At 39.9% G+C, this 72,089-nt stretch overlaps 2 protein-coding genes across 6 annotated transcripts; one reads left to right on the forward strand and one right to left on the reverse strand.

Moving 5' to 3' along the window:
• Positions 1–18,615: 18,615 nt before the first annotated feature.
• LOC114311330 (subtilisin-like protease SBT2.5) lies at positions 18,616–35,983 on the reverse strand. 5 transcript variants are annotated; one of them, XM_082920655.1, is made up of 12 exons: positions 35,839–35,983; positions 35,485–35,554; positions 35,066–35,290; positions 33,168–33,312; positions 32,642–33,036; positions 32,293–32,388; positions 32,133–32,205; positions 26,944–27,229; positions 21,816–22,075; positions 20,965–21,232; positions 20,257–20,538; positions 18,616–19,404 (listed from the first exon to the last, which is right to left on the reverse strand). In XM_082920655.1, the coding sequence occupies exons 3-12, from the start codon at positions 35,239–35,241 to the stop codon at positions 18,998–19,000; spliced, it is 2,388 nt and encodes a 795-aa protein (XP_082776781.1). In that variant the 5' UTR covers positions 35,242–35,290; positions 35,485–35,554; positions 35,839–35,983; the 3' UTR covers positions 18,616–18,997. The 5 variants fall into 5 exon arrangements, with proteins under 5 accessions (XP_082776781.1, XP_082776778.1, XP_082776782.1 ...); XM_082920652.1 differs by having other exon boundaries at positions 21,816–22,141; XM_082920656.1 differs by having other exon boundaries at positions 35,066–35,266; positions 35,839–35,980.
• Positions 35,984–60,134: 24,151 nt separating this feature from the next.
• On the forward strand, positions 60,135–60,530 carry LOC145821818 (uncharacterized). The gene has a single exon (XM_082918387.1). The coding sequence runs from the start codon at positions 60,135–60,137 to the stop codon at positions 60,528–60,530; it is 396 nt and encodes a 131-aa protein (XP_082774513.1).
• Positions 60,531–72,089: the final 11,559 nt, after the last annotated feature.

Genomic DNA, 72,089 nt, shown 5'->3' on the forward strand with positions numbered 1-72,089 from the left:
TAAATTAAACAGTTAACAATTTATAATGACCTCTAACAAAGTATCAATTCCAAGTAATTTATTTAACTCATGTTAGTTAACTTAAATAAACCAATTTCAATGCTTCCAATAGGGCTTCAGTTACATTTTATTTAATCAACTCATGCGGTTAACTTAAATAAACAACGATAGCAACACTACTAATAGGAGTGTAAAAACAGCACGCAGCTCGTGAGTTGTTGGAAACCTACCCGTGGCCTAGGGTGGGCCCAGCCCGTTTGGGCCCGAGTCCAGCCCGAGACCTTGGGCCTAGGCCTGGGCCATCAGTTTGAAGTCTGGTTCGACCCATTGACCTGCTTAAGGCACACTCAAGGCCCGTCCCGCCCGAGACCCTGTGTCTTTTTTAGTAAAAAATAATAAAATTTTGGTTGAAAAAATAAAAAAAATTGTCCAGGACCACACAAGCCCGGCCCACCCAAGGCCCGAATAACCCTTGGGCTTGAGCCTAATTTTCTAACTCGTGAGTTGGCCCGACCAGGCCCGAATTTTGACGGGAGCCCACGAGGCCCGACATAGGGCCGGGCCAAATTTACACCCCTAACTACCAACATACATATCATTTCATATAATTAACTTATGCTGGTTAAATTAAATAAATAATCAAGATAACAAACTATCAATCAAAAAAAACAAAAAAGCATATACATCTTCTTATTTAGTTGACTCATACTAATTAACTTAAATAGATCAACAATTTCAGTGACTGCCAATCGGGCCTTTTCAACTCATAGAGTGGCTTTTCAAAGGCTGATCATCCTTTTTAATTGCAAGTTCCCTAATTGGATCTGGTATAAGTTCAGTGAATAAGTATTTGAAAAGTAAAAGCCTAATATGAGAAATTAAACAACATTATTATCATTGAATTTAGGGGTATTTTTTTTAGGGTCCCTGGTATTAAGATTTTATAGCATAAAGAACATCTAATATTTTCATAATATTTAAGGTCACTCAAATTGATCCAGAGAATTTTTATCGAGAGAATTTCTCTGGACTTTCCAGAGAAATTCTGAACTAGAGAAATTCTTTCCAACCCAAAGGTAAACTTACTATTTGATCCTCAAGACCAAAAAATAAAAATTAAAGTCCAAAAAAAAAAAATTCCCTATACATATGTACAAGCAAGGGGTGAGCAAACCACTATCTTATCAAACTATCTCATATTATAATATTAAAAGACATAGGGGTGCAATGATACTTTTACATACACATAAAATCATATCATGGCAAAAAAATATGATTTTATTACTGAATCCATTAAGCCCAAATTGTTTAATTAACCACAACTCATTAAGTTAAATAAATGACAATGCTCTAAACGTCAACAAGATATCCTTTTTCAACCTATTTAAATAGAAAAATGCTATAGGTCTCAAATTTTCTACCAAATGTCTCACATGGGTGTGTGGCCCCATACGCATCTAAGACATTTGATCATTCATTTGGTAGAAAATTTTGTATTCCTAGCATTACCCATTTACTTAACCCATCCCAGTTTAAATTAAACAGTTAACAATTTATGATGACCTCTAACAAAGTATCAATTTCAAGTAATTTATTTAACTCATGTTAGTTAACTTAAATAAACCAATTTCAATGCTTCCAATAGGGCTTCAATTAAATTAAATAAACCACGATAGCAACAGTACTAATAGGAGTGTAAAAACAGCACGCAGCTCGTGAGTTGTTGGAAACCTGCCCGTGGCCCAGGGTGGGCCCAGCCCATTTGGGCCCGAGTCCAGCCCGAGACCTTGGGCCTAGGCCTGGGCCATCAGTTTGAAGTCTGGTTCGACCCATCGGCCCGCTTAAGGCACACTCAAGGCCCGTCCCGCCCGAGACCCTGTGTCTTTTTTAATAAAAAATAATAAAATTTTGGTTGAAAAAATTAAAAAAAAAATTGTCCAGGACCACACAAGCCCGGCCCACCCAAGGCTCGAATAACCCTTGGGTTTGAGCCTAATTTTCTAACCCGTGAGTCAGCCCGACCAGGCCCGAATTTTTACGGGAGCCCACGAGGCCCGACATAGGGTCGGGCCAAATTTACACCCCTAACTACCAACATACATATCATTTCATATAATTAACTTATGCTGGTTAAATTAAATAAATAATCAAGATAACAAACTATCAATCAAAAAAAACAAAAAAACATATACATCTTCTTATTTAGTTGACTCATACTAATTAACTTAAATAGATCAATAATTTCAGTGACTGCCAATCGGGCCTTTTCAACTCATAGAGTGGCTTTTCAAAGGCTGATCATCCTTTTTAATTGCAAGTTCCCTAATTGGATCTGGTATAAGTTCAGTGAATAAGTATTTGAAAAGTAAAAGCCTAATATGAGAAATTAAACAACATTATTATCATTGAATTTATGGGGTTTTTTTTTAGGGTCCCTGGTATTAAGATTTTATAGCATAAAGAACATCTAATATTTTCATAATATTTAAGGTCACTCAAATCGATCCAGAGAATTTTTATCCAGTTCCAGAGAAATTCTGAACTAGAGAAATTCTTTCCAACCCAAAGAAATTCTCTGTTTCTCTCTAGAGAAATTTTGATTTTGTTGAAAAAATCACTAATGCAGAGAAAATCCAAAGTCAGAACCATAAATGCAATAAGAACAACCAATCAAACCCAGAGAAATTCTCTGTTTCTTTCTAGAGAAATTTCGATTTTGTTGAAAAAATTGCTAATGCAGAGAAAATCCAATACCAGAGAAATTTGAACAACCAGAGACCTACCAGAGAAATTCTATGTTTCTCTCTAGAGAAATTTTGATTTTGTTGAAAAAATCGCTAATGCAAAGAAAATCCAACGTCAAAACCATAAATACAATAAGAACAATCAATTTGAAGTTAAAAAGTACAAAATAAACCCAGAGAAATTCTCTATTTCTCTCTAGAGAAATTTCGATTTTATTGAAAAAGTGCTAATGCAGAGAAAATCCAATACCATAAAAATTTGAACAACTAGAGAAATTTAAACAAAACAAAGACCTTCACATAAGTCTTCTCCTAGTTCTATCCCTAGTTAAAAACCAAAGTCCACAAATAGGGTCTACTCGCTCACTCTCTTTTGATGAATTGCAATAGAATCACAACATAACAAATATGCTCCAACAAACACACTCAATTAAGCATTCTCATCAATTCTCTACCAAAAAAAAAAAATCCACAATTTGAGTGAAAAAAAACTAACCTTACCACTGACAACATCATCAACGAACTTGTACACAGCTTCAAGCGTGTTCTCAATCTGCAACCTCAGGATCGACTTCGGAGCAAGCTTAGGGTTTCGAAGCCAATAATGCCCAACCATTCGCCCCTCATCAGGATTCGCAATCGATCCCTTTTCAAGATCTTCCATGGCTTTGAATGTAACAACCCTCATTTTGACTTAGTCATACTTGCATACATTTATGGATGATCTTGTTTTAATATGTGCATTTGCAAATCTTGTCTTGTTTTTACTTGAATGATTGCTTGCACGCTTTGTTCTTGTCTGGTGTGTTGCCAAGGTCATCTTAAGCCTAGACACCTTCGAAAGCTTTGTCACTTCGAACTATCTTGGAACCCCATTGGTTGACATCCATCTTCACCCTGGCATATTTGCCGAGATGTCACCATCTGGGCCGAGGTGCGCATCGCCTAGGCCGAGACGTGCATCATCTAGGCCGAGTTTTGTAGGCGTTCTAGATCCTTGATCCTTGCATGAGTGATTTTGCTCCTGGAATGGTATGACCTAGACCGAGGTGTGGCACATCTAGGCCAAGGTGTGGCACAGTTTAGTCAAGTGTTGTCCTTTCAAGCCGATGTCCTTGCCCCTTGTTGCCGGAGTCTTGTTGTTAGCCGATGTCGTTACTTGCCGGTGTGTTCTTGCCGCCTAGCTTGTTGAGTACACTTTGTCTTGGTCTTGTCTTGGTCTTGTCTTGTCAAGTCAGTCACCTTTTTGAGTTAAGCAAATCAGCCGATGCCACGTGTCCCGACATAGGGATTAAGTCAGTGATTGTCATGAGAAACATATCATTTGTACCAAGTCTTGCCTTTTAGAGAGAGAAACTTAAGGAAGAAGAATGAGAAGTTTAAGCTAGAGGGAGTGAACTTCCAAGCTTGATCGTTGGAGCTTGAACCGTTAGATTCGAGTTTTGAGGTTAGAATCGTAACCTATTCTTGTTGTTCTTATTGATTATCTAGCTGCATTGCACGATCAAACCTGTTCTGCATGCCATTCATCGATTTAAAGTTGGTTTTAGAAAGAGAAAGTAGTTTTCATGTGTTTTTGAAGAAAAGCCTCGTTTGATCCGAAAGTTTGCATTAAAGCTCATGTTTTTGTGTTTGTTTTGATAAGATCCTTGAGTGTGGGTACCCAGGTCCATGTTTTTGATTTCATAGCATGAAGTCTCAGCTGTTGTAATAGCAAGTTTTGATCCTTGCATTCATCATCCTCATGTTCATGTTCTTCAAGTTCTTTATGCTCATGTTCTTCATGTTTATCAAGAGGGAAACCTAGATTTTTCCCGACTTCGCTTTTGAATGTGGCCATCGAGACTACACCTCGGCAAGGAGTGTGGGACCTCGGCCTAGACCTGGTAGTTGCCCAGCGTGTTTTTCCAAAGATAAGAAACTGTGTTTCAATTTGATTGACTTGGTTTTAAAGAATGCCGAGGTCATTTGCATGTAAGCAAGACTTGTTTTGAGTAGTGCATTCAATAGGCTTTGCCATGTGTTGCAGGACTTGGACTTGCCTTGACCCCGACGTTTGAAGAACTAGGTGAGTGGTATTTTTAATAAAGCTATGTTATACGTTTTGATAAAGGCTTTGCTTTGCTTTGTTTTGAAAGTGTTTATTAAGCATGAATAATTGTCCCTGTTTTGTATATCAAGTACGATCTTGTCTTAATGACCTTCTCGGAAAGTCTGTTGTGCTGGAGGACTCTAAACTTTCGTAGCACATCTTGTTTTGAAAGTCCCTTGCGCTGGAGGACTCTAAACTTTCGCAGCACATCTTATTTTGAAAGTCCCTTGTGCTGGAGGACTCTAAACTTTCACAGCACCCTTGATTTGTACTCTAGTGTTAAAGGGCTATGGGCCTTTGTAACATAGGTCCCTCGTGCTAGAGGACTCTAAACTTTCGTAGCACATCTTGCCTTGAAAGTCCCTTGTGCTAGAGGACTCTAAACTTTTGTAGCACCCTTGTTCGAGATACCCCTCTTGCTTCGTCTTGTTTTGCCACGGACGGTTTACCGTGTGGATACGTTTGCCGGGATGTTATTATTTGTAATATGTGATGCTAGTATGTGTCCCTTGAAGCTTTGAAGATCTGTTAGTTGGTCGAGGTCCATTCCTTGTTATATATATAAAGTTTTGACTTGTATTGTTTTGAGAGGACTCCGGCTGTTATTCATGCAAATCCTTTATTATTTATACCATTCACTGAGTATCCAAGCTCACCCTCTCTATATATATGTAGGTGATGAGCAAGAAGGCGGTGACGCCTAGATGTGATTCTGGAGCTTATTTTGGATTTTGATTATGTCGGCTTAACCTGTAATTACGTCGGCAGTCTTGAAAATTATGCTTCTCGATGAGCAAGAAGGCGGTGACGCCTAGATGTGATTCTGGAGCTTATTTTGGATTTTGATTATGTCGGCTTAACCTGTAATTACGTCGGCAGTCTTGAAAATTATGCTTCTCGATTTGTCGTACTTGTATGTTGCATACGTCGGCTTGAGAAGCCTTTTGATCAAGATGTGTGCTTTGTATACATGTTATGTCGGCAGTGAGGATGTCGGCAATCTTGAAGATTTTGCTTCTAGCTGTATTTCATGTATTTTGTTCATGTCGGCTTGTGAAGCCCTTTTGTTAATATGTAAGATGTAATTTGTACTTTGCTTCGGTTGTCATTGAGTTGTAACCCATCTGCAGATGATTGCTATTTCATTTAACTTATGCACAACTCTTATGGACTAATCTGATTGTATGTATCGCTTCCGTACTTATGAGCCCCCTATATTTATACTCTGTTGTGTGTGAATTTTGAAAGTTGGCCTTCAGTAATCTCAGATTACTGGCCATCACGGCACCAAACTACTAGAGGCGGTTTGGGGTCGTGACATTAAAAGCCGCCTGAAACTTGGGCTCCATCTTCTCCACGAACTTGTCCGTGAATCCAATTCGACTCACATCCAAATATAGCCCCAAATCCTTGTGCTAATAGAGCCAGTCAACGTATCTTCGCCACAACTCTCTCAGATTTTTCAACAACCCTTTCTTCTTCTCCTTCGACAAGCCATCGTTGGCCCTCAACAAGCTCGCTGGGATGTCTCGAGCTATGGACTGAGGAGAGAGAGTTGAAGCCCGATCGAAGAGCTTCGATCGATTGGGGAAAGCAATCGAGTCTCTTGAAGGTGAAGAAGAAGGGGAATGTGATTTCAACTCTGAATTTGGATTTGGATTCGGATTTGGGTTTGGATTCCGATTCCGATTCCGATTCATTTTCAGAAGAGAGATTTGGGGAGGTTTGGATTTAGAGAGAGAGAGAGAGAGAGAGAGAGAGAGAGAGAGACAAAATAGGAAAGACAAAGAGAGAAATGAGATTTGGTTTGAAAGAGTCAAATTTCTCTGTAATATATAGGTGTAGGGTTGAAGGACCTTAGATATTATAAAATAATATTATAGATCTCTCCCATTACTAAAAAATGGGAGAGGAACCTTAGACTAATTTTCCCTTGAACTTATGCTCTCAATTTTTATTTTTATTTTTATCTTTTATTAGTAATAGTAATAAGGGGCACTTTTTCATAAATCCCCTTTTCACCTATATATATTTCATTTAGTCCATATTATTTTCTTGTGCTCTAATAAGTCCTATGGGTGATATAGTTATAAAAATACCATTAATAATATTCACATTTACAGTATAAATGTTTCGTGATGTGAATGTTCACACCATCAATGTGAATGTTAACATAGCAATGTGAATATTCACATTATAAAATATGAATATTCACATCGCCAAATTACTAACCGTTAAAAAAATATTTGTAAGGTTAGAAATGTCCATAAAATACCTTAAATATGATAATTAGGATTTGATAGATCAAATGTCCAAATAATAAAACTTATTAAAATATAATTTTATGGACTAATTACGATACAAACACTGGAAAAAAAGTTTCTAATAAATTTTCCTAGTAATAATCTTACACACTGTTTAATACTTATTTAAGATTTGAACATTTTACATAATATGATTAATTATATATATATAAACGAAACAGTTTTACTCATATTATTTCATTTATATTTTATGTGATTATTTGATTCTTTATCCATAGACTTTTTAAATATTTTTTACTCCTATTTTTAATTGAGACAAAACACTCAATTTAATTTAGTTTCATTTAATTTATTCATGACTCCCATTATTATATCTACAATCTACAACATAGCAAAAGCAAATATCATAGCAGGACTTTTATGTTCACAAGACTACTAAAAAAAATTTTGAAAATTAAAATAAATAAATAAAAAATAAAAACCTCTAGTTTAGTAAATACAGCTTTTGAACAACTTCTCTTTAATTTTGATTTATTTCTTCCATTGTTTTACTTAGATATTTTCTTTCATTGTTTTCATTTTGATGATACGAGTATTTGCAAAATAAAGGCCACATTATATTGAATTTATTCTCTCAACTTTATTTTTTATTTATAATAATAATAATAATAATAATAATAATAATGTTGCTCATTGTTCAAAAATTATTCGAGTTTTAGAATATGAATTAATTGATATTGTCTTTGTCATATTTTACAAAAAAACTAAACCAACCACATAAAACAATCAAGGTCATATATCTATATAATAAACTATGACGGATTTTTAATGGGATTTTTATTGATAAGTCCAATTTAAAAATGTTTTAACCCAAGAAGTCCATGAAGGAATTTTTTAACCCATTTAGTCCCATGTATGTATAGTTTTATTCCATAAAGTCCATTTTCTTGATTTACACTATTTTCTTGGACACTTATGCCCTTATATTTAATTTTGATACCCTTATAAATATTTTTTCAACGATTAGCAATTTAATGATGTGAACATTCATATTTTAAAATTCACATTTGTAGGAATGTAAATTGACCCGTGGGTGGCCCAAAAACCGCCCGCGAGCCAGGGCGGGCCCGACCCGTTGACAATGTGAATATTCACATTGACATGTTAAAATTCACATTAATAAGAGTGTAAAATTGGCCCCCGTCCCGTGGCGGCGAGAAACCCGCCCGCGGCCCATGGGCGGCCCGGGGCGAGTCCGGTCCGGCCCGTTGACAATGTGAATATTCACATTGACATGTTAACATTCACATTGATAAGAGTATAGAATTGGGCCGCGGTCCATGGGCGGCCAAAAGCCCGCCCGCAGCCCGGGGCGGGCTCGGCCCGGCCCGTTGACAATGTGAATATTCACATTGACATGTTAACATTCACATTGATAGGAGTGTAAAATTAGCCCGCGCCTCGTAGCTTCCCGAAACCCGCCCACGGCCCGTGGGCGGGCCCGGCCCGACTTGTTGACAATGTGAATGTTCACATTGACATGTTAACATTCACATTGATAAGAGTATAAAACTAGACAGCAGCCTAGGGCGGGTCCGACTCGGCCCGGCTCGGCCCGTTAACAATGTGAATATTTACATTGACATGCTAACATTCACATTAATAGGAGTGTAAAATTGGCCCCCGTCCCGTGGTAGCCCGAAACTTGCCCGCGGCCCATGGGCGGCCCGGGGCGGGGCTGGTCCGGCCCGTTGACAATGTGAATATTCACATTGACATGTTAACATTCACATTGATAAGAGTATAAAATTGGCCCGCGGCCCATGGACGTCCAAAAGCCCACCCGCTGCCCGGGGTGGGCCCGAGCCGGCCCGTTGACAATGTGAATATTCACATTACATGTTAACATTCACATTGATAAGAGTGTAAAATTGTCCCGCAGCCCGTGGGCGGCCCGAAGCCCGACCGCAGCCCGAGGCGGGCTTGGCCCGACCCGTGACAATGTGAATATTCACATTGACATGATAACATGCACATTGATAGGAGTATAAAATTAGCCCGCGCCCCGTGGCTGCTCGAAACCCTTCCACGGCCCGTAGGCGGCCCGGCCTGTTGACAATGTGAATATTCACATTGACATGTTAACATTCACATTAACAAGAGTGTACAATTGGCCCGTGACCCGTGGGCAGCCCGAAGCCTTACCTCGGGCCAGGGCGGGCCCGGCCCGTTGGCAATATGAATATTCACATTGACATGTTAACATTCACATTGATAAGAGTGTACAATTGGTCCGCAACCCGTGGGCGGCCCGAAGCCCGATCGTAGCCCGAGGCAGGCTTGGCCCGACCCGTGACAATGTGAATATTTACATTGACATGTTAACATTAACATTGATAGGAGTGTAAAACTTGTCCGCTGCCCGAAGCTCGCCCGCGGCCCGGGGTAGGCCCGGACCCAAACCCAGGCCACCCCGGGCTGCCCACGGGCTTTGGGTCGCCCATGGGACGCGAGTCAATTTTACACTCTTATCAATGTGAATATTAACATGTCAATGTGAATATTCACATTGTCAATAGGCCTGGCCGGGCCTGCCTCGGGCCGCCCACGGGCCGTGGGCGTGTTTCGGGCAGCCACAGGGCACGGGCTAATGTTACACTCTTATCAATGTGAATGTTAACATGTTAATGTGAATATTCACATTGTCAACGGGCCGGGCTTCGGGCTGCCCACGGATCACGGGCTAATTTTACACTCTTATCAATGTTAATGTTAATATGTCAATGTGAATATTCACATTGTCAACGAGCCTGGCCGGGCCCGCCCTGGGCAGCGGGCGGGCTTCGGGCCGCCCACGGGCCATGGGTCAATTTTACACTCCTATCAATGCGAATGTTAATATGTCAATGTGAATATTCACATTGTCAACGGGCCGGACCGGGCTCGCCCCGGGCCTCTCATGGGACGCGAGTCAATTTTACACTCTTATCAATGTGAATGTTAATATGTCAACGTGAATATTCACATTGTCAACAGGCCGAGTCGGGCCCGCCCCGGGCCGCCCACGGGCCGTGGGCTAGTTTCGGGCAGCCATGGGGCGCGGGCTAATTTTATACTCTTATCAATGTGAATGTTAACATGTCAATGTGAATATTTGCATTATCAACGGGTCGGGCCGGGCCCGCCTAGGGCAGCCCACGAGCCGCAGGCGGGTTTCCGGCCGGCCACAGGCCGCGGGCTAATTTTACACTCCTATCAATGTGAATGTTAACATGTCAATGTGAATATTCACATTGTCAACGGGCCGAGCCGGGCCCGCTTCGACCCGGGCCCGGGCTGCGGGCTGCCCATGGGTCATGGGCCAATTTTACACTCTTGTCAATATTAATGTTAATGTTAATGTTAATATGTCAATGTGAATATTCATATTGTGAACGGACCGGCCCGGGCCCGCCCCGGGCGACGGGCTGGTTTCGGGCCGCAGGCCAATTTTACACTCCTATCAATGTGAATGTTAACTTGTCAATGTGAATATTCATATTATCAACGAGCCGGGTCGGGCCTATTTTTTTGGCTTGTGGGCCGGCCCGGCCCGACTCGAATTTTTCCGGGCACCCATGAGGATTGACATGAGCCGGGCCCCTACACATTGACAATATAAACATTTATATTGACGGTGTGAACATTCACATTAAGGATATTTTGGTAATTATGTCACCCATAGGACTTATTGAAACATAGAAAATAATGTGAACTAAATGGAACATAAGTAGATGAAAAGGGTATTTTGGTCTTCTTATCTCAAATTGGACCTAATGGAATAGTCAAAAAGAATATGGGTTGGATGGAATAAAGCTTTTAGAAAATGGATTTATAAAAAAAGCTCCCATTTTTAATCTTCAACATATTTTTGTCCTATTAGGACATTTGGATGACTCAGATCTGTTCAAATTATAAAATAATGACTGAGATATATTTTTCAAAAATTGTCCTATATGTGCATTTTTTACTTTCCCGCTTCTCTCTCTTATATTTTCATTTTCTCACACATCCTTCCATGATCCCACCTTTCTCTCTCTTTTTTCTTTTATTTTTTCCCATTTTTATTTTTCTCCCTATTTTTTTTCTCCTTTTTGTTAACTTATTTTTATTTATATTATATGGAAAAGTCTGCGATCCCAAAATTAGGAGTCAGATTTTACTGTGTATAGTAGTGATTAAATTAATGAATTTTATAGTCCACAAATTAAATGAATTTGAACAATTAATTATTATTTTCAGTTATATTAAATACCTGATAGACTTCATAAATTTAGACCTCATATGAATCTTCAACATCTATATAATAAAGCAGGACAGTTTTTGAATTTTCAACATATTTTTGTCTTACTAGGACATTTGGATGGCTCAGATCTATTCAAATTATAAAACAATAGCTGAGATATATTTTTCAAAAATTGTCTTATATGTGCATTTTCTACTTTCCCTCTTCTCTCTCTTACTTTTTTCTTTTATCACCCATCCTTCCATGATCCCACCTTTCTCCTCTCTTTTTTTTTTTTTCTCCCGTTTTTTTTTTTCTCTCTATTTGTTTTTTTTTTTTTTCTCCTTTTCGTTTAATATATTTTACACATATTTCCATACAAGGTATGTATGCCCATAATACACTAGGACATTACGGGCATACATACAATTTTCATATAATTATATAAACAAAACCAATATTGTATGTATGCCCGTGGAAGCTGTATGTATGCCAGGCACATCTATCTATCTAGCTATATATTATATAAGTAAACGCGAGTTTTCTTGATGAGTTTTGTGAGAACTCCAAAATTTTAAAATAAATTTGTAATTTTATCAAATTAAAAAATAAATCTAAAAAGTGTTGGAACGACAATTATATTCCAATCCTAATATTTTTTATACCGTGTATTCTAATCCTAATATTCTTTATATATTATAAGAATATAGTGTGAAATATAAGAGGTCTCCAACTTTTAATATTAAAAAAAATTAAAAAATCAAATATACAAACAAATAAAATTAACAAATTTGATCTCTATCGCTTCAGTTAAAATCTTTCTTTTGCCTTTCAATATCTAATTTTAAATTTTAAAAATATTTAAAAATATCTCCCACTATCATAATTTAAATCAATAAAATTCACATGTCTATTAAGTCTCTAATTTAGACATGGATCTCAAAAAGATATGACAATATCTAAATTTAAATTGTGATTTACAAATATAACTATCTATTTTTTTATGTAAATCTATAACTCCTAAACTTCATGGGCAGTGGTGGAGGAGCTAGCGGCTTGAGCTGAGTAAGGCTTAAATTGTTGGAGATAACATCCTATCACTCCATAAATTTATTTATTTATTTATTCATTTCCTCTACGGTTCTCTTTCTCTACTGTTGATTTTGGCTTCGATTTTAGTGAAGTTTATGTATTTGTTTACAGATTTACATGGTGGAGAAGAATTAATAGTGATAATGATTACCGTCGAAGTATCTATGGCCGTTCTGTGCCAAAGATTTTGATCAGATTTTATTTTTTTCGATGAAAACTACAAATTTGAAACAAAAGAATGGGGCACCAAATTTTTTTTTTTTTTAGGGAAAATTAGTCTAGGGTCCCTCTGCCACTTTTCGTAATGGAAGAGATTCACAAAATTATTTTTTGATGTCTAAGGTCCCTAAACATATATCAGAGAAAATTGACTCTTTGTCTCTCATCCTCTACTGCAGAGCAGCGCTTCCTCTCTCTCTCTCTCTCTCTGAAACCCTAGAACCTCGGCTTCCCACTTCTCTCTCTCTCTAGAATACATACACAAATATATATATATATATATAGCTTTAATGGCGGTGGAGCTGGATTGAAAGCATGGAACATCTGATCTCTTCAAAGAGGCCGGTCTCGGGCTCCTTTGACGCTTCGATAACGTTGAGTGTCTCTATGATCTCTCTCCCGAAGATTTGTGCGCGAAGATCTCGCAGTTCGATGCGTTGATTGTGAGGAGTGGGACGAAAGTGACGAGGCAGCTTTTTGAGACTGCGAATGGCCGATTGAAGGTGGTGGGAAGGGCTGGTGTCGGGATCGACGATGTCGATCTCCAAGCTGCTACTGAGCTTTGTCCGAGAAAGAAGGTGAGAGATGCGCGACCTGGAGTGAATTAATCCAACCTGCTGTTGTTCTTGGTTTGATTACAAACTCTGGAAGTAGAAGAGTTTATTTTGGTGTTTGATCTTGTGCGAACTAGCCTTCCGCACAATCTAAAGTTGAGTTTTAGAGTTACGAACTCTTCCAGATTGTTCATGAAAACTTGATGTTCTCTCCAGGTTGTCATGAAGGTTTAAATTGTGAAGAATTTGCAAATCTGAAATTGAGTCTTGTGTTCATTTCTAGAAGTCGAGTACTTCTTCGATTCCTCTTTCTGTTGTTTTGACTTTGGTGCGATTTAACCCCATCAATTCTGATTCTTGTTCAATCGGCTCCTCTGATTCATATTTGACTGCCTCCAGTTCTATGGATCTTCATTTGATTGACTCCAGTTCTACAGATCTGGAATCAAAGAGCTAACCTGAAGTGGAGTTGAAGAGATCCGAACTTCAATCTGAAATGCCACAAGAGATAGCTTCTGAATACATCAGGAAATCTGAAGATTGTGAAGACAACATATATTCGTTCTTTGTAGATGATCCAAATGTGGATTCCAGAATTTTCTCTAGGTTAAAGATAATTTCTCTGGAAATGTTTCTTTAGGAATTTCATTGATTTTGAGAGAATTTCTCTGGCTTAAAGTGATCTAGAGAAATTCTTCATTCATTTTCTCTGAAAAAAATTTCTATCCAAAGAAATTCTGGACCAGAGAAATTTAAATTTTCTTTGGGTTGAACCTAGAGAAATTCATAGCATTAAGGTTAAAGAAAATCTATCACAAACTCATAGAAGAACTATTAAACATGGGAATTGTTTATATATATTATGTATATTTTCATAGATTTCACACTCATATATACCTGTACCCATGTGTGCATATTTAATTTTATTCTTTTAATGGTTGTGCTTCTTAGTCTGCAAATCCCACTGATGTTATTGCTTCTTTTTTTTTTTTTTTGGTAATCAGCTCGATGTTGTATATATATATGTAATGTAATAGGCTTCATTGCATTTTTCCCCCTCTGTATTTATCTTCTTGATGTATACAAAGTTGCCCATGATGTTAAGCAGAGAAATTTGCCTCCATCTCTAGCATCCCAATCACAGAAATTGGAATTTCTCTGGATTTGAGAGGAAGAATTTCTCTGGTTTGGGTTGGAGAGGGAGAATTTGTCTGGGCTAAGTAAATTTCTCTGGACCAATTTTCTCTGGATCAACTTGAGGGACCTTAGACATTATGAAAATATTAGATGTCCTTTATGCTATAAAATCTTAATATGAGGGACCTTAAAAAAAATCATTTTTTTTAATTGTCTTTCTATTTTATAGAAAATGTGAATTTATTGGGAATTCAAGATTTTTACTAAAACATTAGATTTTTGTATAACTATATAAATTTGAAACTTTTAAATATCGTTATGTTTTTATTTTTATCTTCTTTCTATCTTATTATACCATTACTGTTATTTGTTAGTTTGTTAATTGTAATTCAATCATTGGAAAATTTTATTTGTGAGCACTAAAAATTTCATGTAAATATTGATGAAGAGAGTATATTGAACCATAAGCTTCTATTGATAGACATTTAAGAATTCGCATGGATACAACTTTGCTGGTTTGTGTAGTATTCATAATCCCCTTCCAAAGGTTGTCAAAAAATAAATAAATAAAAAAAAATCCACTTCCACATTCTACTCTCCTATCAACTTGATTTTTTATAAGTATATTGTACTCGATATTTCCTAAAATTTGAACAATTCAAATTAGCAAAATAGGACCCGAAATGAGTCCCATGGACCGCATAACAATCACCGCTGTGCTTCACGCACAACAATGACACTGGATCCCACGTTCATTATCTCACAAGGTTGTCAATTTTAATTTTTTTTTTTTTTTTTTTTTGTAAGTTTATCTGAGAAAATTTTCACTTTGATTTTTCTTTTTTAAAACTTATTTGATAGCATTTCCTTCTTATAACGTCCTATCTCTTCCTATTTGTTCGGCTTCATTTGAGGAATCTTCTTCCGTAATTCTACCATCTCCAACTTCATTTTTTCTATATTTTTATTTTTTTTTATTTATCATCCACAACTTACTCATTATTTGTGAGGAGTTTTCTTAAGTGTGCAAGTGCACACCATGTGCCACTTACACAAAAAGTGTAAGTGTAAGGTATAAGTATAAGTATAAGGTGTAAGTGTAAGGTGTAAGGTGTAAGTGGGTTGCATATGGTGTGCAACCTCAAAAAAGGTATAAGTGTAAGGTTTAATTTTTTACAAAAGGTGTAAGTGTAAGGTGTAAGTGTAAGGTATAAGGTGTAAGGTGTAAGTGTAAGGTGTAAGTGTAAGGTATAAGGTGTAAGGTGTAAGTTGCACACCATAACCAAACCCTGTTTGTGATTCATGTTACTACAGAATTTGAAAACCCCACTATGTATGAGCAAATGAAGGAGATTCCAAAGTAATCACAAACACGCGAGAAATTATTTATGTATTTGTGATTTGTTTTAGCTAAAACTTTAATAAATTTTTTAGCTTTTTCTTAATTTTTTATTACTACTAGCAGTTGACCTATGAAATGCACATATTATTTTTTTTTAATTTAATATTTGATGGTAAAACGTGTGTTATAAAAGAATAATTTTAATTTTAATTTAAAATTAAAATTAAAGTTACGGTATGATTTTAATTATTTATTTTGATAATATTGGCACTATCATTTTATAAAATTGTTAGTTGAATACTTCTATATATATATATATATATATATATATATTAATTTTAGTTAAATTATTTGTGTATTTTGATAATTTTAGTTCTATCGTATTATAAAAGTATAATTATCATATAATAATTTTGTACAATATATATTAAATTATAAAATGGTAAGATAAATACTCATTTTAATATTAAAAATAATAGTTAAATTAGAAGAAGAATTAGTAATATAAAATTAAAAGTAATTCTAACTTATTTAATTTTCTTTTATATTCATTTGAAAAATAAAAATATGTAAAAATAGAAATTTATTAAAATTTAGTAAAAAAAATTAAATATGAATATGTTGTAGTTAGATTATCATATAATGATTTTATATGATATATATATATATATATATTAAATTATAATATTCTAAAATAAGCATTCTTAATTAAATTAAAATAACAACTATATAAAAAAATTCAATGACAACTAATAAAGAAAGAATCACATAATAAAAACCTAAACCAAAAATAATAATAATAATAATAATAATAATAATAACATCCAAACCGTAGATACATCTCATTATGTGAAATAATTAATCATCTGTAATATGATATCAAAACATAAAAGAATTTAATGTTTAACAATTGAAAAGGTAACCCAAGGAGTAAATCCAAATTTTAGAGATTACTCGAGATTATTATTGTTATGCAGGTTTTTCCTCCTGTGAGTTATGATTATATAAAATAATGTAGAAAAAAAAGTATAATTTCATATATGAAATCAATATAAAATTTAAACGACAAATTCATAATATAGAACTGATATTGAGTATAGAATAATGTATGGAAAGAAAGAAAACAAAATAATGCAATTTAAATTTATCACACGACCATGTTAACCACCACCTTTACATCAACTTCATCAAGACACATCAACTCTGTCAAGATACACCAATTTGAAACTACAATGGCTAGATAAAATTAAATCAATGAGCTTTAATTTAGACCACCAAGCTCCAATTTCTTGACTTCAAGTCTGAACCTTCTGCTCCAACTTTTCTCTATAATAAACTGTGAGCCAAAACGTGAAGCTATTTTGCCATCTGTAATCTACATACAGAAGATTTTGCGACTTTGTATTTGATGGACAATGCCCACTTGTGAGATTGGTAATTTTAGCAGTTAAAGCGTACAAGCGAAAAAAAATAAAAATAATAAAATAATGTAAGAAAGAAAATATAATTTTATATATACAATGAATATAAAATTTAAACGATAAATTTATAATATAAAATTGGTATTTGATTTAGAATAATGCATGAAAAAAAAAAAAGGTAATTTAGCATTAAAAAAATCCTAATACCCTTGAAAGAATTAAGAAGAAAAATGTGAAACGAAAAATTAGTATTGGATTTATGGATTATTTCAATTTATCAGAAAAAATATATGAGAAAAAATATTTGTCAAATAGAATCCATATAAAATAAGTAAAGTTAATATAATTTAAAGGGTAAACTACCAATAGGTCCTAATAGTTGGACTTAATTCACATCAAGTCCTATTGAAAATAAGTCTTGGTAAAATTGTCGGTAAAAATAATTTTTTTGTGACAATTTTTTATGTATGTCGCTAAAAATTAACAATTAGTGACTTTTTTATCATGATTTTATAAATTGTCGCTAAAACTTATAATTAATGACATTTTTTTATGACAATTTTCTCATAGAACCTATTAGACAATAAGTCAAGTTATTAGAACCTACACGTAAGTACTCCTAATTTAAATTAGGTTTGAATTTATATAAAACGCTATATATAATTTAAAAAATACATATTGACGTGACTCTCTTAGAAAAAAATAAACCCTTACAATGTGCCACCTAAATATGAAAAAAATATTACTTTTAATAATATATTGAATGCATACGTTATACGTTGATTATGCACATGTTTTAACGTATTTACGTGATTGTTGATGATGTTAATTCCAAATAGAGGTTTAAGTCCGTATCGATAAAAAAAAATGATAATTTTTGTGAATTGAATAAAATTTTGAGACTTCAATCGAAGAACTCTGCTGAAAAGGAAAAGCTCATCCAGATCAAGGATTGTTCCAGTTATCAGAAACTTAAGGAAGGATAGTGAGACAACCAAGGTTGAAGACACAATAAAAAGAAGTTAAACTATTTATTTATGAATAATTCTATAAATACTAACACTATTATGAAAAGTACAAGAGGTTAAATATAATTGGATGCCAAAAAAAAATAATAATACTTAGGCCTCGTTTGGGAATCCTTCTTTTTAGCCAAAAAGTCACAAAGTTACTAAATTAGCCAAAAAGCCAACAACCCATACCAAAAAGTCAAATATTCTCTTTTCTCTCTACTTTTTGCACATCTTTTCGTAAAAAGCTAAAAAGTTATCCCAAACATACTAGTTTTTTTTAGCTCATATTTTAGCCAAATAGTCAAAAAATTACTAAATTAACATGTTCCCAAACGAGGCCTTAATCACCCAATAATGCTTGGACACATGTACTTTTACTAATAATTGTAACATTGCTCTTTGTTCATTAATTTCCTTTTTTTATAATTATATATTTAGATTTACAAATAAAATTTTATTAATGAGAAATAAAATAATAAAAAATGAGTGTCATAATTATTATTTTTTATGAATAATTTACTACTTTAATGGTCACACACGCTAGTAAGGAGAGTCAAGAATACAATAGTAACGTTACATAAAATCCCCCACCTAAGTTTATTCTCACCCAACATCTAATACCCTATAACCAAAGGCTCTTTATGGCTCTTTATGCCTAAGTGAAGAGGGAATACAAAGGCATTCCACCATATTACAGAACATCTTACTAATTCACCTCTACCTATATCCTAAGTCACCTTTATATATACTAGACCAATATTAGACCATTACATCTAGACATATTATGTTTCTTATTCCCACGTATTACAAAGAATATCACAAATCGTAAGACTCTATCAAGAGAACAAACAGAAGTTACCGGTTGTAACCCATAGCCACTACAGGGATTCTCACTTTGTGCCCTCTGCTTCCTTTCATAAAAACCTCTCCAAAACTGTAGGTTCCTGTTATTGATCGGACTGTGAGAGTCACAGTGAATTTCCTCGTGTCACCAGATCTCAGAGTCATTGCTGGAGGGTTGGTTTCAATGGCAACTGCCGGTGCCATTCTTGCTGTGATGACATAGGTTTCTTCCTCAGCAACATTTGTTACTGTGCGTGTTACAGTTTCAGTCCCCACAAGATGGGAAATTGTGATTGAGGGGGTATTCAGGTTAGATGGGTGGCCCAGAGTGTAGTTGCAAGGTGAATTTGTGTAATTTTTTATCTCATGGGCATCAATTCCAGGTACAGTGCACAAGAACCCCAGATAATCCTCATAACCTACAAAACAGATTAACAAGAAAGGGAAACTTAATTGATTTGAAATTACCCTCTCATGATCGTTCCCGATATAGCTGTAGAATCATCCAAATCCAATGCACCAGTATACTAAACATTCTCAAATTTTCAGAAAAACAAGATACCAATACCCAGTTTGAATGTCAAAAAGTTCATTTTTCCTACATATTTTCCTAGTACTCTCGCTTGTGACATCAGATTCTCGTTATGTTATTTTCTTAAAAAAAGTTATATAGCAATTCCTAAGGCTATATTTCTAGTGTCCCATACTTCTTTTGTCCATCAGGTCTCTATATCCTGTGCTCCATTTCCATCTCCAAATCAATAATTTAAATTAAAAAAGAGAGAAATAAAGGGGCAAATTCCAGCAACCTGCCATGAGATTTCTGACAAATCAAGGGTGACAATGATATGTAACATTGGCAGGCCAAGCCACCGATACTTCAACAAATCTCAAAATTGGCTTTTTATAATAATTAACCCTACCCAAAGTGAACATCAATAAATAAAAAATAGAAAAGCAGTAATCGAATGACCAAGTGTTGTCAAATGCACTAGTTCAAACTCAACTTAGTAAAAATTTAAAGGGGAAATGTCAAATCAGTTGTAAACTTCATAAATATTAATAATTAAAAACATAAACTTTTTCATGTAGCTGTAATTATTTTTTGAAAGGTAGGCTGAATTGTAATTTCCCCAAATTTAAATTCTCTTCAAATTCCCAAGTCCATTCAATCCATACGTAAAGCTTACTGGACCATTTTTCATATCATCAAAGATGGCCTAAACCAAGACACACACACATAGAGAGAGAGAGAGAGAGAGAGAGAGAACCTGCATCAAATATGAGTCCAGGATTTAGTGCAGCTCTGGGATTGACATGGCCACTCCCATAATCAAAAGGTGTTGCTGTGACCAGTGTCATAGTTTCAGACCTGGAATACTGTTGAGCTTGAATGGGTCTCTCTGCTCTGTCCAGTATTGTTGTTGTCGTCATCAATGCTGATTTGATGGCAGCAGGACTCCAATGAGGATGCTTCTGCTTTAGAAGAGCAGCTATTCCTGCTATATGAGGTGCAGCCATGCTAGTTCCAGATACCATCGCAAATCCTTCTCCTGCTTCATGCAAAAAACAATGAAGGAAAAAAAAAAATCTTAAAATTGCTTACTAAGTTACTATACACCTGCTCCCATTAACAGAAGTACAATAAGTCTTTTCATTTTTATTTTATTTTTTTATGTTGGGGTAAGTAATAAATCTTTAAATTTGATACTCCTACCAACTTAAAGGAAAGCATACAACTTCAACCAAAATAAATCAATATATTTGTTTCCCTCCAAAGTGGTTTAAATTAAACTAAGAGTTCAGTACCTTAATTATATATTGACATTTTTATTCAAGGGACAAAATAATACAGCTTAATTCCACTTCTAGATTCAAAAAAAAAAAAAATTAAAAAATTCCAGTGCAGAATTTTAATCTTCATTGGAACATCTAAAGAATAAAGCAGGAGAGCTTGAAGGGAGCTGTTAATTCTTTACCAATGTAATTAGGCTCGTCTGTTCCATTTGGAGACCAGGCAGCCCAAATTAGAGAACCAGGAGCTAGAATATCTGGTTTGAGGATATCCGCATCCTGAAAACTGTAATCTTTTATGTTGGGCCCTCGGGAAGAGAACAATGCTACTTGTGGTGCTGATTTGTGGAATATGGGCATCAGCCCATTTCCAATGCTTCCTGTTGCTTTGAAGCTTTTTACACGTCCAGTCCAATCCCTTGATGTGGAGATGTTGTAGTAATCAATAAGCTCCTAAAATTATGGAATCCCAAGCAGCAAATCCCAAAGGAATAACCATGAGTATGAGCTATAGGCAAATGGAAAATAAATGAATGAAAGAAATGAATGAATGAAAGAACTCCAGAAACCAAACAATTTCTTGCATGTACCAAATTCAATCACCAACCTAAACTAATTATACGTGGTGATTATGATGGACATTCAAGCTAACATGCAGATCAGACACAGCAAAATTGAGTTTTGGGGACAAGGAGGCAGGATACTTTAAAAAGCACTTCTCTTGTTTCTTTTAAGTGTCCTGTTTAATCCAATCCACTTTTAATACATACAAGAGCTACACAGGAATTAATTCCATATAATCACAACAGGAATAATGTTTTTTTATGGCACACACAAGAGAAATCAATTTTCAGATCACCAAAAAATTGTGCCACAACACAAATTGTTGCTTAATAGCAACAGTATTGGCCAATGGAATCCAATTTCAGGAAGAAAAAAAAAATTATGAAAAATAAAATTAACCACAAGTTGAGAACTGTGCCTCACCCTCAACTTCCAGAAATCATATACTGAAGGGGAAAGTCATAATATTTACCATTGATTTGCTAACATCTGTGATCAGAATCCCAGGAATTCCAACCGGAACAGGATCAAATTTTGTTCCTGGAGAAATGTTTTCTACAGCAAGAACAAAGCCAATTGCACCGAGGCTCTTGGCTGTTTCTGTGACCTTTTTGATTGATGAAGTACCAACAACAAAATTAAAGGAATAGCCACAAAGAAGAATGTTTCCTTCCACCAAATTTTTGTTTAAAACTTCTGGCCTCTGGCAGTCTGCAGGGCTGTACTTCATAACTGAAGAATCCAGCAAAACATCATTAGCTGCAACCATAGTGAATGTTTGATTTGCATGCGTAGCAGCTGCATTAAGCCATGAGACATGCTTCAGCTTCAATAAGGCTGAGTGAAATGACAGAAACTAAAAGATAATTGCATTAAATAATCAGGCAGATACTAAAGAACTAAGTGCTCAATCATGTAAAACAGTAAACTCAAATTGAACAAATATCTAATAGTACCATAATTCCATAACTGCTGCGGCAAGTGATAATATTTTTGCTCACACTCCAGTTAAACTAATAGACATACAAGTCACAGACAAATAAAATATAGAACAGTATTTTCATGTAATGAAAAAAATGCTCCCCTGCAATTCACACATTACATCAATTTTTCATAACAAAATGACCCCATAAAACATAAAGTGTATGTAGTAAACCTGGAACATTCATGCCAAATTCAATATCTCACCCTCAGACAAACATATCCCAAATTAATTCAAATTAGTAGAACTTAACAGGCTAAATCATGAGAATATATTTACAAGCATGATAGTTCCTTAATCAGATGTTCAAAATTAAATCTTAGAAGCCTAGAAAATTTTATCACAACACTATATCCGTCAATGACATACATAATCACCATAATTACTTGAAATTCATTTGGTTCACAATCTTTTGCTTTGGGCTTCTTAAACATCTTATAGCACCTTTAAATTCCTCATCTTGCAAGGCCAATTTTCTCAAAGTACATCAAATTATGAGAAATCACTATAAAAAAAATAGTCATGTAGAACCAGAGCGAGACAGAAGAGAGGAAGAACACAAGGGCCATAGGTGCTAATCACAAGGGTGTGGGATGTGTCCAATACTTTCCATTGGTCACTTCTCATATATTTGTATTTAACACTATCTTATATGTATCATTTGTTGTGTAATTCACTTTTTTGACGTTGTAGATGGAGGGTGGAAGCCCACCTAACTCTCAAAGTTTGGAAAATCAAATTCATGAATATCTCTAAATTTAAAAAATCATATTCTTGGTAGAGCGAATTAGAATTTCACACCAACCTTTCGAATGTGATGTAAATTTTTATTTAATTGGAGTCTTATTTTATGTTGCTAAGCACACAATTTTTCACTTTGTGCAGTATGCCAAAGGTTAGGTGTGTACCCAATTTTTCCCAAACATACATTAATGTGTACTAATTGGGCGTTGTTTTTTTTTATTTTATTTTATGTTGCTAAAAGTTGGTTAAGGCTGGTTTAATCTATATTAGGAAAATTTATCATATAGGTCCACCTCATATCTTACATAGTATGACCTTGCAATTCTATTGGTTACATACCCACTATTTCCTATTTTTTCTCCTATGTATTACATAAAGCAACCAATAGAATTGGAAGGGCACACAACCTAGTTAGAATTCCTGGAAGACAGGATAATTCCTCATAGATTAGGTCTTTTCATAGTCCAAGTTAACAGGTAATTTCAAGTTTGTTGGACATGAACAGTTGGGGAGCTTCTAAATACATACATAAAGTTCTCTCCATGCCCACCACAAATTAAATCCTTTATTATAATTTTACATTTAAGCACAATTACCATTAAGGACAAAAACACCCGCCACCACCTCCCCCCGTCCCCCTCAATTGTGACAGCCACTTCCTTCCCCTTCCTAGCCCCAAACACCAACCACCCCTCCCTGCAAAACCCACCAACATGCCCTCGTCTAGTCACCCCTCAAACCTAGCCCCTATCCTCCCTCCCCAATCCTATAACCACCACCTCCTCACTCCTTGACAATGTCGCTCTCCCTATCCTCTATCATGACCTCCTTTAACACCCTAGTAACTTCTCCAATGTCACCCTAGCCATTGCTGACTTCTTTAACTTCAAAACCCTAAACCAGTCATAGGGAAAGAAAGGAAAGGGAAGGGAAGGGCAGGGAAAGGAGGAGTTGCAATGGTGGGAGGGAGGGGAGACGGGGTAGCGGAGGGAGAGGGGAGGAAAGAGGAGGGGCTGGGGGATAATAAGGTGGAGAGAAAAAGGGTTGTGGGGTGGCAGGGAAATGAGAGAAGGGTGGCTGTATGGGGATGGGGATAGGAGTGGAGGGGTTGGGGGTGGTGGGGAGGGAAGGGAAGGGAAGGTAAGGGAAGGGGTGGGTGAAGGAATAAGGGAAGAAGTGGTGGGTGGTTGGGCGTATGCAGAGATGGTGTGGTTGAAGAAGAGGGAATTTTGAGATTTAAAGGGGTGTGGAGAGACAAATGAAATTTTGAAGTTTTTTTTATAGGTAAAGAGGTGGGTGCTGAGAGAGATTTTATAGGTGTATTTAGAAGCTTTTGGATAGTCATATAGGTCCATGTGTCTTCCTATGGGTCAAGTTACGTTAGTTGCTCATTGTATGTTCTCTTCGTAAGGTCTAGAGTGATTGTAGTTCTTAGTTTCCTAATCTTTAGAATTAAGAAAACCCTAGTACTTATAAATATCTATATTCACTTAAGAGTTGATATTGTGTTTGTGATAATTTATTCAATCTACAACCTAGCAAAAGTATTGTTCTAGGGTTTATGATCACAAGCCTAGAAATTTCCCTCTTTCAGCCCTAAAACACCACCCAAGTAGGCCCAAGTCAACCCAACTACTTCCCCTACCTCTTGGCCGTCAATTAAACACCTTAAACCTAAAATTAATGGCTGCTAAGAATATTCAGCAACCTATTCTTTTATAAATTTAGCAAAATTAACCCCTTAACAATCCCCAAGACCGTTGGTCATATTTGTTTGGCAGAATAGGATTAGAGGGGAAAACGAATCCCTAGACTATTAGTCCTAAGCTCTGTGTTGTTGGACAGTTAATGAAATGAGAATAAATAAATAAAAAACTAAAAAACCCATAACAATGACGATATTATCAACTCAATTTTAGCACCCAGAACTCACAACTTAGAAGCGTTCCGACCCCTAAACCCATCATCACATCAATTGCAGGTAGCATTATTCTAAGTTTTCTAAAGTCATTCTAAATCATTCTTGCTCACATTAGGAGTCAAACATGGCACCAGATTGTATCAAGTTTATCAAACATCAGCAACTACTTCATTCACACACATTTTAGCTCCAAATTATACATAATGACATTTCAATTTTTAAAAAATTAATTAAACAAGTATGTCACGATGCTATAAACTTAAACCTCAACAATTTGTCTGCATTTGCACTCTTATTCCTCTTGTGACGTAGGCCAGAAACCCTCAAGCATAAAACTTCCAAAGCTGAGCAGGAGCAATTATTGCACACCCTTGAGGGTGTTTGCCACGTGGTATCTTTCTTCATTGTGATTATTTAAGATAGTGGGATTCATCATATTTATATTACTTTAAGAGACAACATGGGAGCATAATTTTTTTTGATTGGTGGAAGGTACCACCTGCCATTGCCATGGTACCCTATCTGCACCTAATAATTTTTCCTAAAAAATTGTTCGCCACATTATTCAAACTTCAATAACCAAAAAAAACACATCAGTATTAAGAAGGAAAACTTGAAAGGGCTGGTAGAGGAGGGTCCCAACCGCCAAAACCCAAAATTTAAAAAAAATAAATAAAGAAGGAAAGCGGCCATAATATTAAGGGTGGTTGTCTGCTTATATAATAGGAAACTGTAAAGTTTAGTTATAAAGAAAATGAAGAAATACAAGAGTGTAAAACGGGGGACAAAAAGTCCACCAAGAAAGAAGAAACAATATAAATAAAACCAGAATTACGAATCATACATAGCTCTAATAAAAATAAAAATAAAAAGGATTCTTTAGAGGGAGAAGTCATTGAAACCCAGAAAGAAGGCATACAACAAATTTTGTCAAATCAACTTTCTAATTCTACAACCTTGTCCTTAAAACCTTTTGCAATTCTCTCCAATCAATCAAAAGCATATGAACACAAGTAGATGGTACCACCCAATCCACCTCTAAGGCTGTACCAACTGAAACATGTACTGTAAGGCCATAGCCATGCGGCAATGCGTAAACAAATTGTCAATCCTTTCCTTATCTGTCCTACACATAACACACCACCATGCATGTAAATAAAAATTACAACTCATCTTCCAAATCATGTCATTGGAATTAAGCTTCTTATGAGCCATGGACCAAGCAAATATTGTACTTTAAGAGGCACACTTGCATTCCAAATCATCTTATGAGGATCAAAGACGAGTACATTTGGGCTATAATAATCTTATCAAAAAAAGAAAAGACTTTGCAAGAGAATGATCCTCAAGAATGGATAGTCCACAATCTTTTATCAATCGCTCCATTTCTCTAAGAAAAACAATCAAGGATAGATAACAAAGAAGCCTTCATTAAGGTTTATGAAGAAATAAAAAAAATTTAAGAATTGGGCCAAATGAGAAGAAGCCAAGGTTGAACATTTTTCCAGAAGAAAAAAACTATAAAGGTACACAAACCACGTCAAATGCGACATTAGCATCATATTTCATAGGTTTAGGTCGCAAAACTTACTAAGCGTTCAAACTTTCAAAAGGAAGTAATCATTTACTTTCCATCAACAATTAATAGGAGAGAACAACAGATTGAAAGATGAAAGTATCATGAATTCATGATAATAGTGTTGCTTTGTAGAGTAAGAACTTACTATGAATGTATGTAAAACAAACGAATTTTTCTTTTTATAAGTATAAATTATAATATATCTATTTGTGAATATATTTCCAAGATGATCATATAAAAATATGGTTTTCCAAATCAAACTTCAGTTTGGGATATCAGATAATAATGTGATTGTGTTCTGAGCGTCATGTAATGTTTCTTCCCATACACTACCAAGTTACAACTAAGAGATAAACAACTTGCATAAAACTTACGTGACAACATAATTCCTGGCAAAATTTTCCCATTTCCCAGGGTCAGATGGTTTTTGTATCTGCGGTCGTCAATTGCAGCAGCAACAGATGTTATCCATGGACTGTATGACACCACGGTTTTGGGAAAAGGACCTCCATTTCCAGCAGCCTGTGCAACAAACACTCCAGCCTTCACAGCTGAAAGAAGTGCAGCATCAAAAGGATTTAAAAATGTGGTCTTTGTAGTTGCAGGAGGACTGTTTGGTCCCAGCGAGAGATTGAGAATGTCCACACCATCATAAACAGCCTGTCAAGAGTTCTCTTCAATTAACATAATTTAAAATTTGAAAAAAAAAAATGCAATAAGATATCACTACGAGAATTTCAAATAGAAAGAAAAACAATCTGAAGTAGTCATGTGTAGCAAATGTAGCCTCCAACAAGCACTCAAGCCGAGAGTTCTTTTGGCAACATGACTAGAAGTCAAGGTTGTAACATATTGTGTACACAAAAAGGAGCTGTTCCTTTTTTCTTTTTTGATAAGTAAATTGTTTTAAAAAATACATAAGAAGGGGATGTCCCCCATGTACAAAAGGTTAAACCATGATAACCTATATTGAAATTAAAAAAACGCCTATAACTCAAACAAGGCAAAGAGAATCCACAAAATTCAAAAGATGATCTAGGTTAAGAATTGAGATCTGACTATATATATATATATATATAAAGTTTTAGAAAGAAAGAAAAAAAAAAGAAAAAAAAAATTCTTCTTCTATGTTAAATGTTTATTCTCATCAAATTCATCAACCTTAGTATGCTATTTTGGTGAAAAAAAAAACAAATACAGAAAAAGGCATCCCCAACATGTCCCTAGTGTGTCTTCAATGTGTCCCACGACACATGTCGGACACTAGTACACGACCTCCGAAGAGGTGTTCGTGCTTCATAGATTGCCATTGTGTCCTTAAACAACTTTATAAATTTTGTCCCTAACACCCAAACAAAAACCCACCTCCCCTCCACAACCCCGCACCCCCCCCCCCCCCCCCCAACACACACACAAAATCTCTGTGGAAAACCCAATCCACCCCCAAATAAGGCCAAAACAAAATCCCACAACTCCCTTGACACACTACATTGAATAAGCAAGGGCAAAATTGACTCTATCCTACTTACACATGCACAACCAATTTACATGGATCTGAATCATGATCAAATTGTTAATTGTCACATGGACTGCATTGCAGACAAAAAAATGCCACTTTGAAAAAGCGCCTCAATAGACCAAATGTCTTTCCAAGGAAATCCAATCCTCCTATTTCCTAACAAAGTAGTACTACCTATGTTGCACGGACACGGACACGGACACAGGACACGACACGGACACGGACACGACACGAACACGCGAAAACGCAATTTTTCAAAAAATAGGGGACACGACACGCTGGGGACACGTTTAATATATATAATTTTATTTATTTTTATATGTCTAAAATATAAATAAAATCATTAATTCTTATACAATCAAAATAATAATAAAATTAATAAATATATTTTTTAAAAAAATTAATAAAAAATGAGTTTTTTTAAATAAAAATAATTTATTTTATGAATTTCAAGTTTAACATAAAAATAAGGATAAAGAAAAAAGAAAAAAAAAAGAAAGAGGGGAAGAGAGAAATGTTAAATCAAGAAAAAGGGAAGAAAAAAAATATAAAAGAGAAAAGATAGAGGAAAGAGAAAGTGAAGTCAAAAAGGCAGAGGGAGAGTCAGAAAAGGAAGAGACGAAAGGGAGGAGGAGAGGAAGAAAATGAAGAGGAGAAGAAGAACAGAGATGATGGAGACAGAGAAGACGAAGAGAAGAAGGAGAAGAAGAAGAATACCTCAGTTAGGGCTTCTTCGATCCACCTCACGAGTTAGCTTCTCCTCTCCTTAGCTTCTAAACAGGTTAGCTTCTCCTCTCCCTCGATCTCTTTCTCTCTTTCTCTGTCTTCTCTCCTCCCTCGATCTCTCTCTCTCTTTCTCTGTCTCCCTCGATCTCTCTTTCTTTCTGTCTCCCTCGATCCCTTTGTCTCTTTCTCTGTCGATCAAGGAAAACAGTTAGGACTCCTTCAAACCACCTCACGAGTGTCCGAAAAGTGTCCCGCCGTGTCCATGGCGTGTCCGACTGGAAGATTTCAAAAAAACAAAAAGGAGACACATTAGAGAGAGTGTCGGACACGTGTCTACCGCGTGTCCAACGCATGTCCGTGTCCGACACGTGTTCGACACTCGTACGCAGAGCCTGGGAACGTGTCGGTGCTTCATAGAGTACTACAATGGGAGTGTTTGGGAAGCCAAAAATTGCCCCTTTTTTTTTTTTTTGAAGGCTAAAATCCACAAAAAGACAAAATAGACTAAATTAGCCAATAAGACAAAATGTCACATCAAATCCACAATCATTTCACTTTTACTCTCACAAACATCACATCCAACTACAAAAAAATCTAACCCTCTTCCCAAACACAAATATTTTAGCCTACTAAAATAGCCAAAAACTAAAAAAACCTACTAGCCAACTTCCCAAACGAGGCCAAAGTAAATTCATCTCTAACCTTCCTCTCTTATCTACCACACCCCCACACCCATACAGCGGGCTGAGAAGGTTAGATAACTGCTCAATAACCAAATCCTGGACATTATTCATCACACTGATGTCCCAGAAAATCTCAATACCTGTGTCTCTATATAATGAGCCACTGCCACTGAAGTTGCTTTATTACTCTCAAGAAGAAATATAGAAAGGAAATCTTTCTCCAAGGTCTCAAACACTAGGTCAGCTATCCTTCTAAAAATTTACTCTATCTGTTTCCCATCCTAAAACTGACAAATCTCGAGAAGTCATCCCAAACCTGATGAATACCCTTCCAAAGTCCTACCCCATGAGACATTGTCACTTCCTGTAAGTTCCAATCTCCCCCAGTAACTCCCTTATTTAGCCATGACCACATTTATCCAAGTCCAATACTTATCCTTTTTCAAATGAAAATATCCACAAGCATTTACCCAAGAGTGTTCTATTAAAAATAGCCACCCAAACCTATTCTCCAAACTGGAGCACAAACAATCTCCCAACCAACCCAGTGATATTTAAACTCCAAACTCCCCAACATAACCCGAAACAAATCCCAAAACAATTTCTCCTTGGCCAACCTCTATGCCACCTGACAAAGTCCAAAGTACACATTGAATATAACACAATGAAAGAACAAAAGCCGAATGAAGAAAAAGATAAGAATCCAAAAAAAGAAAAAGATAAGAATCCAAAAAAAGATAAAAGATAAGTAAAAGGGCATCCTAATATTTTCAAATTTGATTAAATAACAAAAGATTTTCACCAGAGCACCAAAACTAGGAATTAAACAAGCATCCTATAAACATGGGCGGAGCCACAACATAACTAGTGGTGTTAATTGACACCACTCAATTTTGAAATTTTTTAGTAACTGTAAAATTTTATCCAAAATGTTTAGCGTTTTACAAATTAACCCAGTGGAATTAAGATTAAAAATTATTTTTTGGGGTTTTACAAAATTGAACCCAGCAAAATGAGAGGGATAAAAAAAAAGAACAAGAGAGAGATAGAGAGAGAGAGAGAGATGTTATTCTTACTCCACCTCATTATAAATACAATCCAAAACTTTGTCATTAGTGTCCAAAATTGCACATGACACATTTGTTAATGCACATTAGAATACAATTTTTGGGGTACATTTATAAAGAAGTAGAATGGGAATAAGAACTACAATTGTCATTATTAATTGCAATTAATTCTCCCATTCACAATAACTACAACTAGTCAAATGACCCGGTTGAATTAAATTTCTAGCTACACCACTGCCTATTATTGCAACTTCTAATATGACTAAAGTTGTGGAGATGACTTTGGTTCCAACTCAAAAGCAGTAGTAGACAAAGGTTCGCATCACCAACCCTCAAAAAGGTAAGGGAGGACCACGACAACCCAATCGACCTGAATGCGATAGAAAATAAAACTTCTTGAGCCAGTATTATTATGCCAAAAAACAAAACTAATTCAATGGAGGAAAAACGAAAAAGAGATGGACAAAGTTAATTCTTGATAGGATTTGAAAATTTCAGAAATATACAAATTAGTTATCAAATTTAAGGTGTTTAGGGCCTTGGCCTTTCTTTATTTGATTTCTATGAAGCACCAATACTTCAAAACAAATGTGCAGTCACACATTGGGATGCACATACGGGACACGCCACATTGTGTGTCCCTTTACTTAATTAATTTGCTTTCAGGGGACATGCTAAGGACACATCAACTAGTTTTTTTCCTCTCTTCTTTAAAACTTTTGTTAGATGTTGAATGTTTATTAATTGTTGCTTAGATTTAAAAAATTAAAACATCATCCGTAAATAAGACAAATGATAAGGGTTAACTTAAGAGTGGGGCATTTTTATATTGAATTAGTGTTAGTTTTTGTTAATATTTATTGTTTGTGGATGTTAAATTCCCCCCTTTGTTTTTTAATTCACGGAGGTCCCATATTTGTGTCTGCATATGTGTCTGTGCTTCTTAATTTGATCTTCTACATATGCCCTCCAAAAAAAAAAAATACAAAATAAACAAGAGAGAGAGAGAGAGAGAGAGAGAGAGAGAGAGAGAGAGGCCATAAGTCAAAAACTATGAAAGTGAACAAGGGCAGGCACATTTGGTATCATTTTTTTTTTTTTTTTTTTTTGTTCACACAAAATAAACAAAGAAAAAAATGGAAACTGACAATGAAAACTCATTGGGAAAATTGTTTCAAAATTTATTTTGGGCAAAGATTTGTAAAACACTAGTTTTAAGGAGTAAATTTTTTTCTGAATATTTTAAAACTATTTTCGCACAAATGAAAAAGTTATGAAAATGATGAGTGTTTCCAGATTTGTCATAGTTTTCATATCTGAAAACACAAGAAACAAAAATTGAACTTGAAAATAAAGAAGTTCGGAAACAATACCAAACAGAGCCACCCATTAAAGTTAATAGATCCAATTTTCTGAGTGTTGGTTGCAATATAATTTTTTGAAGCAATAAACTAACATTTATAGACTATACAGCAAAGAAACACCCCATTTAATTTCAGAGGACAACAGAAACAAAATTAGTATTAGCATCTCCTATTTCTTAACTCAGTATCCACATATCCGTTTACCTGCTCAATAGCAGCAACCACATCAGCAACATACCCTCCAAAAAGCCTGTATAGTGCCTTGTACACAGCAATTCTGAACACATGAACAAAAGGATTTGCTATTCAAACTAGCATTGGGGAAAAGGGTAACGAAAAGTTAGTATCAGATCTTTATCCTCACCTGGCACGGGGAGCCATTCCACTCGCTTTCCCAAATTCATATCCATGCACTCTAACAGGAATCCCGTTATTACCAGCAGCAATAGCTGCTGTATGACTGTTAAGCAATGTTATCAAAGAAAAAATGGATCAGAATACAGTAAAACAAAGAGAACGATAGTTGAAAAGAAAACTTAACTACCAGTTGCGTAAAATGCAGCACCAAAAATTATGATAGTTTGCTTCGTGTCAAGTAGTACAATAGTAAATAAAGCCATCCGTCAACCAAAAGGACTCATAATAAAAAGAAGACAAAATTGGCAGCACCGCATTCCCACTAGACAATATTTTAGAATTTTAAGGGTTCTAACCTTCCATGTCCATCTCCATCCAGGGGAGAAGCAAAATCAATTGCAGGATTAAAAATTCCAGCTGCAATTGCAGCTTCAGCAAAATGTTGGGCTCCAATAATCTTCCCGTTACAGAAGTTCCTTTTGGTATCAGGATCAACTTCACATTTTCCTCTGTATTTTGGAACAGGCCCATATGGTTCAGTATTGTAGGTTGCAAAGCTTGGATGGAGAGGATAAATCCCTGAGTCCACAAATCCTATTACAATGTCCTCTCCAGCCCTTTCAAAGCCACCTCCTGTTGGCCATACTCCAGTTGGAAGCCCCAAAAATTGTGGCGTATGTGTTGTAAGTCTCCTCACCTTCCAATCTCTCTCCACAGATTTCACACCGGGGGCTCGTCTAAGAATTTCTGCCTAACAACATACATAGTTTGTTTAAGAAAATGCAAATGTAATAGGATTGAACATCAATAAGCACAGAAGTTGTTGCGAACAAATTTAATTCCTTAAACAAAGGAAATGGAATCAACAGTCCAAATCAGCACCTGCTCAGGAGAAATCTGAATTGCAAAGCCGTTAATAAGATGTCGATAGCTGTAGAGTTTCTTGTAGGTCCCACGACCAAACAGCATCCCCAGAAGCATATCATGTTTCTTTTCTAGGTGATGACGGTAAGATGTCACTGTTTCACTGAAAAGAGACAAAAATACAGGGGAAAGAAAGTAAGAATAGTCATCAACAAGCCTATGTGTCTCTTTTGTACTTGTCAAAAACAAAAAAAAACATGTTCCCTTTCCACAGGTGGCAGGAATAGGATGTCACCAGTTCACAGAGGAAGTGGTAAAAGAGTAAAAACAAGGTCCCAAATGTCACAACTTGTACCCTAAAATGGTCCCGCAGGGTTCCCAGATGCGACCCCAAAGGGTAAGAGAGGACAAGGGGACAGCATATAAATATTCAAATAAAAAAAACATAAAAATGAAAATAAAGACACAGTACCAATCAGTGAAGAACCTTTTTGCCTGTTTCCTGCAAAATGAGGAATGAACCCTCAAATTGTATTGTATAGACTGAGAGTGTGGTGGTACGTATGACACCCACTTCTCCAAAACAATATTGGATGTAGTTAAAATATCACAAAAGCCTTTCACTTATGCTTTTGACCCCGATCAACCCAATAAAGCATCGCCCAACTATTTTGGTCTATAGCATACACACTTCCACATACCACATGCATAGCTTGCATTAAGGGCATGCTTCAAGGACTAATTGTAGTTAATGCTGTCTCTGGAACTTGCGAAAGCATCATGACTAAAGAGAAGAAACTACAGCTTTAGGAGCTATTCTTTTTCGATGCCCCACAGAAGGAAAATTTCATAAAATTAAGCAGTCTGGAGACCTCATTCTGCAAATTCAAAACTATTTGGCAGTTGAATTATTATTTACCCAAAGAGAGAAACATAGGACTTAGAACTCAGAGTTGCTCACACATAACCCTATGGTACTTGCCTAGGCCATAACCTTAGGAGATTTGGTGGTTGCACAGAGCTAACATCAAATATCTGATAAGTAATGGTAGTAGTTTATTTCAGAATGTAATATTCCTTAAGGGTTTACTGCTCACAATGCCAATATTACACAGTGTTCTACAATAGGGAAACTGATTCCAATAGATATTCTCTTATTAACAAGAACAAAGCAAGAAGGGGAAAAAAGCATTAGTTGTTAAAAATCAAATCAAGCATGATGAGATGAACACCCAACAAAATCATCTTGTTTATATCAGGTGTGATTTGTTTGTAGAAAATAGGAACATTCAATTTACTTTTCTAATTGAAACTAAATTAGATGTGCTACGTATTGTGTATTTTTATCTTGTTTATAGCAGGAGGGATTTCGTAATAATTTAATTTTAGACGAAAATCCAAAGACAACAATTTGTATTGAGTTTGTTGACTATATGACCCTAACATGAAATAAACTCTAGGCAAACCACTTCATAAAAGGGCTTTACGCCTATGTTTGGTTAGAAAATTTGGGAAGAGATTTGGAAAGGGAAAAGGCGTGCGAAACTAGGTAAAACGTAAGTATATTTTATTAACATTTCACCTACTTTTTTTCATTTCCCTTTCCAAATCTCCCAACCAAACACAGCGTACAAGAGCAAGATACATTAAGATAGTATCTAAGGTATTACTACCTGAAAACAATTGCGATTCGTTGAAGGATAATTTACACATGCTTAGGCACAGCAACCACGTATCGAAGGCCCGAAGCAGAAAGTTGACAACACCAATTCCAATTTAGAATAAAAGTCAATTCAAGCATCAAAATCATAAAATAGTAAAAATAAAATAAATACTAATATTTAACCAGACATTTCAGCAGCCACAAACCCACCAGCATATAAAATGTGATCTCAAAAAAAAAGATAAAAGAGTACCTGGTAACATCAATCTTCTCATCAGAATCCACAGCAGTGGCTTCAAAACCATCAACACCGCCTCTGTAACTTATTACAGGCTCTCCTTCAACAGTTACTATGTAAATATCTGCTTTTCCCATAATCAAAAGGCTAAATAACACCAGAATTTTATACCCAAACTCCAAAGACCTCATATTTGCTGTCTGTTTCCCCCACAAACTGTAAATATGTATATGTTTAACACTGAATAGAGACAGTAAAACAAATAAATAAATAAATAAACAAAGCTTATTGTGGCCTCAAAAAATAAAAAGATAAAACATAACCCCCAAACAAAAACAAAAATGTTCAACAATAAATGGGAAGTATATATGTATAGATTTATATTTCAGAAAATTGAAGAACTATAAAATTATTGTAGTTATTAAGAAAATTACCCAATCAACTTCAACAGACCCAGTGTACGAAGCTCACTCTTTTATTCACATTCTCCCCCATTTGACTAACCTGCATAATAATATATAAAACATGAGGCCAACTACACAAGAAACGAATCAAACAAAAAATAAAAAAAAAAACCTCGTATTTGCAGCTTATAAAAAGAAAATCAGATCAAACCAGATTGAATGAAAAGGAACAAAAGATAAAGATCTTAATCACAGTTTTTTTTTTTTTTTTTTAATGGAATCACCAAAAAAAAGCTTCTCTCTACAATCTTGTAAAGCAAATAAATTGCTAGGATCGAAATCCAACTACATTACACTATTTTCTGATGAGCCATTAAATCATACCAAACAAAAACAAAAAATATTGATGAGCAGAGAAATCATCGACAGGAGCTCAGCGGATAAAGCAAGTACGAGTAGAGAGTAAAGAGAGTGCGAGTGAGAGTGAGAGAGTGGGTAGGGAGAGTGGTAGTATATATAAATAAATAATACTCCTATAATAATATTCTAAAAAATAAATAAAAACAACTACCCGCTCAAGCAACAATTATTCGGTGTTATAGTACGGTCACGTTAACAAGAATTAAAAAAAAATTAAAAAAAAGGAAAATTATAAGGGGAAAATCAGTCTAAGGTCCCTATTCAACTTTTAGTAATAGATTAGGTCCACAATCTGTTCTTTTGTAGTCTAAGGTCCCTCACCCCATTCCCACTCCTAAACTCACCCATCTCACACCACTCTCACCACCACCACCACCGCCGAAATCTCGCTACTCTCTTCCACTCATCCAAATCCCTAAACTCAACCTTTTTTCTTTCTTCCCCATTATTATAAACACTCTGCTTCTAAAATTTTCCAGAACCTGCTTCATCTCTCTCTCTCTGTGGTGGCCATCGAGTCTCTCCTGCTTTTTCATAATCTCAAGTTCATTTTGAGGTTGTTGTTGGACAATATGATGGCTACACTGAGGACCCGACAGTTTCAGACAACTCAAATACTGCCACTTTTGCAACTATGATTCTGCGAATTCACAATGAAATATAGGAATGTGTGATATAAGATATCTACACAAAGTGAAGCATTCTATCACAGATTTGGCGCACTCTCGAGTATTCGTTTCTGGGTTCTATTGCTGGGGTTAGGAATTCCTCACTGCTCTCTTGTTTTTTGGTGGTTCCTTCTAAACAGCAAATACTTGAACATCCCCAAAAACAAAACTAGGGAAATTCGAGTTTTCCCCAGATTTCTTCTTGTTTCACTAGATTATTATGTTGTTTTTTCAGATTTGTTCTGATTTCATAGATTATTTTTTGTGGGTTTAGTGAGAGATTGATCGATTGATTGATTTGTTGGGTGGGAGATGGGGCAAAGGTCAGTTCCGGCACCGTTTCTTACGAAAACATACCAGTTGGTGGATGATCCGAGCAGCTAACATTCATCCCCCGCCAATTTACCAGTCTCTTTTTCTCTCATGGTATTCTCTATCCTCTCATTTCCCTGAAACTCCTTCAATTTTATTCATGCATATATATATAGAGAAAATAAAGCTAATTTATATGATATACACTCATTGATCGAGACAGATTGGGCGATCCATGGCAGTGTTTCACTTCAGTCTTGTTGTTTCCTTGCTTCTATCGCTGTGCCTGCTTGCACCTTTCACTCAAGCCTCTGATGTTCGCTAATGTTAAGGCAATTCAGAAGTGGAATATTTGTCAGAAACAGAATTAGAGAGAGCGAGAAGATAATATTGACATGTATGGTGAACAACCCAAATTGCTATAATCTAGTACATGGTGGTTTTACGACAACTATTGTTTGGTTTTATTCCTTGATATCTTAATCTTATGTAAATTTACTGAAGTTCAGATCAGCCATTTATTCAGTTAGGTGCAGCACTTGAGTTGTTGCTATTTCACAAGCAGCTCAGGTAATGCTTGCTCTCGTCACAGGCCGAGCATGTAAGCAAATCAGATTGAATTTTCTTTGGATTGTGTGATTTTTCTCTTGATGTGTGAATTTTCTCTTGATGTGTGATTTTTCTCTGGACTATGAATTTTTTCCAGATGTGTGAATTTTCTCTGGACGTATGAATTTTCTCTGTGCCGACTTGCAGTTCATAGTTTTCACACCTGTGTTGACAGGTAACAAAAATACCCATTAGAGAAAACCTAAAAGCTAAGAAGGTGTCCAATAGAAACCCATATTCATGTTTCTTTTATATACATATATATCCAAAAATTCAAGTCTTGTATTTCTGGTAAAGGATTTGAATTTTCTCTGGTTTCATAGAGAAAAGATCCTATACAAAAACAAACAATTTTTGTTCAGATAAATTTCATTTTTCTCTAGAGAGAAGGGAAATTTCTCTGGATTGGAGAGGAAGAATTTCTCTAGTTTGGGTTGGAAATGGAGAATTTCTCTGGGTTAAGTGAATTTCTCTGGATTGGAGATGAGAATTTCTCTGGTTTTCAGTGAATTTCTCTATGCAGTCCAGAATTTCTCTGGAATTTTTTTTTGAGAAGTTGCATTTCTCTCACCTTTGAGAAGCAAGGAAGTGAGTTGAGGTAGGAGAATTCCTATGTTAAAAAAAAAAGAGTAGAGAAATTTAGAAAGTTTAGGGAAGTCCGGAGAAATTTTCAAAATTTCTCTAGACCAATTTTCTCTGACTTGAATTTTCTCTGGACCAATTTTCTCTGATTTGAATTTTCTCTGGACCAATTTTCTCTGACTTGAATTTTCTCTGGACCAATTTTCTCTGATTTGAATTTTTTCTGGACCAATTTTCTCTGACTTGAATTTTCTCTGGACCAATTTTCTCTGGATCAATTTTCTCTAGATTGATGTTGAAGGACCTTAGACATCATGAAAATATTTGATGTCCTTTATAATGTAAAATCATAATATCAGGGACCTTAAAAAAAATACCCCAATTATAAGCAGGCGAAAGGAAGGGAAAAAAAATTAAACACATTTCATAATTTTTTATTTACCTTTATTACAATTTTTCATTTACACTATATAACAGATACATTTGCACCCTTATATATTAATAATTTTTTTTTTCTCCCACCTGCATATAATTCTCCTTAGAAAAATAATTAAAAAATTCAAGCACCACGTCGGCCAATCACCAAATTAATTTGATTATCTAATTTTTCAAATCATATTTTGATTTTTTCAATTTGTATTTTTTTATAGACAAATTATACATTACCCCTTTTAACTAGTTTTTTATTTTATTTTTTTAAACTAAAAATTAATATAATGTACCTTTTCATTTTGTAAAAGTTTTGAAAGTTTTGTATTAATTTTTAGTTTAAAGTGGTATATACTAAAAAAGGGTAATAATTAAGGGGTTAAAGTGTAATTTGCCATTTTTTATTAATTTTTTTGTAATATTTTGGTCATTTTTTTTAAATTTTTATATACATCTAATTTAGATGTACTCAAAAAATTAAAAAAAAATGTGAAGAAGTCTTTAAAATATTTAATAAAGACTACAAAATACAAATATATATATATATATATATATATAAATCAATTCATTTTTTGTATTTATTAAATTTTACAAATATTTTACTTTATGAGCACATCTAGCTTAAATGCATTTAAAAAATAAAAATAAAAAATTAATCAAAATACTTAAAAGTCACTCAAAATAAAAATATATACGTATATGAATTAAAAAAAAATCTAAATATGATTTTAAAAATTAGATAACGAAACATTTTGTATTTTTCTCTTATTTGGGAAATTTGATCAAAATCCCCTCATAATAAAACTTTAATGCATTAACGATAAGTACAAAAAAAAAATAATTAAAAAATCCAACACATACCACTATGATGAAAGTATTAAATTTTAAAATAATATAGCTTTCAATTTATATGTCAGTTTTTAACAAAATTAGTATTTTTAGAATCCTTTCATTAAGATCTATCAAATAAGGTCCATGTTGACTATGAAATTCTTAAAAAATAAATAAATAAATACATAAATAAATAATTATTATCTTCAAAATTGATATAAACAGCAACATATTACTCTGATTCACAGTAATATATTACTCTGATAATATTATCCAAGGAAAAATTAATATTTTACTTTGTCCTTACTCAATTATACGTCTCCTCCTTAAGGAATTTGTAAAGCAAAATAAATTAGACTGTCATTTTTAACAAACAAAAGTCCAATAGAGATTTTAACTAAATTTCCCTTTTTATTATTCCCAATACAAAATGTGAGTCTCATTTCTTCATTAATCATATCAATAGTGACTTTTTTTTTTTTTTATAATTGTATGTTCGAATCAATTTTCACACATCTCAATAAAAATCAATCTAATTGTCTACTTGCAGGGCCCATTGAAAGTCAGAGCAAACGTAATGTATGAACTGACTCTAAGAAATTTATTGAGGCTAACAAGTGTTAAATTTGAAAACTAGAAAAGCACACTCCCAAAACTCAAAAGTTATTTTTAAATTTTTTTTATTAACGAGTAAACTCATCAAATATGTCTCCCGCCGACTTCGGAATCAACTACCTAATGTCGGTTAATCGGAGTAGGATGAGGGACAAACTTTGGGTGTGTGCACGAACTCTACAATACACACACTATTTCAATCAGAGAGTGCAATTGACAAGATTCGACCCAACACAAAAATCCTAAATATAGGTTGTCCAACACTTGGAGAATCATCCTAGGACCACCGTACCAAACCCCTAAGAATTAGTTCGAAAAAAAATGTGAAATCTAAAATATCAAGACTTATACCTCAAAACCTTACCAAAATGTCACAATTCCGTAAGTTTCAAAACTCAAGTTATGCCCACTAAAGAGTAATGATTGAGATCTCCACTTCCACAAGACCCGACAAGACTCTACAAATATAAATCACTTATGATATGGATCCTACACATACAATAGTGAGCCCTACACATATATAAAAAGTCAGAATCAATTTGAAAGTGTGGAGCTCATTCTTAAAAGATCTCAAATATTTTTTGTCTACTTAATTAAAGCGGGGATCGTCAAAGGGGGACCAAACATTTTCCACTTACTGAATTAGCACGTTGAGGTTGACATCATTAGTGACTTACCACTTGGCTAGGACAATTGAATAACTTTTGAAAAATAATTATTCCGTTATTATTATATTAACAACAAAATAAAACGAGTATATTTCTGTACGGGGAGGAAATAATTCTCCTCGTATAATCCTGTTGACCCAATCCACGCTCCTCCGTACGACGTCGCTTTATCACCTGTTAAACACAAACGTGAGCTAGCCGGCGGGTGTGTGCCGGAAACTTCTCCGATGCCTAAGTCAGAAAACTTGACAAATAGACAAAGCTCTATGTTCTCAGAAAAGATTGTGTTCAATTACCTCCTCCAGGGTGGTGTTTGTGGGCTTTTATAAGTTTCCCGTGGCACAATCCTGGTAGGACTTGTATTTCTCCATGCAGAGTCCTCCTAGGATTCATTCTCCTAAGGATAATGCTTATCCTTTTACACCCTCCCCCACTGCTTAAACCAAGTGGGATGGTTTTCTCCATGGCCGAACTACCACATGACCGAAATAACACTGGCTATGCTGAGCCACATAGAAGGCCGAACTATCCTTAGCTCGGTCTTCTCCTCTAACTCATTACTTCGGCTGCCCTTGTTCAACCTTGGTGCGCTTAGATCAAACTTCCAAATAGCAAGTTCTGACTGACCTAACCAGAGTATGTCACGACCGGACTAATTTCGAAGCCGGTCTTCCCAGAACATACTGCGACCGGACTAACTCTGAGACCGGCCTAACTCCGAGTTGCCTCTGGACCGGAGTAGCTTTACTCCTCCTTGGGCCGAAGCAACTATCTCTTCTTGAGCCGGAATAAACCCACCGCCTTGGGCCGAAGTAACTTTGTCTCCCCAAGGCCGGAGTAACCTTGCCTTCTAGGCCGGAGTATTCAGTACGGCCTTTTTACCTAGTCCTCTGCGTTTTGGGCCTCAAAACCCAACTCGAAGCTCGGCCCAATTTTTCCCAAAAATTACCCTCTCAATTGCCCCTTAATTTCATCTGTGCAACATGATTGGGATTACCAGCCTTCTGGCCGAGCTAGAATTTGTTACGCTTTTTCAGCCGAGCTAAAAAACCCTTTAGCCTTTCCAGCCGAGCTAAGTTTACCTCGGGTATCACTATGTACGGTCAAAACGTCTCTTCAATCATAGCGACTGTAACGCTTCCCATTCCAGTGCCACGTGGCAAGCTCTGATAAGCTGTGCCCAACTGTCACGCCGTCCTTCAGAATTTTTGTACTGTTCCCGCTTCTTTTTGCCGCCTTTTTCTCTCTCCCTTTTACACAAAACAGCCCTTTCGATTCTAGAATCATTTACTCTACTGTTTTCACCTTCTTTCTGTATCTCTACTTCTTCCACACTCGAGCTTGTGTTGAGCTTGTGTTCTTTTCTTGCTGCCACCGTTTCCGACTCCAGTCTTCTTTCTCTCTTCTCTGGTAAGAAAATCTAACCATCTTGCGATTTTTTGTTTGTTTTACCATTCGTTTCTGTTTTGTATGCTTTTTGCAAACATTTTTCTCCATTTGTCTGTTTTGCTTTCGTACTTTTACGAAGAAACCAGTAGAACTCCATGTATGTATAAACTATTATGTAGAAAACCAGTCTTAGATCCAAAATCACATAGTAACCGAACTAGGATCCTGTTTGCCCCCACAGGTAGATCTCTGTAGGCAAGAACCGAACTAGAACTTAAATGCTTCAATGGGTTACCAGAGCCTGACTCACTTTAGCCGAAATAAGACCACCAAATTTTGAATATAGGAAACTAGGAACTTCGGCTATCAACCGAACTAAGCTTTTGGGGCCAAGCCGGTCTTCTTGGTTCCTAAACCGAACTCAGAAAGCCGCCCCTAGAAGCTTAACCGAAGTAACTTTATTCATTCCACAACTGATTTAGGCCTTGGGGCTAGACCAGCTTTCTTTAGTTCATTAGGCCGAACTCAGAAAGCTGCCCCTAGACGATAAACCGGTCTAGTCTGCTCAAGACCGAGCTAACAAACCTTTTGATAAACCGAGGTAGAACCAGCCCCCTAAGCCGAAGTAGGATTTGCATATCTTGCTTATAATTTGTAGCGCGGTCCAACGATCTGTGCTTAACCCCTTTGTTTTCTACCTTGCAGACTTAGGTTGCCCAGGCATTCCTGCGTGTGCTCAACCGAGCTACTGAGACTAATTTTTGTACCGAAATAATTTATTCATAAATTACACAACAAATGGGTAAGTATAGATATTTAGTCGAAACCCCTGGTGGCATGGCCGAATTTAGGCAAGATTACCAGATTCCTGATGATGTCCAACTGGTGTTGGCCAAGAAAGATGCCACTCCCTGGGACAATGAAGGCTTCGTCCCATTTACCCTTCAATCCATAATAGAAACCGGACTGCGGTTTCCCGTCCAACCACTGATTTGTGAGTTCCTTAGGCAGACTAGGTTATGCCCCACCCAGCTGTCCACCAATACATACCGTATTATCATGGGCATAGCCGCCCTAAACCACCAAACCGGTTTAAACCTTGGCCTTGCCGAAATATTCCATCAGTATTCCATCGGCTCGAAGAATGCTGGGTGGGTCTACTACCTTAGGATTCGCCGCCGCCGAGAGAAGATAATTAAGCACACACCGGACAAAGACCTTAATGATGATGACTTCTTCTGGGTCTCTGGGAATTTTGAGGATTTTCAAGCTCAAATTCCTGGCCGACCTATAAATTGGAAAATGGGAGAGCCTGGTAATTTTACTTCGGTCTTCTGTTTTGTGTGTTATCTCGGTTGTTTAGTCTATTAGCCGAACTAACACTTCTCTTCTTTGCAGATTTCGCCCATCTCCATTCCTTGTATAGCTATCCCAACCTCGGAGTTTTGCGAGCCGCATTTCGGGTTAAAGAAAGAGGTTGGGCCAAGCTTCTAAATTTTGAGCCGACCTACCGGTATAGCGGTCGCCGCAAAGCAAAGGTAACCGATTTTCTTCTCGAGGAAGCACCGGAGCCGGACCCAACTTTGCCCGAGATAAGACTTGTCCCTCTAACAGCAGAAGAAGAGATGGCGAAAAGGAGCAGAGTTAGGGCCCTTCTCACCGAAACGACTAGGCCCGAAGTAACGCCTCCCAGTCAATCGCAGCCTGCCGTTGTCGCCCTCCCTTCCCAACAGCCATCCTCTTCCCGCCGAACCAAACGTGCCCGCACTGCTGAACCCGAACGAGTTTTGGTTGATGAAGAACCTGTCATTCAGCCGAGCTTACCATCAAGCCCTCGACCGGAGTCTTCCGACCGGACCATCAGTTGCTGGGCACCGAAGCTATCTTTCAACGACCGAGACATTCTGGAAACAGACTCGGTTGTTGCTGAGAAAGACCACCTGTTGGCCATCAACCTGGCCAAGAGTGTGTGTCTGCCTAAAGATATGGAGCATCACCACAAGCAGTTAACCACCGAGCTGAAGTCCATCCGGTCAGCCACCAAATCAATGATTCTGGTAAGTAACTTCGGTCGCATTTCTGTTTTTCTACTCAACTTTTTCTTCGGCTAAATTGAGGTTGTTGCTTTGTCAGGCCATCCAGAAAAATCAAATCACCCATAGGAAGGTGCTGGAGCTGAGGAAAGTGACTAGGCAAGCAGGGGCAGAGGCAGAGGCGAAATCGGCCGAACTAGAGGAGGCCAGAAAGGAAATGGCCGAACTCCGAGGTGAGGTCGGTCGTTTGACCGGAATGGTTAGTTCGGCCGAGGCCGAAAAACAAAAGACTGCCATTGTGCTGAAGGACAAGTACTTGCGTGAGTTGTTAAAACTTGAAAGAAAGAAGGATGCCGAAATAAAGGAGAAGGTAAAAGAGGCTGACAAGCAGGGCTTCAAGAGGGCAGAGGATGCTTACGCCCAACAATGCAATGCTGCCAAGGATCTTTTCTTTAAGTGCGGCTGGAGGGGAGCCGTTGAGAAGCTCGGTCATGATCCTCAGACCGAGGTTTTCAACCCTCCAGCCTACTTCATACCGAACTCCCTGATGGAATATGCCAAGGCCATGCAACAGCAGTTCCTTGAGGGCTCAGATGATGAAGATTCTGATGAAGACTCTGCCCCTGGGGATACTTCGGTTGTGAATATGGATCAGATAGATCGGCCCGAGTCCAGAGTGGAAGATCTGACTATTGAACAGCCAAATGAAACTGTGGCTCCGGTCGATACCACTGTTCTGACTGAAGGAGTCCTGCCGCCAGAGACCGGTCTTCCAGCTGACACTGATGCTGTCTTTGATGCCGAGATAGATGAACTTTTCTCTTAAATTTGTACTCTTTTCTTTGTAACCGAACTAAGCCCCCTTGTAATGACTTCTCTTTGAATGAAAATTTTACTGCAACTCTTATTCTGGTTGTGATATGTATACTTGTACTTTATAATGCCTTCACTTACTTTTGTTTCGGTTTTAGGTGGGTTAAACTATACTTGCCAGCCAACCACTCCTTAGCCGAAATAATTACTTCGGCTGAGGAGTACACAGTGTTGGTTCATTTCAGCCAACGACTCTTCAACCATACACTTACTTCGGCTGAAGAGAAACAAGTGTTGGTTTATTCCAGCCAACCACTCTTCAGCCATACACTTACTTCGGCTGAAGAGTAACAAGTGTTGGTTTATTCCAGCCAACCACTCTTCAGCCATACACTTACTTCGGCTGAAGAGTAACAAGTGTTGGTTTATTCCAGCCAACCACTCTTCAGCCATACACTTACTTCGGCTGAAGAGTAACAAGTGTTGGTTTATTCCAGCCAACCACTCTTCAGCCATACACTTACTTCGGCTGAAGAGTAACAAGTGTTGGTTTATTCCAGCCAACCACTCTTCAGCCACACTTACTTCGGCTGAAGAGTAATAAGTGTTGGTTTATTCCAGCCAACCACTCTTCAGCCATACACTTACTTCGGCTGAAGAGTAACAAGTGTCGGTTTATTCCAGCCAACCATCGAAGTTAGTTTTTCCAGCTAACTTAAAGTATTTGGTTATTCCGACCAAATGTCCTGCAGCCTGGATCCTTATCCAGGGCTTAGGAAGGGTGTTGGTTTATTCCAGCCAACCCCTAAGTTAGTTTTTCCGGCTAACTTAGAATGAAAATGCTTGCAATGTGCCTAATCTTTACTAATGTTAACTTTTACAAGGAACAACTTGTGATAAAAAGAATTTCTCGTTTTATTGAAGGAAGAGGAAATTACATATGTTTGAAAAAGAAAAAGCTAAAAGTAAAATAACTTGAGATTGGCCGTATTCCATGGCCTAGGGATTGCCTTGCCATCCTTGTCTTCTAGGTGGTATGCCCCTTTGCCTGCTAATCCAACCACCTTATAAGGACCTTCCAAATTTGGGCCTAACTTGCCGTCTCCTGGGATTAAGGTGTTTCCCATTACTTTGCGTAGTACCCAATCCCCAATCTTGAATTGTCTTGGATGAACCTTTTTGCTGTATTTTCTGATTAACTCTCGTTGGTATGAGGCGATGTGGACTAGCGCTCTTTCTCTTCTTTCTTCTGCAAGGTTGAGTTCAAAGGCTATGGCTTCTCCATTTAAGTCTGGATCAAAATTTTCGCTTCGAATTGTGGGGAGGCCAACTTCTAGTGGGATTACTGCCTCCATTCCATAGGCTAAGAAGAATGGTGTTTCTCCAGTTGATCGCCGAGGTGTGGTGCGGTAAGCCCATAAAACATGAGGAAGTTCGTCCGCCCACTTGCCTTTTGCTTTCTCTAGCCTTTTCTTTAGCCCATCCAAGACGACTTTATTTGATGCTTCAACCTGCCCATTTGCTTGAGGATATGCCGGTGTAGAATTGTAGAACTCTATCTTGTACTCTTCACAAAAGTTTCTAAAAATTCTGCCGTCGAACTGAGTGCCATTGTCTGAGATCAGGGCTTTTGGAATGCCAAACCGAGTGATAATATTCTGCCAAACAAACTTCTTCACATCTTTTTCTTTGATTGACGCCAATGCTTCTGCTTCTACCCACTTTGTGAAGTAGTCTGTCGCTGCGAGAAAGAATTTTCTGCCCCCGGGTGCTGTTGGAAGTGGTCCTACTATGTCCAAGCCCCACATTGCGAAAGGCCATGGGCTAGTTAAGGGTAGGAGTTCTCTTGCTGGTTGATGTATTTGGTGCGCGAATTTCTGGCATTTTTCACACTTCTTCTCATATTTCTCTGAGTCTGCTTGCATATATGGCCACCAATATCCTTGCGAAATAGCCCTGTAAGCGAGCGACCTTCCCCCTTGATGGCTTCCACACACCCCTTCATGTATTTCGAACAAGAAAGCTTCTACTTTGCTGGGATGAACGCATTTGAGGTAAGGCCCAGAGAATGACTTTTTGTATAATGCCAAAGATGGAGATAGCCAAAATCGCTGCGACTTGGCCCTTATTTTGTTGGCTTCTTTTTTCTCTTCTGGTAGGATGCCGTCTTTTAGGAATAGGATGATGGGATCCATCCATGAAGGGCCCAATTCAGTGCAATATACTTCTTCTGCTTCGGGGTCTTCTATGCTTGGTCTTGGTAAGAAGTCGATGAGTAATGGATGAGGGATTGATGTATCTGCCATTGAGGCCAGGCCTGCTAGCTCGTCCGCTCGGCTGTTTTCCTCCCTGCCAATTTGTTCTATCCTTACCACTTCAAACTTCTTGATCTCTGTTCTGACTAACTCTTGGTATTTGGCCATTCTGTCGTCCTTTGCTTCGTATTCGCCAGAAATTTGGTTTACCACCAGCAGAGAGTCACTGTATACCATTAGTTCGGCTGCTTTCATGAAGTGTGCTGACTTGAGTCCTGCGATAAGCGCCTCATACTCCGCTTCATTGTTGGATGCTGGGAAGCCAAGGTTGATTGCTTGCTCTATAACCAGACTGTCTGGAGAGATGAGGACTATGCCAAGTCCTGCGCCATGTCGGTTGGATGCTCCATCCACAAAGAGCTTCCACATCTCTCCAACGAATAATTTCCAGCAAGTGGAAGGATCAGATGATGCCGTGAGGTCTTGAATGGTGTTCTCTTCAAGGTCCATGTTGGCTATCTGTCCTTCGTCCTCTGTTTGAACTGTTGGTGAGCCTTTGTTTGTCTCTTCCTTGCTATCCTTAGCATGGTCTGCCTTGGTGCTTGATTGACTACCTTCTACTAGGGGTTGCGCTATTCCGGCGTCAACTTCCGTCCCTAGTTCGGTTGATGGACTACCTTCCATTAGGGGTTGCGCTATTCCGGCGTCAACTTCCGTCCCTAGTTCGGTTGTGTCAGTCAGGCCGACTGGGCAGATATGATGACTTCCAGGAGTGAATTCTGCGACGAAGTCTGCCAAGGATTGGGCTTTTATTGCGGTTTTAGGTTGGAATTTGACGTCGAATTGTCCCAATTCTACTGCCCACTTCAGAATTCGCCCACTAAAGTTTGCCCTTTCAAACAGAGCTTTTAGTGGAAAGGCTGTGAGGACGACTATGGTGTGGGCGTGAAAGTAATGTGCCAACTTTCTGGATGCCATCATTAATGCTAATGCTAGTTTCTCTAAGGGCAAGTACCTTGTTTCGGCTCCCAACAATGTCTTGCTGACATAAAAGATGGGCAAGTGTTGTATTCCTTCTGCACGAACCAACACTGCGCTAACTGCATGCTGAGAAACTGCCAGGTACAAAAAGAGTTCTTCACCAGGTACTGGAGTAACAAGTAGTGGTGGGGAAGACATGTATTCCTTCAAGCTTTCCAAAGCTCGGTCGCATTCTTCATCCCACTCAAACTTGGCCTTTAAAGCTTGGAAGAATGGTCGTAGTCTGTCTGATGACCTGCTTATGAACCGGTTGAGTGCAGCTGCCATACCAGTGAGATGCTGCACTTCTTTGACTGAGTTTGGTCTCTCCAACTCCTGGATTGCTTTGATCTGAGAGGGGTCTGCTTCTATACCTCGGTTGGTCACTAGGAAGCCCAAGAATTTACCAGATCCCACTCCGAATGCGCATTTGGACGCATTGAGGCGCAACTTGTGTTTCTTCAGGATCTGGAACATCTCGCTGAGGTCTTTAAGATGGTCATTCTCATCCTTGCTTTTGACCACCATGTCGTCGATGTAAGCCTCCATTGTTCTGCCCAACAATGGTTCGAACATCTTGGTGACCATCCTTTGGAATGTTGCTCCTGCGTTCTTTAGGCCAAAAGGCATGACCTTGTAGCAATATAACCCCCTTGGTGTTGTGAAAGATGTGACCTCCTGGTCTGGTTCATGCATGGCGATCTGGTGGTAGCCTCTGTATGCATCCAAAAAGCTAAGTCGGTTATGCCCCGCCGTTAAGTCCACCAGTTGATCTATCCTTGGTAGAGGAAAGCTATCTTTCGGGCACGCCTTGTTGACCGTTTTCTAGTCGACGCAGACACGCCATTTACCATTCTTTTTTGGCACTACCACTGTGTTGGAGATCCATCTTGGGTAGTGTACCTCTCTTATTGCTCCTGCCTCCAGCAGGTTGCCTACCTCTTCTGCCACTATTTCGGCGTGGTGGAGTGCCGATCTGCGTGTGCGTTGAATGATTGGTCTGGCGGTTGGGTGGACATTGAGTTGGTGACTGATAAAGTTTGGATCAATACCTGGCATATCGTATGGCGTCCAGGCAAACACTTCGATATTAGAGGTCAAGAATTCCAAGACCTCTAACCTCTCAGCGCTGGATAACGATGAGCCAAGCAAGAAGAACTTATCCGGGTTCTTCTCATCTATCTTCACCTCCACCAGGTCCTCCACCGCTTTCTGATTAGCCTCTTTGCCGACGTCCGCGAATAGTTCATTACTTTCTGGTTCTTCCACCGAATGAACGTATCCTTTGGCAGCTCGGCTTCCATTCGCTGTGGCGAAGCATTGTTTTGACATGATCTGATCGCCATAAACTTCTTCAATTATGCCGGCGTCATTGGGGAACCGCATTACCTGATGGTATGAAGACGCTACCGAACGCATGGCATGCAGCCATGTTCTGCCCAGGATGATGTTGTATGTGGAGGGGACCTTCAATACCCAGAACTCCACTTGTTTTGTTACACTCCCTGCTCTGACTGGTAGGATTATTTTGCCGACAGGCCACTCTGGCATGGAGTTGAATCCAATTAGGGGAGAAACTGCAGGCGCCAAGTCTTTGTCTTGTAGCTTTAGTTGCTTGAATGTGTCGTAATACATGATCTCACATGAACTACCCTGGTCAATCAGAATCCGCTTGACGTCAAGATCCTTGACTCGGAGTGTGACAACCAGGGCGTCATTATGGGGGCAGTAAATTCGTTCCAAGTCCTTATCCGAAAAGGACATGACGTTTGTTGCCTCTGTCCTCCCCTTCTTGATGGCAGGTTGGGCACTCAATACTTCCCTGAAGTGCTCAGCCTTCTTGATCGAACCTCTGAGCTCGCATACGCGCTCAGGTTCAAAAACTCCATGGATTACATTGATGATACCTTGTGGAGGGGCGTCTATTGGCATTCTGTTGGGATGGTCATTATAATCTTGGGGGGCCGGTTGCGTTCCTCCTTCAATGTATTTGTCCAAGTGGCCTGCTGCCACCAATTCTTCCAAGTGCTGTCTTAGTGGCATGCAATTCTCAGTTCGGTGCCCCTTTTCTTTGTGGAAGGTGCACCGTGATCTGTCGTCGTAATTCTTCTGAGCTTCCCCAAGCTTAGCTGGCCACTTGACAAAAGGCTCATCTTTGATTTCGCTCAGAATTCGATATATTGGTTTTTTAAACACCGTTGTTATGGCAGTGCGGATTCTCAGCCATCTTTTGTCTGGATCTTCTCCGTTATCTCATCTGCCACGCCCGTTTTTGCTACTTCGGTCGACCGTGTTGACCTTGGCAGAGGTTTTCTTTTCTGGTACTGCGGTCGCACTTGATTTTGCCTTAGCACGTGCGCCATCCTCTTCTACCCTGATGTGCTGATGCACTCTCTCCATTAGGGCCTCCATGGTGAGGGGTGGCGTCATTGTAATTGAATCCCTTAGTCTATTCCCTACTGGTAGGCCTCTTTTATATTGCGCAATGGCCAGATTGGTGGGGCAGTCTCCAATCTGGTTGAATGTCTCCCAGTAGCGACTGTTGTAAGATCTGAGGGTCTCTTTTTCTCCTATGTCGATGGACAGTAACTGGTCTATCTCCACCGGTGTTTTTGTATTTGTCCGAAACCTTGTTACGAACGCTTCTGCCAATTGGGCCCAGGAGGCTATGCTGCCTTCTGGGAGCTTTTTGAACCAAGTCAAGCCTAGGTCGCCAAGACTTGACGGGAAGAGTATGCACATTAAGGCCTCGTTTCGCCTGTACACAGCCATGACTTGGCGAAAGTGGCTCAAGTGTGAATACGGGTCCGTCTTCCCTTCATATGTGGTGAATTTCGGCTGAAGGAAGCCTGATGGTAGGGGCGCGTTTTCGATTGCTGGGACAAACGGCGAAGTCTGTAATCTTGCCAATGCCTTGTCCGTTGGTTCGTAGGCCGGTCGCGGTATTGGCATTCCAACCTCGACGCTTCCATGCGTCCGAGGAGCCAACCGTTGTAAGGCCGAAACTCGATGTGGATCCCTTGCCCTGGCATCCTCTTTGCATCGTGCTTTTTCTTCGAGCACGGTTCGTAAGTCGGATGACCTGGGCAGTTCCGTTTGTCTGGATCTAGTTTGGTGTGAATGTGAAGGCCGATACGTGCTTCCTTCAGTGTAAGATCTTTCGGATCTTGTCCTCTCAGACCTGGAGTGACGAGTCCTAGAAGATAAGGAGCGAGTGTCGCCTGTCCTGAGGCTTCTGCTCTCTCCTTGGGAGGGTGTAGTATTCCTACTACGATTCTCTGAGTGGCGAGGGGGCGTTTTGTGCTTACGCCCCTCTCCTGTCGCCATCTCTTTAGTCCTCATCTGGCGTTTGAGTGCTTCCATGTCCGCCGCCATCTTCCGAATTAGTTCATCTTGTTCCTTCACGCGATCTTCCAGGGCTTGAGGATCAATCCTCCTCCTTTGCCTGTCAGGACTTTGAGAGTGACGAGGGCTGTTAATCCGCCTTCCTCTGCCACTCCTCCTGGAGTTATGTTGTTGGGACTCCAGATCTGCCATAGGAGGGACAGAGGGTAATCCTTCTCGCCTTGCGCCCCCGTCTGGAGTCAGCCCGTCGACGGCGGACTGTGGTGGTTCTTCAATGTGTGCCATTGATTGGGAAAAGGAGAAGCTTAGTCAAGAGGTTTTTGTTCTTGTCTGTTCTTCCCACAGACGGCGCCAATTGTACGGGGAGGAAATAATTCTCCTCGTATAATCCTGTTGACCCAATCCACGCTCCTCCGTACGACGTCGCTTTATCACCTGTTAAACACAAACGTGAGCTAGCCGGCGGGTGTGTGCCGGAAACCTCTCCGATGCCTAAGTCAGAAAACTTGACAAATAGACAAAGCTCTATGTTCTCAGAAAAGATTGTGTTCAATTACCTCCTCCAGGGTGGTGTTTGTGGGCTTTTATAAGTTTCCCGTGGCACAATCCTGGTAGGACTTGTATTTCTCCATGCAGAGTCCTCCTAGGATTCATTCTCCTAAGGATAATGCTTATCCTTTTACACCCTCCCCCACTGCTTAAATCAAGTGGGATGGTTTTCTCCATGGCCGAACTACCACATGACCGAAATAACACTGGCTATGCTGAGCCACATAGAAGGCCGAACTATCCTTAGCTCGGTCTTCTCCTCTAACTCATTACTTCGGCTGCCCTTGTTCAACCTTGGTGCGCTTAGATCAAACTTCCAAATAGCAAGTTCTGACTGACCTAACCAGAGTATGTCACGACCGGACTAATTTCGAAGCCGGTCTTCCCAGAACATACTGCGACCGGACTAACTCTGAGACCGGCCTAACTCCGAGTTGCCTCTGGACCGGAGTAGCTTTACTCCTCCTTGGGCCGAAGCAACTATCTCTTCTTGAGCCGGAATAAACCCACCGCCTTGGGCCGAAGTAACTTTGTCTCCCCAAGGCCGGAGTAACCTTGCCTTCTAGGCCGGAGTATTCAGTACGGCCTTTTTACATAGTCCTCTGCGTTTTGGGCCTCAAAACCCAACTCGAAGCTCGGCCCAATTTTTCCCAAAAATTACCCTCTCAATTTCTAATACCAAATGTCTCGATCACACTTGTAAAATGTGAGAAAAACTATTTAAAAATTGTTAAAAAATTATAAAATATTTTTAAATCCATAAAATATACATCAAAATAGTAATAAATAGCTCAAAATTTACATATATTTTATATTTTTCTTGTACTCTAAGATTACTTGTTAAATTACCTTTTTAAAATGTGGACATACACTCCGTTTAGATGCAGTGATGAGAAAAGAAAAAAAAATGATTGTAATTTTTCACTTTCTTATTTGGATAGATTATAATTAAATGAATAATTATAGTTTCTCATCAAATCTTATCATTTTGAGTGAAAATTAAAATTAAAATTTAGAATATTTTGACTTTCTAATCATTTGTCACCATTACTTGCCTTATTAATTACTCAAATAAGTGATGCCATTCTCTTTATTTATTTTTTATCTCACCAAACGATCCCATCTAAAACGAGTGTTAATTTCGTGACAAAATGCATGAACAATGGTCTTGTAATAAACGGAAGATGGAGGTAGCCAATTACTGAAAATGGGTCCACTTAATGACTGTGGAACTGTTTCGTGCATTTTAGCTGGGTTATTTATTTTTTATTTTTTTATTTTGATAATTTGTGATTCCTAAATGTTATATATTTTGACATGTTAAAATATATTTTATTAGTTTATTTATTTTTATTATTTTATAATTTTATATATTTTTATGTATTTTGAACATTTGTACAAATATTAGTATAAATAATACATTATAGATATTATATTATATTAATAAAGTAAATAAAGAAAGAAAGAAAAATAATTGAAGTTGGCGGCTGCCGACGTCTCCCCTCAATTAAAATATATATATATATACATATATTTATTGTATAATATTTATTAATATTATATTATTTCTTTGGCAGGTTTGCCCATAAAATGAAGGCTGCTCAACGAAAGAAAAAGAGGCGAGCGCCATGAGGAGAGAGAAAAGAAGGAAAGCGTGGGAAAATTTAGAAGGTGTTTATTTTATAGTGGTTTGAGAGGGAAGATTTGCGCGTTAGTACGGTCGAATTATGATAACGCCGGTCATGACGAACCGCGCGTTGCCAAGCAGACTCCTCTTTTGCTCGGCCCAGCGGCCCGACTTGCACAGCCGGAGAGGTGGACCGGCCAAACGCGAACCAATGCCTGGCTGAGCTATAGCGCGGCCAAGCGCGCAGCAATGTCTGGTGACCAAGCTAAGAGCAGCCCGGACTGGACTTGAGGTGCGATTAGCGTCGGCATGCGCCTAACCGATCGGCCGAGATGGACGGGCTTCATGTGATCAAGAATGAAGAACAGTGGAAGTCCGGCGTGCTTCCTGGCCGTTCAGTCAGTTGGGATCGATCATAAAATAGCCCGGCCATGAGCATAACACTTTGGCCCCTTTGCCAAGGGGCAGGGCGGTGTTCATTAGCTCGGTTATGTGTTCGAGGAGGCAATTCTCCACAGGGAACCAGCTGGTCGTGGTACTCCGGTTAAGTGTGCCACCTGGGCCAATGGCGTGAGGGGGAGGACATCTACTCCACGCACGCATCAATACCGTTTGGCAGCTCCGCATGTACTGGTTGGAGGACAAAATCTTTACACGCGTAAGGTGGTGAGAGGCAAGCACTGCCACCTGTCCAGGGAAGGACAACAGAGGTAGTGTGCGCACGATCTTGGGGCTGCATGGCCAGCCTAGAAATAGTGGAGGGAGGTGAACGTTAGAGGTATGCAACTTCTTCCCCAAAGAGAATACTCTCTCTCTATCAGTCTTCTTCTTCCTCAAGTGGACTGACTTGATCGTCGGAGGGTCTATCCGGTACACCACCGCCGGGCAGCTCACCGTTTCTGTGTTGCCAGGTAGACGCCGTCAAGAGAAGCTTGGAGTACAAGGAGTACGGAAAGCAGAGGATATTTCGGCCCCGTACAATTGGCGCCGTCTGTGGGAATTCTTTGATACTCAACCCTTGTTCTTTGAGCTTCTTCAACCATTTCCATGGCCAACAACGGCGAAGCCCCGCTGTCCGTCGTCGATGGCGTCACACCTGAGTACGTCTGCTTGAGAGAAGGTCCTCTGAATATTCCAGCCATGGCGGGCCTAGAGACTCCTTCGCGAGGTGCGCGAGACAAACGCGGGAGGAGTACTGATCGCTCGCAGAGTCCGGAGAGCCGCCGACGCCGAGGGGAGTCCCGTGCGCAGCGCTTGGAGCACAAACTCAAGGACCAAGACGCCCTCATTCGCAAGATGGCGGCGGAGATGGAGCTGCTGAAACGCCAGATTAAAAGGAAGGGTGTTGCTGGAGAGGGCAACCTCAGTGAGCGCATCCCGTCCCCTCGTAGTAGCAGTCGCCGCCAGGGGAGGACTCACTCTCTCTCCATCACCAGGAACTACGGGGTTGGAGATTCCGACCAAAGAGAGGGCAGGTCCCTCTCTTGCGACAGCACCTACCGCCCATCACGCCCGACGCCGACGTCGAGATCCTCTTTCTCCACACGTTCCAGAGACTTGAGGAATGTATTGGAGGAGAGGGCGCGCCGTTGGGAGGCTCGGAGAGTGCCGGCATTACAGAGGTTGAGCGCTCCGGTTCGTTGTAGTGAGGAAGTGGCGATGCCAGCCCCCAAAGTGATGGCCCCTGCGCTGGTGAACAAAGAGCTGGCGCGACTTACAGCCACGCCGCTGTCTCCAGAGATTGAGAGTACTCCACTCCCCGCCGGATTCCACCAGCCAAAGTTCATTTTGTACGACGGCAAGACGGATCCGTACATGCATGTGAGCCATTACTGGCAAGTAATGGCTGGCCACCGGCGCAACGACGCCTTGATGTGCCTCATATTCCCAGTAAGCTTGGGAGAGATAGGTTTGAAGTGGTTCGAAAGGCTCCCGGAGGGGAGTATTGAGGGGTGGCAGCAACAACTAGCGGAAGCCTTCGTCACCAGATTCAAAACCAACACACGAACGCCGAAGGAGGTCGACCACCTCCTGGGCGTCAAGATGGAGTCTGGATGTTCGTTGAAAGCATACAATGCGAAATACTGGGAAACTTACAATGAGATCCTCGACTGCCTTACCAATCTGGCGATCACTCAGTACAAACAGGGTCTCCCAGTCGGACATAGGCTGCGAGATTCACTCACGATGCATCAACCTACAACCATGGAGTCATTGATGCAGCGGATCAATGAGCACATTCGTGTGGAGGATGATGCCACCTCTGCAACCGAGAAGGCTAATCCGGTCGCGGCGGATAGAAGGGTGGCGGGGAAAGTTCACTCGGTTGGGCAGGAGGATAACTGCCCAAACAACCGGTCAAAAGATCAGCGCCATGGTTCAAACCGTGATGACAAAAACAAGGGTCGCCGAAACGACCGGGCTGACACTCCCCGTGATGCAGCGGAGGATGCCAAAAGAAAATTAAAGGCACGGACTGGAATCACCACGGTATTTAAAATCCCCATCTACCGCATTTTGAGCGAGATTCGAGGTGAACCCTTCGTCCGCTGGCCGGCCAAGTTGGGGAGTGCGCAGAGGGGCTTCAATTCAAAATATCGCTACACCTTTCATGAAGAGCGGGGGCACCGAACAGAGGACTGCTTGCCGCTCAAACAACACTTAGAGGAGTTAGTGGCGGCGGGGCATCTTGACCAATACATAGATGGGGGCATCAAGGCTACGCCAGCGAACCAAGCCGAGGCAAACGGCCTAGCCGCCCTAGAAGCGCCCCCGCAAGGTGTAATCAACGTCATCCACGGCATCATTGAACCGGCCTGGGTCTGCGAGCTGAGAGGGATGATCAAGAAGGCCGAGCACATGAGGGAAGTGCTCTCTGTTCAGCCCGCTGTGAAGAGGGGAAAGACCGAAGAGAGAGACATCCTTTCATTCTCGACCAAGGACTTGGAAAGAGTTCAGATGCCACACAATGATGCTTTAGTAGTCACTCTTCGCGTCAAAGACTTTGACATCAAGAGAATCTTGATCGACCAGGGGAGTTAGGTAGAAATTATGTATTATGACGCATTTAAACAAATGAAGTTGGAAGACAAGGATTTGGCCCCCACTACGTCCCCTTTGGTCGACTTCAACTCACAGCCAGAATGGCCAATCGGAAAGATTATTTTGCCGGTCAAAGTGGGATCGGTCGTAAAGCAAGTAGAATTCTGGGTGCTCAAAGTTCCGTCGACTTACAACTTGATCTTAGGCAGGGGCTGGCTGCACGCCATGCAAGCAGTCGCTTCGACCTTCCACCAAGTCATGCGCTTTTCGGCATCAAGCGGACAAATAGAGGAAGTTTGGGGGGACCAGGTGATGGCAAAACAATGCTTCGTTGCGGTAAATGGCAGCCGAGCGGCCAAAGGGTTCGTCCAAATGATTGAGGGGCCCGAGGGTAAAGAGGTCCTTGAAGACGTAAGAAGAAAGGCCGAGGAAAAATCGGTCAAAGATTAGGTGGAAGTGCGCATTGACGAGAACGATCCAACTAAATTCTTCCTCTTAGGATCATCCTTGTCTAGCGTCGAGCGGATGGATTATGTCAACTTCTTGGTTTCCAATTTGGAGGCCTTTGCCTGGACGCCTTACGACATGCCTGGCATCGACCCGAGCTTCATTTGTCATCAGTTGAATGTCTTCCCCAATGCACGGCCAGTCATTCAAAGGACGCGCCGCTCAGCCTTGCACCATGCTGAAGTGGTGGCAAAAGAAGTGAGGAATTTGTTGGAAGCTGGGGCCATAGAGGAGGTGCAATACCCTCGGTGGATATCCAACACGGTGGTTGTTCCGAAGAAGAACGGCAAGTGGCGAGTCTGCGTTGACTACAAGACTGTTAACCGAGCTTGCCCCAAGGACAACTTTCCCCTCCCACGAATTGACCAGCTGGTGGACTTAACCGCTGGCCATTAGAGGTTTAGCTTCCTGGACGCATATCGTGGCTACCACCAGATAGCCATGTATAAACCAGACAAAGAGATCACGTCGTTCACAACCCCCAGAGGCTTATATTGCTACAAAGTCATGCCGTTCGGACTAAAGAACGCCGGGGCGACCTTTCAGCGGATGGTAACAAAAATGTTCGTTCCTCTCTTGGGCCGAACAATGGAGGCCTATATCGACGATATGGTGGTGAAGAGTAAGGAGAAGTCTCAACACCTCGTCGACCTTGCAGAGATGTTCGCCATACTTAAGCTCCACAAGCTTCGTTTGAACGCCACCAAGTGCGCCTTCGGAGTTGGCACCGGAAAGTTTTTGGGTTTCTTGGTCACAAAGCGAGGAATTGAAGCCGACCCATCCCAAATCAAGGCAATACAAGAGCTGGAGCGCCCAAACTCCACAAAGGACGTGCAACATCTTGCCGGGATGGCAGCCGCGCTGAACAGATTTATCAGCCGGTCTTCGGATCGTTGCAGGCCCTTCTTCAAGACCTTGAAGGCTAAGTTCTTCTGGGATGACGAGTGCGACCGCGCACTAGCAGACCTGAAAGCATATCTCTGCTCAACCCCTATTTTGGTCACACCTCAGCCGGGCGAAGAGTTGTACCTCTATTTGGCTATCTCTCAACACGCAGTCAGCGCGGTATTGGTTCATGCTGAAGGCATCCAGCACCTACCGATCTTCTATGTAAGCAAGACTCTGTTCCCAGCCGAAACGAGATACCTTCCCTTGGAAAAATTGGCGCTGGCCCTAATGATGGCGTCAAGAAAGCTGGCACACTATTTTCATGCCCATACAATAGTTGTGTTAACCGAGTTCCCGCTCAAAGTGCTTTTTGACAAGACAGACTTCACTGGGAGAATTTTGAAATGGGCCATGGAATTAGGGCAGTATGACATCAAGTTTCGACCGCACACCGCAATCAAGGCTTAAGCACTTGCTGACTTTGTGGCGGAATTTGCCCCCGGGATGCATCTAGTCTGCCCAATTGATTTGGTTGGTGCGGATTTAGCACAACCCATGGTTCTGACAACAAAAACAAGTGTTGGTGCGCAAGAGGAGGAAAGGCAAAGAGCGACCGAACCAGCGAAGGCGAACGACTCGATGAAGGAGGAAGTCAACCATGACAAGGAAAGAGACCAGAATGAGCCTACCAGAGACTTGGAATTGAGAAGCTCCAAGAACTCCTCTGATTGCTGGAAGCTGTTTATTGGCGAGATGTGGAAGCTCTTCGTTGATGGAGCATCCAACAGGCATGGGGCCGGGCTGGGCATCATGCTGACTTCACCAGATGGAATGATCATTGAACAAGCAATTACGCTCGGTTTCCCGACGTCTAACAATGGGGTGGAATATGAAGCCCTCCTTGCCGGGCTAAGAAGCACGCTGAGAATGAAAGCCACAGCCCTTATGGTATTCAGTGATTCCAAGTTGGTGGTCAATCAGGTCTCAGGGGAGTATGAGGCAAAAGACGAAAGAATGACCAAGTATCAGGCGCTGGTACGCGCAGAGATCAAGAACTTTGCTGCAATAAGGATGGAACAAATCGACCGCGAGGAAAACAATGCGGCTGATGAATTGGCCGGACTTGCTTCTGCTCAGACAGCTTTTCCTAACCCCTTGATGATAGAATTTTTACCTCGACCGAGCATTAAGGAACCAAAATCAGCCGAGGTACTCTGCACCGACTTGGGCCCTTCTTGGATGGATCCTATCATCGCCTTCCTGAAAGATAGAATTCTACCAGAAGAAAAGAAGGCGGCACACAAGATCCGGGCAAAGTCAGAGCAGTTTTGGCTCTCCCCGTCCGGGGCCTTGTACAAGAAATCTTTCACCAGGCCGTATTTGAAATGTGTCCACCCCACCAATGTGGAGGCTTTCCTCTACGAGATACACGAGGGCATCTGTGGCATCCATACTGGAGGCAGATCATTGGCTTACCGAGCAATTTCTCAAGGTTATTGGTGGCCGCGTATGTAGGCAGATGCGCAAAAATATGTTCGCAGGTGCGAGAAGTGTCAAAAGTTCGCCCATCAGATCCACCAGCCGGCTAGAGATTTGCTCCCTCTCACAAGTCCTTGGCCGTTCACGCTTTGGGGGTTGGATATTGTTGGGCCACTCCCAGCTACGCCGGGCAATCGTAAGTTCTTCATCGCCGCTACCGACTATTTCACCAAGTGGGTTGAGGCCGAGCCATTAGGGTCCATAAAGGAAAAGGACGTGAAGAAGTTTGTATGGCAAAACGTCACCACCCGTTTCAGTATACCCAAGGCCCTTATCTCGAATAATGGCACTCAATTTGACGGTAAACTCTTTCGCGGGTTTTGCAAAGAGTTGAAGATCGAGTTCTACAATTCGACACCGGCCTATCCTCTGTCAAATGGTTAAGCAGAGGCCTCAAACAAGACCATCCTGGATGGGCTGAAGAAGCGGCTTGAAAAGGCTAAGGGCAAGTGGGCTGAAGAACTCCTTAATGTGCTCTGGGCATACCGCACTGCGCCAAGACGGTCAACCGGGGAAACACCATTGCTTTGGCCTATGGCATGGAGGTCGTCATCCCGTTGGAAATTGGCATGCCAACCATCCGCTCTGAAAGTTTCCAGCCAGATCTAAATAATGAAGCGGTGGCATTGGAGTTGGACCTTGCTGAAGAAAGGAGGGAGCGAGCTTTGATCCACATAGCGGCTTATCAACAAGAACTCTCCAAAAAGTACAACAAGGCTGTGCACCCCAGGCTGTTCAAGATTGGGGACTGGGTATTCAAAAAGGTGCTTGGCAACACAGTGGTCCCTGGCGAAGGAAAGCTCGCTGCAAATTGGGAAGGACCATACAAGATGATCAGTTTTGCTGGTAAAGGGGCATACCATCTGGAAGATTTAGATGACAAGGCTGTCCCACGACCATGGAATGCGGCCAACCTTAAGGTCTTTTACTTTTAAGATATAATTTGCTTGTGTTGTTTAGCTTTTCTGGACCCTTAGCCTTTTGGCACTTGATGTAAAAGATAGCAATGCTTTTGTAATGAAAAATAGCCCTCTTGTTGTTTGGTATTACATATTTATCGCAAGGACACCAGGCAATTATGGATGCCAGGGGCAAGGAGACCGCACAAACAGTTCGTGCATTGTCCAACGACATAATTGGCGTATGGACCAATTCGCATTGGGACCGAGCTGGTTTTGCTCGCTCGGTCGAAATGTTGGCGTCATGGCCAACTTAACTGAAACATTGGTGTTTTGCCCAATGTAAGGGCCGAGCTGATTTCGCTCGACCCAGATGGCGTATTGGTGTCTTGTCCAATATGGAAAACGAGCGGAGTTTGCTCGGCAGAATTCGCAATGTTGGAGTTTTGTCCAGCCAATAAAAAGGCGAGCTGACTTTACTCGGCGGAAAAGAAATGTTGGCGACATGACCAACCTAAATGAAACATTGGTGTTTTGCCCCGTGTAGCGGCCGGGTTGACTTTGCTCGGCCAGATTTAGCATGTTGGTGGTTTGTCCAACTAATGAGAAGCCGAGCTGACATTGCTCGGCAGAAGTGAAATGTTGGCGATCTACCCAACTGAGAGGGCAAGCTGGTTTTTACTCGGCCCCATACTTGAGCCCTCAATTTAGAGCCGAGCATATTTTGCTTGGCAAATTAAAAGGTGCATTTGAAATTCCAAAGGAGCCGTGCTGCTAGTTGAAGTTTGAACACGTTTATGGAAATTTTGCACGTAGAAGCCAAAAAGCAATAGAAGTTAAACGGGCAAAAAGTTCAAATTTCATTCATTGAGGAAATTGCGTTACAATTGTGGGGCCCTAGCCCGATTACATTAAACAAAGAAAGACAAGAAACGAAAATAAAACAAGAAATAGGAGGAGGCATTTCAGTCCAGTTCTAGATCAACCGTCTGCTCGGCGACCTCCAGAGCCTGCTCGGCCACCTCAGGATTGTGCTCGGGCAGGCTTACTTCCAACTCATCATCCGCGACCTCCACCGTGACAACCTCCCGATCGACTACTTGATCTTCAGCATCCTGAGACGCTTCAGGAGAAGTTTGCTCGGTTTGTTGCGCGGCGGCGGCTTCTTCCGTGACTTCCTTTTTGGCCTCCTCTATGAGCCTCTTCTACACGGCGCTTACATAGGCCTGCATATAGTGCGGTATGAAGGCCGCAGACGGATGTAGGAACATGTCAGCATCCTGACCAAGGCCAACTTTCTCCACGGCAGCTTTCCAACCGCGCTGGAAAAAGATGTCCTTGGTCGTCTGTACCTACCGTTCATACGTTTTTTCGCCTTGAGCATAGCCCTTGTCTTCGGCGTTGCTAACCGCCTTAGCTTTCTCCTCTTTATGGGCATCGCACAGCTTCCTCAACTCGGCGAGATACCGGGCTTTGGTCGACTTTACGGCCCGCTGTTTGTCCGCTTCAGCTCGGTCGACCTTTTGGCTCAAGTTATCTCGTTCGGCCTCAACCGCTTCCTGTGCGGCCTTAAGCTTCACTATCTCGGCCTTTTGGGCCTTGTTCTCTGCTATTGCATCCCGCAGGCTCTGTCGCACTTTGGTCATGCGGTCGTGGGCCAAATAGTTCTTTTGCGCAGCCTGAAAACAAGCTTGAGATCGTTAGTATCCGGGGAACCGAGCAAAAACTGAGCAAACACTTTGGCGCAAAAAATGGAGAACATACCAGCACTATGGATTTCACTGCCGAGCGGAGGACCTTGAGGTCGGAATGCTCGTCGTGTTTTTTCATATCAGCGGGCAAGATCAACCCCTTGGTCAAATTGAAACCAAGCGAGTAGTCCTTGTCCGCGTAGACAGAGTCTTCAGCAGAAACTACTCGGCCCTGGCATTTGAACTCGGGCGCCCAGACCGGGGGGGTGGCTGGGCCCTTAGCCTTGCCGGTGTGTGGTTACTCGGTCTGGTCCCCGAGCTTGGTGGAGACGCGATCGGTAGAGTCTTCATCCGCCAGACGCGGCCCGGTGTGCTCTTTCCTCAGCCGCTTCTTCGACCGACCAGCCGGTTGCTCGCTGGCAAGCACCAGCACTGCCCCTTCTTGTTGCCCGGTGGGTGTGGAGGATGTCCCCCCGGTAGCCTCTGGTTTCTGGGACTCGTCTTCTTCCCCGGTGATCATGGACTTGATGGCCCTGATTTTCGCCATTTCTTGCTCGGCGGTGAGTGGAACAAGCCTGATCGGTGGTAGGTTTGGATCCGGTTCAAGGGTTAGCGCACGCAGAAAATTGGTAACCCGGCTCTTGCGCGGTGCGGTGTAGTGGTAGGTCTGTTCGAAGCCGAGCAGTTTCGAAGCCTCCCTCTCCTCGGCAGGATGGCACAGCAGGACTCTGATGGCCTCTTGGTTGGCCCGGTAGTAGTCTGCTGCTAGGTGCTTATCTGCAAAAAGAAGACAAGTGTTAGATCGGCATGGAAAGTAATTGATGCATAAAGAAAATAGCGCGGTCAGCCGAGCGACTCACCAACACTGCCAAAATCCTTTCTAATATACCATCCCGGTATGGGTGCCTCGGTGTCCTCATAACGACCGGACACCCACAAGAAGTCGTCGTCGTTGGTCACCTTGTCCGGGTTGCCCTCTATTAGCTTTGCTCGGCCCTTCTTGACTTTGAGGTACCAGCAAAGCCCACTCTTGTTTCTACTTAGACTATACTGATGGAAAATTTCGGCCAGACCGAGATTGAGACCGAGCCTCCGGTTCAGCTCGGCGACCCCGTTTATTATTTTGTAAGTGTTATTTGAAACTTGGGTCGGGCAAAGCCTTGTCTGCCTCAAAAATTCGCAGATCAAGGGTTGAACCGGGAAGCAGAGCACTCCCTCTACTATTGATACGACGATAAAGGGGCACCAGTCTAGATCCCCCCAAGGGGTGTCTCCCTTTTTGGCGAGCTCTAAGACGACGTCATCTGGGATGTTGTACTCCCTACGAAACTCGGCCATCGCACCGGGTGAGCTCACCATGAATCGGTACTTGCCCATCTATCTCGATTTTATTTGGTGAACTAACTTGTACCTCGGACAAAAATGTTTGGTGTAATTGCTCGGTCTTTGAGCTCCACCAGTAATGGTTCTTGACTGAACTGATCGGTCATAGTTTGTTCTGCATTGTTAAAAAATGAGGCCAAGGGTTAGCGTGGCATAAATTCCACGGCTCCTATTGGAAATAGCTAAGTGAAGGATTTTTGGTGTTTTACCGGCCTAACCCTTATCTCGGCTAGACCACTTGGTCGATTTCCTAGCTCGGTTCATTCCTATTTGCAGATCTAATGGAGTATTCAGCTCGGTTAGGGTATTCAGCTCGATGCGTTCCTATTTACCAATCTAATTAGAGTATTCAACTCGGTTGCGACCTCGGTAAGAAGCCACAAACCAGTTTTTGCTCGGCTATAGCTCTACCTATGGATCTGAATGAGCGTTTAGCTCGGTTCTACCCGGATTTAAACTGTTCATCCCAGAAGTGGGGCGAACTCGTTTGAACCAAGGAGGAACAGGGGGCTCAGAGGTCCCTTCCATTCTCAAAGTTCCCATTTGCCCTAGGGTATGCAGGTTCTAAGTAAAGAAAGGGGGCACTGGTGGTCACAAAAAAAAAAAAAAAAAAATGTGAAGCACAGTGGCACGGAAATGAAGAACATGTATAAAAAATTTTGAGAAATAGAAACAGAAAATGCAAGGGAGGGCAGTGTAACTTACCAAGGGGACAGATGCGAGGGTGAACGTAACCTCGAAAGCTCGATTGTGGCCTTCGAAAGGATCTGAAATGGAGGATGTAGCACAGAGGCAGTAATGGTAGTGATGGCAGTGATCTTGGGGGTTCGAAGGTTTGGGAGGTTTAGGGTTTGTGTGGGAGAGAAGGTGAAAAGTGAAGGGTTTTAGGCCCTTCGTTGGAATACAAAAGAGGGGGGAAGGAACCCCAAACGGCTGCGCCGTTTGAATGTTGCGCGTGCAGAACAGCTGGCTGCACGACCCAATGGCGTGAAGCCACGTGGCACTGGAAACGCGGCTGTCAGTATGGCTGTACGACCTTTGATGAGACTGCGGAGGAAATGGCCGACCAAACGGAGCAGCTCGGCGATAGATATGCGCCCAATCATGCTCGACTTGGTGATGGCGCAACTCATCCGTTAGCTCGGTCACGATGGTAACCCCAATCACGACTAGGTCGGATGGGGTTGAGGGGCAATTGAGAGGGGAGATTTGCGCGTTAGTACAGCCGATCTACGATAACGCCGATCAAGACGAACCGCGCGCCGCCGAGCAGCCCGGACTGGACTTGAGGTGCACAATATAGCTCGGCCGAAGAGGTGGACCAGCCAGACGCGAACCAATATAGCTCTGCCGAGCGCGCAGCAGTGTCTGGTGACCAAGCTAAGAGTAGCCCGGACTGGACTTGAGATGCGATTAGCGTCGGCATGTGCCTAACCGATCGGCCGAGATGGACGGGCTTCATGTGATCAAGAATGAAGAATAGTGGAAGTCCGGCGTGCTTCCTGGCCGTTCAGTCAGTTGGGACCGATCATAAAATAGCCCGGCCATGAGCATAACACTTTGGCCCCTTTGCCAAGGGGGCAGGGCGGTGTTCATTAGCTCGGTTATATGTTCGATGAGGCAATTCTCCACAGGGAACCAGCTGGTCGTGGTACTCCGGTTAAGTGTGCCACCTGGGCCAATGGCGTGAGGGGGAGAACATCTACTCCACGCACGCACCAATACCATTTGGCAGCTCCGCATGTACTGGTTAGAGGACAAAATCTTTACACGCGTAAGGTGGTGAGAGGCAAGCACTGCCACCTGTCCAGGGAAGGACAACAGAGGTGGTGTGCGCACGATCTTGGGGCTGCATGGCCAGCCTAGAAATAGTGGAGGGAGGTGAACGTTAAAGGTATGCAACTTCTTCCCCAAAGAGAATACTCTCTCTCTATTAGTCTTTTTCTTCCTCAAGTGGACTGACTTGATCGTCGGAGGGTCTATCCGGCACACCACCGCCGGGCGGCTCACCGTTTCTGTGTTGCCAGGTAGACGCCGTCAAGAGAAGCTCGGAGTACAAGGAGTACGGAAAGCAAAGGATATTTCGCCCCCGTACATGGTTGTTATAGGAGTATGAGTAGTTAATTTTTATATCTTTATGGTTAAGATAAAATTCTCATCAAGTAATTGAGATAGTTTGTATTTATTTATTTATTTTTATTTTTTTGTATTGATTGATTTGGGTATTGTTGTATAACTCAGATTCTTATGAAATACTATTTATCAAATAATGTGTTCATTTGGTTGTGAATATATGTTATACAAATAATTTTCATGCTTGTGTAATAAAATTGTTAGACAAGACATACCTAGAAAGACTATTGGTGTATCAACCTTAGTTTAGTGGTGACAGGTGCTAAGCGAAGATGATTTGTGACTTCTGATTTTAAAACACAAACCTTTTTAAATGGTGTGTCCTGACCAATATACAATGCAATACCATTCTCAATAATTTTCTACAATCTAAATACAATTTTAGATCCTAAAATTCCTTTTTCTCACCTTCCTTCAAAAGCCTAGATTTTTTAATTAAAACCAACTTGCCCTAATATTTGTGGTTCAACACCTGTTCTCAACCGCTATTCTACGTAGTAGTAGTAGTTGCTACTGGTTTTATTCATTTTATTTTAGTGTGCAAATGACCTACCAAATTTTGGCACCATTGTTGGGACTTCTGGTAAGTTGTTTAATTCAGAAATTTCAATTAGTTTTGTTTTACTCATTTTTTTCTTTTTGTGGAAATTGTCTTATATAGGCGAACTAAAAAAAAAACAAAAAACAAAAAAGTATATAAAATAAAAAAAATAAAAAATACATACCTTAACGTTGAAAAATTATCATTACCTGAGTTTGTGTTGGACAAATGATATTTGGACTAATGTAGGGGACTAATATTATTATTGTTGTTGTTGCAATTTTGCAAGATTTTCGAAGTGGATTACTGCCCAATTATCTTGTAAAATTTTGTTTTGTTTTTATTGCACTTTTCTTTATCACAATTTACTTATTGCAATTTAATTTTACTTAAAAGGGTAGTCTAAGACTCCCTACATGTTGAACATTTATTTTATTTTGTAAAGTAATTTAATTTTACTTAAAGGGTAATCTGAGACTCCCTACATGTTGTACATTTATCTTATTTTGTAAAGTGTTGTTTTATTTGTACTTATTTGCAGGTGTTTTGTGTGTGTGTGTGTGTGTGTGTGTGGGTCGTATAAAAAAGAAAAAAAAAATGATTGTATTGTATGCATGGTCGTCGTTCTTATCTTTCAAATTTATTGTACGACCCTGACCTAGAGCGAACCCTTAGAAATCTTTGGAAATCTAAACCAACTTTAGTAATGGCTGAAGCAGTAGTAGACCCGCTGAAGGAACATTTTACACCCACCACTGATGTCTCATCATCGTACATCCAATTGCCAATCACCGAAGCAACCCATTATGAGATTAAGCCTAGTACCATTCAAATGCTTTCATCTTTTCACGGGCTTAGTAATGAGGATCCCTATAAACATCTCAGTGAGCTTTTAGAGACCTGTTCTACAGTGAAACTCCAAAATTTTACCAATGAGACCCTTAGGTTGAAATTGTTTCCCTTTTCACTTAAGGATAAGGCCAAACATTGGCTAAATTCCTTATCTGCAAACTCTATCACAACCTGGGACCAAATGAGGCAAAAATTTTTGGACAAATATTTTCCATATAAGACGTGCCATCACCAATTTTTCTCAAATTGATGGTGAGCATTTCCATAAGTCTTAGAAAAGGTTTCAGGATTTACTCCATCAGTGTCCCTACCATCAGGTACCCAAGTGGTAGCTCGTTCACATTTTTTATTCTGGTTTGACCGACTTATTTAAACAAATGGTTGACTTGGCCTGTGGTGGGACGTTTATGACTAAGGGTAACATAGAGGCATGAGAGTTATTTGAAAATCTGAGTGAAAATTTCCTACACCATGCATCTACCTCTCGACATGAGAAGCAACTAATCCGTAGTGGTATGAAACGATGTGGCCTATATAAGGTAGGTCATTGTGCAGATGTTCCTCAGAAAGTCGTGGATCAACTGTTAGTAGTAGGACACATTTCTTTACAACCAGCACAACCGTCATACCAAGAGATTTGCACAATTTGTTTAAGTTCTATCCACTGTGCAGCCAAGTGCCCATTAGCACCTCAGTGTCCCAAGTCAGTTCCAGAGCATGTCAATGCGGTGGAAGGTTTTTCTAAACTGAGTAATGATCTGTTCTCAAACACCTATAACCCGGGATAGAGAAACCATCCAAACTTTTATTGGCACTCTCAACCACAAGGAAATTCTTATGTTCCATCCCCACTAAGGCAAAATTTCCAAAATTCTGCCAATCCGCCTCTCTACCATCCTGTGTCTCAACAGCCATACCAATATCCTACTCAGAAAAATTCATCTTTTGAGGAAACAGTGTTATAACTTTTGTAGGCTACAAACCAACTTGTCCATTCCCACCTCCAATCCATTTCAAAAATTGAGACCCAAATTGGCCAACTAGCTAACACCTTGAGTAAGAGAGAGGAAGGACAATTTCCTAGTTTGCCAATCAAAAATCCAAAGGGGTAGTATGGGGTAGAATCATCTAATGGCAAGAACATAGAGCAAATTCATGTTGTCATGACTCTTAGGAGTGGTCGAGAAATACCAAACCGAACATATGGGACTAGTGAAAGAGTGGGTGAGCTGGGTAGTCAGATTCAAAATTTACTAGAGCAAAGAAATGAGCCTAGGAGTCGTCCCTTGAGTCTTCCAAGTGAGCGTACAACACCCTATGTGCCAAAGGCACCATATCTCTAGTGTTTAAATGATCATTCTCATTTTAGTAAGAAGAAGCAAACATCTACAGAAGTAATGATGGAGGTGTTCAAACAAGTGAAAATCAATCTTCATCTATTGGAGACGATTAAGCAAGTACCCTCCTATGCTAAATTCATCAAGGACTTGTGTACGCAAAAGCGTAAATCCAAGACCCATGTGACCAAAAGGATCCTACTCACTAAGGCCAAGTTTGGGAAGTTGCCAAAAAGTCAAAAAGTTTAAAAGTTACTCAAAAAGTTAAAAAGTTATCACTATTCACCAAAAGTCAAAAATTACGGCTGCAGAACTCCCAATCCTAATTTTCCCCTACACATTAATTTATACAATTTTTTAATACACATTTTTCCATAAAAAAGTCAAAAAGTTAACCCAAACATCCATATTTTTTTCCTCAATTTTTTAGTCCAAAAAGACAAAAAGTGCACTTATTTAGGACACCCCAAACAACCCTTAAATAGCTAAGTTCCATTTTGACCAACAACACTACCTCTAAGCTTAAAAATCCATGAGCACTTATCATTTCTTGTGTCATAGGTGAACATTTGATTGAAAAGGCACTTCCTAACTTAGGTGCTAGTGTCAACATTCTTCCCTATTCGGTGTACAAAGAATTTGGGTTTGGTGAGTTAAAACCTACATCAGGGACTCTTTAGTTAACTAATTGTTCCCTCAAAACACCTTAGGGCATACTTGAGGATGTCCTAGTTAAGGTTGATAGGTTCTACTTTCTTGTTGATTTCCTTGTCCTAGATATAGAATCTGCAATAACTGAAAAGAAACATATCCCAGTCATCTTAGGCAACCTTTCTTAGCCACTGCCAATGCATGCATAAGCTGTAAGTCTGGAGTGATAGAAGTATCATTTGGAAATATGCAAGTCCAAATGAATGTGTTTCATGCATCCTAAATGTAACGCCCCGAAAATATTTCAACATGAACTACCTTAAATAACATTCACTAGTCCATAACGATAGACCTTTTGTCATAACGCGATAAATAAGAGAGTTTTAAACAAAGGTTCACATGCGGGTATACATTCAATGATAAATGAATTGCATGAATCTATAGCATGTGAAGTATATAGTTCCCAAAAAAAAAAAAAAATAAGATGCCCTTACGGGCTACAACTTCCTAGGCTTAAGCCTGGTTACACAAAAATGGTCACTCGGACCCATACCAAAAATAGCTCTTAGCTTTACAGACAATCACAACAAAAATGAAGAGCTCACTACTCTTCTCAAATATTTCCACGCCCTCAATTCGGCGGGATCACCACATCTTTACCTACACCAAAACCCATAGGGGTGAGCATATAGCCCAGTAGAGAAATCCTTAACAAAGTATGTACATTTATGCAAGATTCACGATATTTTTTGTAAATGCATATGTTATGCCATGCCATTTGAAGGAAAACTTATATTATGCTTTTCTTGAAAATCACCATGCTTTCAATCAACATTTATGCAACCTCATTAATTCCTACACTTCCAATTTTAAATCATAAGGGGGCGGTAAATACATCACTGGTAATCCCTAGGCTGGTGTCTGCAAGTAGACTTTACGAGTACTACCAAACTATCATTTTTACCGATATTAACCGGAAGGCTCGACACCTAACCGCGCAATTTTCTGGTCTTTCACCAAGGACACTCAGGCCATCTTATCAAATACAACTACACCCCCTATCCGAACTTACCACGTATTTATCCCTTTAACATTCTCATAATTTTCATTACAATGTAACCTTTCTCAATGTAAATGTTTTCCAAAACTCATGCCATGATATATAGAAATCACAAAATTTACATGAAGATATGATGCAACGATGACATTCCATAGCATTTCGTCCTTTACCTTCCTCCAATACCATCGCAAAATTAATCACATGTTCCACCGGTGTCAATTAACACGTAGCATTAGCTCATCATTATACATATTTCATAACATTCTAGTCATTCCATGATTATGTGAGACTTTCAATATCAACCTCCAAGTTTTCAATTCTCAAAGTCAATGGTGTTCAATAACTATCTTCTCACAATAAATTATTTTTCCATGCTAGTAGTAACAATCTTAAAAGTAAATTCCTCATTTTCATATATCAAGGAAATTATCATTTTTCTTACCAAAATGTAAACTCTACACTCACACACCCATTTAAACACAAGAAATGATGTTTACTCCATGGATTTCCATGTTTTCACAAAAAGCCCCAATTTCTAGGTTTTCACAAAATCTAAACATTTTTCTTCTTCTTTATGAACTCTCTCCATACATATCAATCTCAATCTACAAGGTTCCACACTTCTCAAATATTCTTTAAAAGAAGATAAGATGAGTTTTTCTTTAAGCAAAATCAACAATTTCGTGAGCCCTAGACTCCATTTTCGAAATACATAGAGGGTTTCACAAAAATCAACAAAAACTTGCATAAACACACATATAACTCAAAAGAAACCCTACCTCAAAGGTTGATGATGAAATAGAGATGAAACCCTAGCTTCAAGAGGGAGGATTCCTTCACTTTCTCCTACACCAAGGAAGCCCTAGCTTTGATCTTCAATATTAGAGGATAAGGATGGTGATCTAAACCCAAGGGATTACAAGAATCAAGGAGTTTCTAATGTTTTAGAGATGATTTCTAGAGAGAAGGAGGAGAGAAATTAGGTTTTTAAGTAAGAAAAATAAGCCCCAAACAAGATACACTTTTGCCAAAAAGGTATTTAAAAACAGAGGTCTAGACTGCCCGACTGCCGCTCGTGCAACCTTCCCCACTGCTCGAGCGGCCCACCTTGACCGCTCGTGCGGTCCATTTTCTCCGCTCGTGCGCTCTAGACAGTAGCCAAATTTCTAGGTGCCAAGCCTTTCCACTCGAGCGGCCTCTCCCACCGCTCGAGCGGCCCACTTTCGCACGTACGGCCTAGGGCCCCACACGTGCGGCCCTGGCCCAGAAGCTCACAACTCCCACTTCGCTCCCGGCACCCTGGGTTCACCCGCACACCTTCCGGAACGACTGAAATTCAACACCAAGAAAAAGTGGATAAAAAAAACAATCTCCGGACATTTCAATTCGACGAGAAATAAAAGAGAACGAAGCGTCGAAGGAAAGAAGAAAAGGGAAAATAAGGCCGGTCATCACAACACACACCGAGTTTAGAAATAAATGTAGTATTCATAATGATTGCTAGTGCTTTGTACTCTGACTAATTATTTTTCTAATGTAGGAAATTTACAATTCTTTAGACTTCTAGCACTAGGAATGTAGAGATTCCCTAAGCTCAAATTTTTAAAAAAAAAAATGCGTTGTTTTTATTATTAAAAAAAAAATCTGAATTTTGTGAGTAAATTCTCTTTAAACCCTCATGAGACTACAACTAGTCCACTAAGGGTAACCTAGGGGTTCAAACGCCAGTTGCATACACTAAATGTAATTGTGCTCCCAACGAAAATGGCATAGATAGATTTTATTTCATTTTCTTTTTAATTTGTTTTGCTCGAGAACTAGCAAAATGTAAGTTGAGGGATGTGATTAGAGCTTAAATGTTACATTGTTTGCCCCGCTAAAATACATTTTATTAGTCTATTTATTTTTATTATTTTATAATTTTACATATTTTTTTGTATTTTTATA

The sequence above is a fragment of the Camellia sinensis genome, chromosome 3 (genome assembly GCF_055761805.1).
Source record: "Camellia sinensis isolate YWXY chromosome 3, ASM5576180v1, whole genome shotgun sequence".
NCBI lineage: Eukaryota > Viridiplantae > Streptophyta > Magnoliopsida > Ericales > Theaceae > Camellia > Camellia sinensis.

Excerpts from the sequence above, each read along its gene's own strand:
- LOC114311330 (XM_082920652.1), bottom strand. The coding sequence starts at position 35,241 with ATGAGGTCTTTGGAGTTTGGGTATAAAATTCTGGTGTTATTTAGCCTT. Across the intron at positions 33,313-35,065 it reads GAGAAGATTGATGTTACCAG|TGAAACAGTGACATCTTACC; the intron begins GTACTCTTTTAT and ends GTCTCTTTTCAG. Across the intron at positions 27,230-32,132 it reads TGGTTGCTGCTATTGAGCAG|GCTGTTTATGATGGTGTGGA; the intron begins GTAAACGGATAT and ends AACTCTTGACAG.
- LOC145821818 (XM_082918387.1), top strand. The coding sequence starts at position 60,135 with ATGGAGGTCGTCATCCCGTTGGAAATTGGCATGCCAACCATCCGCTCT.